The sequence below is a fragment of the Xiphias gladius genome, chromosome 22 (assembly GCF_016859285.1).
Source record: "Xiphias gladius isolate SHS-SW01 ecotype Sanya breed wild chromosome 22, ASM1685928v1, whole genome shotgun sequence".
NCBI lineage: Eukaryota > Metazoa > Chordata > Actinopteri > Istiophoriformes > Xiphiidae > Xiphias > Xiphias gladius.
The window spans coordinates 772,365-829,713 of NC_053421.1; the positions used below are offsets into that span (position 1 = coordinate 772,365).

Here is a 57,349-nt window from a genome sequence, read left to right on the forward strand (position 1 = left end):
CCCCCAAGAAACACTGAGGTTTCATGCACTACAAACCCAAGAACTGAACCCCTGAAAGAGTCCCTTCTGTCAGCTGGTCCCGAGCATTACTGACATGCCGTGGGTAAGCTTATTGTGTCATTCCGGTTGCTGGGAGCAAGTTTTGCTGCTCTGCCTCTACCTAGTTAATTTTATTATTTTCTTCATTACAGTGGCTAATTACCCGTTGTACATGCAAACCTACACTAGTTCTGCTCAGTCACTCTTAGCTCTCCCCTTCTTTTAGCAAATTTTTCGCCACATCACAGTTTTTTACAAGCTATTAAGATCTGCTAGTTACTTGCTTAGCAGTCAGTGATGGCTTCTCTCTCCTTCTCCCTCTCCTGTCTCCTTTGCTCGGTGTGTTTTATATTCAGTTATTCCTCTGCCTCCTTTAGCGATAATAGTACATGTAATAAATGCAGTTTATTTACAGTGGTGATTGCTGGCTGTGGTAGTAAGCCAGGCCCCAGTAGTTGGTGCGAGACAACCCAGTGTTACACCTGCTTTGACCCCGGCATCTCCTTAGCAGCTGGGAAGCCAGGGCGGCGGGCTGGCTGTCCGTAACAATAAGCATAGCCCTAAGCAGAAGCCCATGGTTCACCACTAACCAATTCACGTTTTCAAACAGATACTCCCCACTCAGTGACACACTCGCTGAGAAACCAACTCTGTTTATTGGCAGCTCTATCTTGAGAAACGAGAATTTAGCAGCACCGACAACCATAGTCAAATAGATTACTGGGGCCAGAGTGGGCGAGGTTTAATCCTATTAAAATCTGCTGGCTTAGGATAAATTTAAGTATAGTAAGATTGTTATTCACGTCAACGGTAATGACACACAATTACTCCAACTGGCAGTCACAAAAATTAATGTTGAGTCAGTGCATATATATGCAAAGACAATGTCAGACTCTGTAGTTTTCTCTGGGCCCCTGTCTAATCTTACCAGTGATGACATGTATAGTCGCATGTCATCATTCTAAAGGCCCCTGCCTAATCTGACCAGTGATGACATGTATAGCCACATGCCATCATTCAACTGCTGGTGTCCAGCAAACGGCTTTCTAGATAATTGGGAGACTTTCTGGGGAAGACGTGGTCTCATTAGGAGAAAGGCATAGATCCCACACTGGATGGAACAGCTGTCAAATCTAGAAATCTGACCGAATTTATTAGAAAGCCACAACCATGACAACCCAGAATTGAGACCAGGAGGCAGAGTAGCGGTCTTACACGCCTCTCTGTGCTTCCATTACATCAGTTACCCACCCAAAAACCCATAGAGACTGTGTCTGCCCCCTGACCACCTAAATTAATGAAATCAAAAGGAAATAGAAGAGAATATTATTATTAAAATATTAATATTAAAAACGTAATATAAATTAAGACAACCACCGCAAAAGTAAAAACAAAACAGGAGAATTAAATCTCTTAAACATTAGACCTCTGCCATCTAAGGCTGTATTAGGAAACAATCAAAAATCCGATCACCATATCAGATCATCATATTGATTTAATTTGTCTTCCTGAAACCTGGTTGTGTCATGATGAATATGTTAGCTTAAATGAATCCATCCCCCTGTCATATTAATACTCACATTCCTCAAGGCACTGGCTGAGGAGGTGAAGTTGCAGCTATTTTTAATTCAAGCTTATTAATTTAACCTAAACCTAAACTCAATTTTAACTCATTCCAAAGTTACTGGAAATGGGAAGAATTTTGCTTAGCCTGGCATGATAGTCTAGGCCCTCTGTAATGCAAATAATAGAGGAAAATAAAAACAACCCTAGGTTTCTTTTCAGCACTGTAGCCAGACTGAAAGAGAGTCATAGCTCCATTGATCCATGTATCCTCATAGCTCTCAGTAGTGATGACTTCATGGGCTTCTTTAATGATAAAATTCTAACTATTAGAGACAAAATTCACCAATTCCTGCCCTCAACAGGCACCGATTTATCTCAAAACACAGGAACCTTTGAAAAAAATGTAAAACCTGATATATATTTTCTGTTTTTTTGTTTTTCTCCCATTGAGCATCACTAACTAACAATTTCTTCATCTAAACCATGAACCTGTCTCTTAGACCCCAAACCAAATTTTACCCTTGGTTAGCTTTACTAGATATAATCAATCTGTCTTTATTAACTGGCTATGTACCACAGTCCCTACAGCTACAGTAGCTGTAGCTGCTGGAAACCTCTTCTTAAGAAACCTACTCTTGATCCAGGTGTTTTAACCAACTATAGCACCATATCTAACCCATATCTAACCTTCCCTTTCTCTCTAAGATCCTTGAGAAAGCTTTTGCCAACCAGTTGTGTGACTTTCTACATAACAATAGTTAATTTAAGGATTTTTAGTCAGGAGAGAGACAGCACTGGTGAAAGTTACAAATGATGCTGTAATTGCATTGGATAAAGGACTTGTCTCTGTACTTGTCTTGTTAGATCTTAGTGTTGTATCTGACACTATTGATCATCACATCCTATTACAGAGACTGGAATATTTAATTGGCATAACTGCCCTAAGATGGTTTAAGTCTGATTTATCAGATTGATTTAATTTTATGCTTTTAATGATTAATCCTCCGTATACTCAAAAGTCAGTCACAGAATTCCACAAGGTTATGTGCTTGGACCAGGTCTATTCACCCTATATATGCATCCTTTAGGCGATATTATTAGGAAGCACTCCATAAACTTCCCCTGTTATGTAGATGATACCCAATTGTACCTGTCAATTAAGCCTGGTGAAACCAATCACTAAGCTAAACTTCAAGGACGCTTTAGGGACAAATGACCTGTATGATCAGCAACTTTTGCTGTTAAACTCAGACAAAACTGGAGTTACTGTACTTGGTCCCCAACACCTCAGAAACACATTATCTAATGATATAGTTACTTTAGATGGCACTGCCCCGGCTTCCAGCACCACTGTCAGGAATCTCTGAGTTCTCTTTGATTAGGATATGTCCTTTAACATCCACATAAAACAAACTTCAATGAAGGCCTTTTTTTCACCTACGTAACATTTCAAAAATCAGGTACAACCTGTCTCAGAAAGACGCTGAAAAACTAGTCCATGCTTTTATTACCTCTATGATGGATTATTGTAATTCCTTATAATCAGGCTATCCCAACAAGTCTCTATATACTCTCCAGCTAATCCAGAATTCTGCAGCACGAGTACTGACCGGAACTAGGAAAAGAAATCATATATCTCCCGTGTTAGCATCACTGTATCCCTGTAAAATCCAGAATAGAATTTAAAATCCTCCTCCTCACCTAGAAAGCCCTTAATGGTCAGGCACAATAATATCTTAAAGAGTTCATAGTACCCTATTACCCCACTAGAAAACTGTGCTCCCAGAATACAGGCCTGTTTGTGGTTCCTAGAGTATCCAAAAGTAGAATGGGAGGTAGAGCCTTCAGCAATCAGGCTCCTCTACTGTGGAACCTTCTTCCAGTTTTGGTCAAGGAGGCAGACACACTCTCCAAGTTTAAGAGTAGGCTTAAAACCATCCTTTTTGATAAAGCTTACAGTTGGGGCTGGCTCAGGCTTGTCTTGAACCATCCCTAGTTATGCTGCTAGAGGCCTAGACTGCCAGGGGATTTCTCATGATGCACCAAGCTCCTCTCTCCTCCTCTCCTCCTCCATCCATATATGTTCATATCCCATCAATGCTTATTACTAACTTGGCCTCTTCTCTCTCCCATAGTTTTGAGCTTTCTCGTCTCTTTCCTCTCTATTCCTGTCGCTTTCTGCAGGTATTTCTGCTCCTGGTGCTGCAGAGTCTAGATCTGTGACTGCAAACCACCCGCTGCACTCATGATCCTGCTCAACAAACACAAACCTGCATTGTGCTATGTTCTCTTCCCTCCCTCCTGCTGACACAAGTGATGAGACAAGAAGTCCTGGCTACCAACAGAGTCTGTGGTCACTGCATGACAGGTGAGGTGGAGACAGAATTGCGTTTCCTCTTAAAATGTGAATATTATCAGAGTGGAATACACTGATTTGATTTATTTAATCCCAAACCTCACAGAGCTAGATGTCAGTGAAAGGAACAGACTCTAATAGAAGAGGCACATGCAGCAGACTTAACTGCACACTATGTGATTGCATATCACAAACAAAGGGACACATAATTGAATATTTATATTGACATAGCCTATTATACCTACGGAACACACACACAAAACATGTGTTTACTGGGGGAGGGTTGTTGCCATTTTCTTGTTCTTTTTACCTATTTTTTAATTTTATTTTATTCAATGAATAATATTCTTTTTTTCATCTCATTATTGAATTTTATTATCCTTGACGCTTTGGCAATATCGTTAACCTGACGTTCATGCCAATAAAGCTTACTGAATTGAATCTGAATTGAATTCATCAACTCTGAGAATGTTCAATCTGAGTTGAGCAGGTGCATGATGACTATACAAAGCTATCATCAATGGAGCTCCTATACTAATTCCTAATTCACCCCGCTGTAGTTATAAGCTCTAATAAGTGCTTATGGCAATGAGCACGTTCTCGGAAAAAAAAGTAACAAAGCTGCAGCGGCAAAGGAGAGAATTGTCTCTCCTATGCGTGGCGTCGGAGAGAATTGCTGAATTGCTGTTTGAATGCATTTCATCTATTCATTTAACATTTAGCGACACGTTCTTGTAATATTACAGGTGAAAAAGTGGTGAAATGTTATTGAATAAATTTTATTTTCATTTAGGTGCAATCCCAGGAGCACAAAGCGCACCTGGAAACAGCTGAAAATGAAATATAAAAACATAGTTCAAACTGCTTAGGCATACTTTGCTTAGGCTATATGTTCATATTGTACTGCTTTGGTTTTAATCAGATTTGACATATTAAACAAAGTAAATATAATTCAGTTGTTCACAGTCTCTGCTGTTACAGAGAGGGATTCAGAGTGGCCTACAGAGGTATACATGTCAATATTATGTATGGTAGCTACTGATAGTTCTCTATTGAATTTTTTTGCATTCTTGAGAGGAATTTTGATTTTTAAATGTACACTAAAGAGATTAGAATAAATAATTAATGGAAAAACAACTTTCTTATCCTTCTTAACAGAGGCCGGCTGGGCTTAGCCAGGAGGAGGGTCCGTCAACCTCCACAGCACAGTGACATATTCAGTAAATGCCAGGTTAATTCTGCATGTAAAACTGCAGAATTTAATGTCATCTCTATGTTTTAGCAGTTACCAGTAGAGGAGACGTACAAAATGCTTCTAATCAACAAAATGGAAAAACTGACCAAGAAATGGTGTACTTGGCGTGGCAGATTAGAAAGGCAGATCTTGAAACTGAATTACTGGAATGCCAACTATAGATGGGTGCATGGTGACAGATGAATTATGTTAATTATTGGAACAATATAAAGATATTAATTTTTGTATTTGTAGGAAATAAAGAGGACCAAATGAAATGTGAATGATTTGTCTTTATTTGACTGCTGGGGAAGGTGGTCGCTCAATCTGCGAAGTGATTCAGGCAATTATGTCTTGGACAGCTCTTCCATCCTGGATATCTGTGGGGTGGATGGGATAGTTCTCCTCAGGGTCTTTTCATTTGTACAGCAAGGTGTTGCTCTTTTCTAGGTGTGGCAATATTATGAAGAACAACACATGCAACAATAATGTCACATGTCCTCTCTGGGGTTACCCTGAGTCTACGTGGGCACTGATACCAGGCTTTAAGCATGCCTATTGTCATCTCAACCCGGGCTCTAGTCTGAGAGTGGGCCACGTTGAAACACTGTTGGGGGCCCGGCTCTGGGTCAGGCTAAGGGGTCAACAAAGAAACCTACTATGGGTACCCTCTGTCACCAAGCAGGTGGCCATCAAAATCTCCTGTGATTATACAGTGGATACATTTTGAGTGTGTTAAAAGAAGGAGACAAGGGAATGATAATTGTACAAAGCTTTACTTACCGTTTGCAAATCTGTTGCGCACGGTACACTCATGACACATTTGTGAGTTATGCACAGAGCCATCAATGCTTATTACTAACTCTGCTTTCCTTTCTCTTCCTGTCGCTCTCTGCAGGTATTTCTGCTCCTGGTGCTGCAGAGTCTGGATCTGTGACTTGGCTTCAACATTCCTAATCATGTGTGTTGTGTTTAGGAATTACAGCCATTTTTATACATAGTACCTGATTTTCAGACGCTCAAAAGTAATTGGACAATTGATTGACAATTAGTTTCATGGCCAGGTGTAGCCTATTCCCTCATTATTTCATCACATATTAATCAGATAAAATGTCTGGAGTTGATTCCAAATGTTGTATTTGGTAGCTCTGTATAGGAACTCTGAATATGCAATCCAAAGAGGTGTTGATGCAAATGTAGGAGGCCATCATTAGATTGAAAAAAAAATCAGACAGATGGCAGAAAATATAAGGAGTGGCCAACTCAACAATTTGGTACATTCTTAAAAAGAAGGAATGCACTGGCTCAGCAACACCAAAAGGCCTGGAAGTCCACAGAAGAAATATAAAGTGGATGATTGCAGAATTCTTTCCTTGGTGAAGAAAACCCTTTCACAACATCTAGCCAGGTCAAGAACACTCTTGAGGAGGTAAGTGTATCATTGTCAAAGTTTACAATCAAGAGATACCTTCATGAATGTACATACAGAGGTTTTACCACAAGGTTCAAACCACTGGTAATACTCAAGAACAGAAACGCCAGATTTGACTTTGCCAGGAAATATCTAAAAAAGCCTGCCCAGCCAGAGCAAGATTCTTTGGACAGATGAGACCTTGATTAACTTGTACCAGAATGCTGGGAGGAGAAGAGATGGAGAAGGAAAGTAACGGCTCATGATCCAAAGCATACCAACTGTCAAACATGGTGGAGGCAGTGTTATGGCATGGGCATGTATGGCTGCCAATGGAACTGGATCACTGGTGTTTATTGATCATGTGGCTGCTGATAGAAGTAGCAGGTTGAATTCTGAAGTGTGTAGGGCTGTATTCAGCCCTACACACTCAGATTCAGCCAAATGCTGCAAAACTGATAGGGTGGTGCTTCACAGGATAATGACCCAAAACATACTGTGAAAGCAACCCACAAGCTTCTAAAGCAAAGAAACGGCATATTCTTCAATGGCCAAGTCAGTTACCTGACCTTAACCCAACTGAGCATGCTTTTCACTTACTGAAGACAAAACTGAGGGCATAAGACCCACTAACAAGCAGCAACTGAAGGCAGCCACAGTAAAGGCCTGGCATCTCAAGAGAAGAAGATCAGCATCTGGTGATGTCCATGGGTTCAGGACTTCAGGCACTCATTGACTGCAAATGATTTTCATCCAATTATTAAAAATAATTCTTGTATTTAGACTTTCTTATGCTATGTTTTTGTTAAACCCCTTAATTAAAGCTGAGAGTTTAATCATCTTGAATTCTCAGACTGACCCAGAGTTTGGGTTACCTCTCTTTCTGGAGACTCAGAAGTTTAGTTTTCACTAAACCTGATTTCTGGAGTATGTACAGGGGATGCTCCCAAACACAAAAGTCCACTCTCTGTATATGTCGCTATGAGCTCTTTTATGCATTGTTATGAGGCCCATCTCTAACAAAAGCTTTTTCATCTGCCACTGCATTTAAAAAACGACTTCAAATCTTTTTGACATTAAGCGATTTCTGCAGTTTGAAAACTTACACTTTTTTCAGTATTCGGATACAAAATAAATAGTATCAAATAACTGATATTTAACATATGGCCTAAACATGATGATGATTTGTAATAGGTCATGTAAGGCATATTGCATATATAGTTCTATATCATAAACGTGACGTCTTCAAACACGTTACCTTTTTTTGTAGTTTGCGCTTGTCAACTTCCCTGTAAAATAACAACTTCCTGTACGCCAACTGCCGTAAAACTGCCGTTCGTTCCAGAAACTACATCCGCAACGTCCCTCTATTGTTTCTTATTGGCAGTTTTTTTTATTATGAAAGACTAGGCCAAAAGTCTCACAGTTTTCTGGTGCCGCCATAAACCTGAATTTATAGAAACCAAAGCAGGCTGTTTTCGAAGCTGGGAAGCTGAAGAAAGGAAAGCAAAACACACATCTGTCTACGCTTTGAACGCAGAGTCCACTCCATTGACCGTGAGTAGATTTTCATATTAGACATATTAGACAAAGGCAGCAGGCTTACCTGAGTGTGATTCTCACTCTGTGAAATACACGCGGTTATGTAACGTATAAATCGTTGTGACAACATTATTCCAGTCACATATTTCACAGCGTCAATAGGTGTTTAGTAGCATTGATCATTTACCTCATTTGCCAAGTTCCATTTAAAAATCTGCTTATTTACGATAGTCTTACTAATGGCATCGTTACACACCTTGTAACATTTATTGACTTAATAGTAAAAACCTGCCTTTATTTCGGAATATACAGAGAACAGAGAAAAGCACGCATTTTTGAAAAATTTGTTTAAGAAAAGTGTCCTTGGAAATTTCATTCGGCACAGACTCACTGAATTAACTTTTATCCATTTGAAAAATTAATCACTGAACAAGATATCTCTCCTTTATGCTAATTTTTTAAATCTCAAATAGAATTAATATTAGATCTGTTCCTAAACGACTCCAACAGAGTTTGGTCAGATATGCTAAGGAAACATTTCCAATTTCAGACTGTCAACAATCTTTGTAATCGAAAAGCACTAAAAACTGCCACTGCTATGGAAGGCGTAGTTAAGCACATTTGATGTTTTGTCAATTCTTTGTTATATTTTATTAAAATTCTTTTACACTATTTTGTATGTTGCCTTATAAGTCTATTACTGCTAACATATGTGTGGGTATAAATCATTTTGTAATTACGTACAGCTGATTATGATAACTGACTTCTAGTACAGACAGTGACACTGAAAAAATACTATTGTCAGTACTTTCAGTGGCCGATTAATAGACTTTTTTTCATTTAACAAAATAACCCAACTTGTCAGAAATGTCACCGCCATGTTGGAGAGGAGCTTCCCCAACAGGTTAACACCAGATCCAACCACACTATGCAGGCTCGAAGAACAGCCAGAAGGAGTCACTACTGACAAGGACAAGAAACCTCACCAGCTTCCTGTGTTCTTCTGTGCTACTATATGATTCCTACCTGTGAACACTCAAGCACCTGGCGTTACTGCTCCCCAAACTAAGTTGCACCAGTGCTTCATGCTCTCCTAAAATTAACAAAAATACACTAACTTCGCCTTAATAAAGTACACCTTTCCATACCTAGTGCTTATGACACAATTCTGTTGATACTCTGAGGTGTGACAATAAGCCATTTTGTAGGAAAGTGAAGGTAACTTGTCTGTGTCTGTAGGCTGCAGCCATGCTGACCTGTGAAATCTGTGGAGAGGATATATTGCTGGCAGAGGACATGAAGACGCATCTCCTTCTTAGCCACCTGGAAAATGACATGCACTGCCCGCTCTGTTCCCTGTCTGGAGTGTCCTATGATGAACTCTGTTTTCACATCAGCTCTGCGCATCCAGAGAAGCAGCACACAGTGCGGGGTGTGGCTCAATACACATTCAGTTCAGGCTGCTCTGCTGGAACGAACAAAGGTGTAACTGAGAGCGAGAAGCCCCAAATCTCTCAGTCCTGCTTGGCTGGGGACAGCTGTGATACAGCTGGTGAAGCGACACCCACCAGTGCCTCTGGCATCACCTCATACTCGATGCATCCCAAACAGAATAGTACACCGGAAAGTGGGTGTTCATCACTTGGGGATATTGCACCTATCACTTTGAATTTGACAACACGGAGCCCTGATACCAGACAGGAGTCTGTCAGGCACTATAATGAGGACGAAAATGAATTTGAATCTGAGCACAACAAAGCCAAACAGAAACAGCTATCATTACCAAGAAAAGGTGATTCAACTTTTTCAAACTTTATTTCAAATTTTACAGACAACGTTGAATTGAATTGCCCTGTATTTGTTACAGAGAAGCTGTTCTCCTGCTCCATGTGTGCACTGGTCTGCAGCAGCTATTTCATCCTGCAGGAGCATGTTGAGTTGCATCTGCAAGAACAGCGCTCAGCTGAAGGTAACTGTTCTGCCTCTGAGATTTGCCTCTGAGTTCTACAAATACCAACCCAGTTAGATGGGATCAAAAGAGTTCATTGTTTCTTAAAGTTAAGACACCATGAGCCACATATATGTACTTGATATAATCTCTGTTCATGGCTGCTGTTTGTTTAGTGTCAGCACTGGAGGCATGTTCATCAGTCATTACATTACCATCAGCCAGCAGTCTGTCAGGTGTGTCTCCCTGTCTTGTCTGACAGAGCTTTTTTCATATGTCACCGTGTTTTTGTAATGGCAGCTGGGTAGTTTGTCACAAGAGCAACAAAATCGATCTTTCCATTTGTACAAGAAGTCACAACATGACTGTATAAAGTTGTTACCAGCTCACTGATGATGCAATGGTTTTCTGTACCTCTGACACATCTTAAGCCAATTTATTGGTATGGCTATATAGGAATGGCAATGTCGGTCTGTCTGTCGGTCCACCACTTTGATGCAGACTGAAATATCATTAGAACTATTGTGTGGATTTTCATGGAATTTTTTAAAAACCCTTATAGTTTCCAGATGCTTCGGTGGTCCTCTGATTTCTCCCTTAGTGCCACCCTGAGTTTTATAATTTTTTTTGCTTTTGTCTATTTGTTTTTTGTTTTTTTTGTGTGAAATATCTAAGCAACTGTCGGACAGATTGTCATGAAATGTGATCACATGCATTCATGTTCCCATCAGGGTGAATTGTAATAATTTTGCATGCTAGCATGCTGATTTAGCATGCTAGCATGCTAAATTAAGATGGTGACATAGGTAAACATTATACCTGCTAAACATTAGCATGTTAGCATTGTCATGGAGAACATGTTAGCATGCTGATGTTACCATTTAGCCTCACAGAGCTGTTAGCATGGCTGGGGACCTGTTACAGTCTAGTCTACAGTGTTGGATTTTGCAAACAAAAAAGTCAGATCTCCTAATCACAGAGAACATATTCAGAGTGGTTCTTTCAGTAGACAATGGTCAGTATTTCAGATACTACAAATGTATCTTATTGTACTTATGGTAATGATGGTCCTGACATCACCCTGATCAAGTATCCTTTCAGCTCTGTCTCCTTGTTTCTTGAAATATATAATTTGATAATGATTTATTTCTCAGGTTAAATTATGTATTTTCCTAAATTAAGAATTTTTTTAATGCTCAACAACCACAGAAATGTTTTCAGTGTATTTTATCGAACTTTTATTAAGTTAAAAGGCTTTAAAAACTTATGATTTATGTTCTTTCAAATTGGAGGCATTATGGGTCTCAACAAGTCTTAAGCATTTTTTTTTTCTCTATGACATGGGATTTCAGCATAAATAACCCAAACAGGCCCAAATTGAAATGCAACCACCAACACACAAATGGGGTCTGGATGAAAAACCTGTTTTGAACTTTCTGAATCCCACACAGTGGATCCAAATGGGTTGAGGATGTGGGTCACATACATATTCATACGTAAATATGTATGTGACCCACATGCTCATCTCTATTTGGTCCCAATTATAGTACATTGCTCTTTGTGAGCCTACATACACGGTACCTACTAATCCCAGTTACAATTCATTTGAAGACTTGATGGCTGGGTATTAGAAACACACAGTAAAACAAACAATTAGCAGGCACCACTATCAATGACAGATCTCCATGCTGACAGTGAGTGTTAGTGTGCAGAGGTACAGTGAGTTAAACAACACAGTCTCTGCCTTAATTTCAGTCACATTTCTCTGATGGACTACGCCTCTCAGATTATTATACACATTTTTCACAATTTGTATGCATCTCTGACCAAAAGAAACGTGAATTATATAGAAAAGAAAATTACTTATATGAATAAAACTGATGATAGAGTTAAATAATTCAGGTCAGAAGCAGATTTTATGAATGAGGAAGCAGGTGCCTACTTCAGTGTTAACTGTACAATACACAAGTGTTTCAAGAACTCTTTCATTCAAGCTTCAGTTTGTCTTCACAGTGCCTCACTAACTTTAGCAACAATAGAGTAGAATTACAGGAACATGAATGGCAAATACCATGTCTCTTTGACTCTCGTAACGTATTTTAACGCAGACGTTTCATGAGGGTAATTCAGTGGAATTTTCTGCTTAATGATAAAAGATCATTAGCCTATCTGTCTTAGGTGTCAACCCTCATATAAAATAAATTTGCCATAACTGGACTTATATGGAGTTTCTAATCTGTTTTGTAGGAGAGAAGAGACTTGAGTGCCCCATGTGCTCTTTTGTCTCCAGTGACGGCTTCTCTCTGCAGGAACATGTGGAAATGCATTTAGATCATGGAGCAGCAGTGAACTGTGCAGGTGGGCATATATTCATTCCCCCCTGCTACATCATTTACTCAATTCCCTCTACTGTATTTTAAAATCTTCTATACAGTCTTAAAGTTAGGCCCTTAATGACTGACTTGCCCTTTGAAGAATATTCCATTTCTTTGCCTCGAAAAGCTCTTGGGTTGATTTAGTAGTATGTTCATTAGGTCATTATCCATCTGTACTGTGAAGCACCACGCTATTAGTTTTGCAACATTTGGCTGAATCTGAAGGAGCAGGAGGAAAGAGAACATGGCACAACGAAGGTTCGACATAAAAATGTATAATAAGAATAATAAGAAGAAGAAGAAGAAGAAGTAAGACTGCATATTGAGAGTTCACATGAGCAGCTACTTAATGCAGATTCAAAATTACAAATTTCAATTGTGTCATTGTCTGAGTCTTTGATTTACCTGTCTTGCTGCAGGGAGTCCTGGCTCAGACCTGAAGCTGGCCAGACAGCTGCAGCATGAGGAGGAGCAGAGGATGAAACAGGAGGAGGCCCAGCAGGAGAGAGAGAAGTTCAAGAAACTGCAGGTCTCGATTATACACTGCAGAACACCTACTGTTCACAAAATAAGTGTTTAGACAGTAATACAATTTTGTTGGATGTCAAATTAATTAGTGACCATAGGGGTAAAGTTTACATTCATGCTGGGTGAACAGTGTGAAACTGTAGCGCTGTCATTGTCCTGCTGTCCTCCTCAAACATTTGAGGTACTATGTCTATGAGGATTGCAGTTCCTTCTTTTATTGTTTACCCAATATGCGTGTGAACACCGTTAAAGCTAAAAAGCAGCGCTTTTTCCACTTAGTCATTGTTTTATTTTAGTGTGCTGGACTAAACTGCCAAAACAATATAAACTATTGAAATTAAAGGACCCCTCCAATGAATATCAGCGCAGAGCTGACTTGTCAGTGCAGCGAGCGAAAGTTTGCATTAGTGCAACCACTCAAACTGTCAGCCACTACCAGTTACAAGCTAACAAATAACATAAACTACTACACTTACCATTGTGATACGTCTGTTGGTCGCCAGTTTTGCTGCACAATGGACTCCTCATAGTTCTAGAGACTAGAAATAGTAAGTGACCACAGGTCTTATGTAAGTGTTGGGAAAAAAACTAAATTATACAATACAAAATTGAAAACATTCAAGCAAAAACCCAAGTCCCTTAAAACATAGATGTTTTTTATTTTTTTTAATTTCATTTATTTATTTTATTTTAATAATCAAATATGGCATCTCAAACCATTTCCTGTCATACCACACACCAAACTAACTTTATGAAACATGGTTAAATTAGGCCATATACACCACAGGATGTCATATATTGCAGTCTACCAACCTGACCTGTGTGGTATGTTGACTGTGCAGAGGCAGTTTGGTCTGGACGGCAGAGGGGGTTACCGCAGACAGATGGAGACGACCATGGAGAGAGCTGTGACAAGGGGCCTAATGGCCCCTGCAGAGTTTCACCGTAAGAGGGCTGAGATGATGGAGTCCCTGGCCTCAGGGGTTGATGATGGCAGAACCAGAACTCAGGGTATGTTTGTGCATGTTCTGCAACCATAATTCTGCAAAACAACACAGACAGACTGCTGGTTTAAAGGAATACAACAAAGTTTCTGTAGGTTTAGTCAGCTCAGTAGTTTAACACAGCCATGCCTGTTTCCCTAACAGTGACATTCCATGGTAATACTTACACTGTGTTGAGTGAAAAAAGGAGACTACGATTTATTCATAACCAAACGCTTTAGTAATAACATAGGTGATATTATTACAAAGCCTGCAATAAATGAAATGCAATTTACTTAATATTTTATATGTAGCTGATACAGCCACTTTTATTACAGAAAGTATGAATATGTAAATCTGCTGTTATATTTTTTTTTTTCAATTTCTCATTGATTTACAATGGAACTAAGAAAAATAGTCCCTGCTAATTCAAAATAATATGCATTAAGGTAAAACTCGCTAGTACGCCCCCCAATGTACAGTATAATTTATTTATATGGATCGGTCGCCAACAAAATACTGACCAGTTCTTGGTGGTATTTGTATGTAGGTACAGTGGAAGAAAACAAGACTGCAGAGGAAAAGGGAGTAGCAATTGTACATTGTAGAGGAAATGAGAAATAAATTAAACTGTAAGTATTTTTGTAAATAATGGGTACCTAAATGGTACAGTACTGTGAAACAAAATTGAAGTTTGGGGAAATTGTGTTAGTAACCTTGTTCTTATTGTGTAAGGGAGATGTAAATAATAACACACAAATGTAGGTTAATCAAACATGGCTAATCTTTATATTTAATGAGGAACCTAGTAATTATTATTTAAATTATTTTAAAACAGTAAGAATAAGGTCTATGGGCTGTATTATATAATGTGACTGTTCTCTCCTTTTTACCCTTTAATTACACGATAAGAAAAAACTACTAAGTCCCTAACTACAAAAATTTGTGGTGTATTATTATTATTATTATTATTATTATTATTATTATTATTATTATCATTATTACTGTTATTATACAACTCTATGTGGAACTTTCCTTGTGCTATGTTCTCTTACCTCCTGCTCTGTCTCTCTCTTGCCCGTCCTCTCTCTTTGTCTCTCAACCCAATTGCACGAGGCAGATGGCCGCCAATCATGAGCCGGGTTCTGTTCAAGGTTTCTACCTGTTAAAGGGGAGTTTTTCCTTGCCAGTGTCCCCAAGTACTTGCTCATGGGGAATGTGGGGTTTCTGTAAATAATATTTTACTAGTACTAGGAGTACTGTCTAGACCTACTCTATATGAAAAGTGCCCTGAGATAACATCTGTTATGATTAGGTACTATATAAATAAAACTGATTTGACTTGACTATTTCTCATTCTTCTAAATTACTCCCTTGTTCCACAAAGTCTTGTTTCCTTCCAATGTACCTACATTTAAGCACCACCAGAAACCAGTAAGTATTTTGTTAGTACCTAAATCATATCGCAAAGTTATACTGTATTTCACAGGCTACAGTGCTGCGGGCTTTAATATTTTGTGTAATTTCACACATTGCCTATACCAAATTAATAGACACAGTCACATGAAATTGCTAATGTCAAGTGAGTTTTGAAAAGTTATCAAAGGATTGGTGGGCCACTTTTCAAATCATTCCTGTTCATTGATTTGCAACGTGGGCCACAATGGACTATTACAACTAAAGAAATCAAAGGGATAGCTATCTCAGCAGAAATGATACGTTAGAATCTCTGACGGATAATAAATCTCTGTTGTCTCAAAGTAAATATTACCATATCGCCCAGCCCTTAGTTTTCTTTTAATCATTAGTAGTCAAGTCAACGTGGTTTGACAATACATATTTTATAATACAGCAATGCTCCTCCAAAGTGCTTCAGAGAAAAATTAAATACACGAAGATACAACAAAAATGTACTGACCCAGTACACCCCCACAGTTATGATCCAAGAGAATGTCTATTTTTAAAACAATTGACACACACAGTTTCATCATAAGACTTTTAGTTTGATTGAAGGGAAGCCAAAAGGGAAGCCAAAGGCAGGTCTCTGACCTCAAGTTTCCAGCTGAGTGGGATGAAATGTTCAGAAGTGTTTGCAGCAGTGAGTCTTTGTAAACAATTAATAAGACTGTACATGTGATTCTGAAAGTATGAGGGAGCCAATAAAGGGAGGTAATAATCTGGAGGTAATAAGGTCTGTCTTGTTTTTCATCTGCTCAAAAAGGGTTGTCAACTGTAATCACTTATTTACCAAACTAAATAAGTGAATACTTATTTACTTTTTTATTTATTTTTATTTTTTATTTATTTATGTTGCTTATTACTTTGCATAATGGGGTAATGTTCTCAGGTTTTGAATGATGAGGTGTGAATTGTAGAATTATGAGGCCTAGTGAGAGCACATAATAGTACATTTTCACCGCAACTCAGGGACTTTACCTGAGTTTTGATCAGAACAACCAGGAACTAAATTTAGTTCCATTTGGATAGTTTTTGGTGTTAAAAAAGTCCCTACAGTGGGGGTAGTGCATTCTGATGGTTCACAAACTTTTTTGCTAGTATCAGTGTTATGACTATTGTTTTTTTTTGTTATTAACGTTAAAAACAAAGTTAGATTTTATTGTTTGCTTCCTGACAACTAACAGCTAAGCTGAGAGTAGGAGGGGACAGCAAGTGAGTGAACGAGAGAGGGGGGAGCAGAGATTAGAGAACTAAGCAAGTGATCGAGAAGAATAAAACCTTTTTTTTTTTTTTTATATGTTGGTTATGTTGTAAAACAGAAATTGCAGATTGTCTGCTATAGAGAGTGGTGCTCTGCATGTCTTCTTTTTATTTCATTGTTACATCCATTCAGATATCAGAGTCTGTCCACAGTAAATACAAAGAACAATAGAATCACTCTTTGTACTTTCCCACGTGAAATTTTTGTTTCTAACGCTGCCGTCATTAATGGATAACTGATAACGGATTAAAAATCCAATATCAGTTTAATTTGACTTCTGTTTAGGGTTTCTTACATGTGTTGGAATGGCAAACAGGAATGCACAATAGAAACTAATTCCTACTGTAGGTCCTGAGTATACAGATGTGGCCAAAACTATTGGTACCCTTCCAATTAAAAAAGAAAACCACAAATATTTCTGAAATTAGTTGAAACTGACAAAACAAATTGGCATCCACTATTATCTATTCCATTTTAAGAGATGTAGCTTTTGATTTTCAATATAACATATTATTTTAAATAATACAACAAATGACAATGGCATGGACAAAAATATTTAGACCCTTAACCTAATATTCTGTTGCACACTCTTTTGCGACAGTTCCTGCAAACAAGCAGTTTTTGTAGCTCTTAATGAGACTATTACACTTCTCAGCTGGTAGTTTGGCAAATTCTTCCTGAGCAAACTCCTCCAATTCTCAGGTTTGATGGGTGCTTTTTCCCAGTTGTGAGTTTCAGCTCTTTGCATAGACTAGTGCAGTGCCCATTCAAAATGTGCTTGTTATCTCATTAATAGTTCAAAATTTTATTTAATCATCTAATCATCAGCATCTAATTTCCACCTCATTGCTGTGTTATGATATTAATAATAATAATAGACCCTAGTCAGATACGTCAGATAATCAGATACGTGATCAGAAAATACTGGACCACAAATTCTTACACTTGCCAATTTATTAGGTACACCTAAATAAAACTAATGCAGTATAATACGACAGGCCTGCATAAATCATCCCCTAATGAGGATTATAATGTCCAGTGTTTATTGAATCTGCTTGAAAGAAGTGTTGATTTATTTTAATGGTCATTTTGGAGGCTGTAAGTTGTGGTGCTGTTGAACTGTAGTGGGAATGATGTGGATTTATTTAGTCACTGGAGTAATATGCAGTTAGGTGAATTACTGGCAAATGTATTGTTAGCCTTAGCAGGGAACATATTTGAAATGTTTGTAACAATATTTTAAGCCATTTTCTCACTCAAACATGGACATTAAGGTAAATAAAAAATATACAACAGCCAAATAACGTTAAATGATGCATAGTGTAACGTTTTGTTACCATAACAGCAGTGGTGCATAAATTAGTGATTCTTCCAGTTCATAATCCTAATATATCATGCTTGGGTGGAGATAAAAAAAGTAAACAAAACGGTGTTGTCTTGCTGCTGCTGCATCTTAAACAAAGTGCTCTGGGGTGCTTTCACTTCAAGTGACTGTGCATTACAGTTGTACTGCTGTGTTAAGCCTATTCCGATTTGCAGAGCTACGGTCTCTGTCTAAAATACTCCAGATACTTTAGATGATCCTTTGCAAGGTTTTATTGGTGCAGCTTGTTTCCCAGGGAATCCATGCTTTGAACAGGTGACGCCATCTTTGCGACGCGCCGTTGTTCCTGTCGATGAAGACAGATATGTGGATGAGTTGCCCCAGCCCAAACTGACTGTTGTTTAATGTTTCTCTCTTTATGTTTCTCGAGAACCGCTAATCCAAAAACCTTCACAGTCAACAATGCACTTCCTGAAGTCCTCAACAATACACCTAGAAGTTTGAAGTCGAACAGATAAGGGGCTGTCAAGAAAATCAAAGGACAGACAAAGATAGACACAGACATAGATTTCTCCATTTATAGTTAGATGTTCAGTTGGATTAAGATCAGGACTCATAGCAGGCCACTTCAGAATGGTGCTGTTTTTTCCTCTATTCCATCCTTGGCTGTTATGCCTCTGAAACTAATTGAAGACTGCATCAAAGTCTGCTTGAAATGTCCCCACAATCCACTTATTAATCATCACTTCTAATGCGTATCAATCATTCTGTCCAGGCCATTTAGAAGATCTTTATAGAATAAGCAAGAATTCAGCCATTTGCAAAGCTTCTTTGTTTTATTCTGTGGCAAAACAAAGTCATGTGTAAGGTGTAAGGGTACCAATAATTTTGCCCACATCTACAATTCCTCTGATTACATTGGCCCTGTTCATACATGGCATTAACCTGCATCTTGGATGATCTGATCGCAAGTGGAGATTTCTAAGTACAGGTGTTAATGCACCCAAGACGCAGTAAGGACACATTGAGATCTGATAGCTCAGACCACATTCGGAGGTGGTGTGGGCCACATATGGCCAGATTCTTTTAGCAGTGTATACGCTAATGTGTCCTGGGCCATATTGATGGACTGCCTACTCAACTGATTTCCTCTGTGTAATTGGAATACAAGTTGTACAAATCGCATGAGCTGGCTTTGTCCACAATGTCTCAGCACTTCAGAAAGCCCATAGAGATACAGTTAGGTTCATAAGTATTTGGACAGGGACACAATTTTCATAATTTTGCCTGTGTACACCACCGCTGCGGATTTGAAACAAAGCCATCAAGTTGTGATTTAAGTGTAGGCTTTCAGCTTTAATTCAAGGGGTATAACAAAAATATTGCATTACCCGTTTAGGAAATACATCAATTTTTATACGTAGTCTCTCCATTTTTAGAGGCTCAAAAGTAATTGGACAAACCAACACAATTATAAATATAAGGCTTATTTTTAATACTTGGATTAAATCCTTTACAGTCAATCACTACCTGAAATCTGGAACCCGTTGGACATCCCCAATTGTTGAGTTTCCTTCCTAGAGATGCTTACCTGTGCCTTTTACTGCAGCGGAATTCCGTTGTTGCATGTTTGTGGGTCTTTCTGCCTTCAATTTTGTCTTCAATAAGTGAAAAGCATGCTCAATTGGGTTGAGGTCAGGTGACTGACTTGGCCATTGAAGAAAATTCCATTTCTTTGCCTTGGGAAGCTTTTTTTAGCATCTGGCTAAATCTGAGCAGATAGTATAACTCTATACACTTGAGAATTCATCCTTCTACTTCGATCCACAGTCACATAATCAATAAACACCAGTGATCCAGCAGCCATACATGCCCATGCCATAACACTGCCTTCACCATGTTTGACAGATGATGTGGTATGCTTTGGATCACAAGCCGTTCCTTTCCTTCTCTAGTGTCGTTCCATTATTCTGGTACAGGTTTATCTTGGTTTCATCTGTCCAAAGAATCTCGTTCCAAAACTGGGCAGGCTTTTTTAGATATTTTCTGGCAAAGTTTAATCTAGCCTTTCTGTTCTTGAGTGTTACCAGTAGTTTGCACCTGGTACATTCATGAAGGCATCTCTTGATTGTAGACTTGGACAATGATTCGCTTACCTTCTCGAGAAATGTTGTGAAGGGGTTTTTCTTCACCAAGGAAAGAGGTCTACTATCATCCACATTAGTTGTCTTCCATGGTCTTCCGGGCCTTTTGGCATTGATGAATTCACCAGTGCATCCGTTCTTTTTGGCTGGACCGCAACAGCAGGGCCAGCCCTATAAACGAGAATGTCCGTGACTGACTGACTGAGTGCGTGATAAAGTTACACCATTAGTCAGCTGCATGCCACATGACTGAATGCTGACATTACACCATTTGTCGGCCGCTCTTTCAAAATAATTTGGCGCAAACAGCTTCTGTTGTTACATCAGGGGATTATTTACAGGCAGTATTGCCAACCTAGTACGTTTGTCACTAGATTTACTGATGTTTCACAGTCCTTAGCGACTTTTCTTCACAAAGCACGTAGTAACAAATCTAGCGACTTTTTGGACAAACCTTTGCTAGTTTCCATAGAACAGTCGCCAGCATTGCCCTAACAAGCGCCTCTCTATGTGTCTGAATTGACTGCATGGCAGCTGCATAGACATGAATGAACTTCTGACTTTCTCTCTGAGTCATCATTTTTCAAATAAATATAGCCGAAATCACAGCACAGCCATTGTCTTTAACTTATGTGTATGGCGATTTTGTCAGATGTCGTCGTTAAAAAATGGTTAAAACATCAGGATTTTAGCAGTGCGAAGCAGCAGCTTGGAAATGGCTTGGAAGTGACTGCTGGTTAACATGTAGCCTTAACGGGCCGCGTTACAGTCACTATTTCACATTTGTTCCATTGTCTGACAACAATAACAGAAAAACATGTAAATGAGAACAGCTTTATGGGGAATTCGGCTATATTAAAATACTGTATATGTGAGCACAGACAGTAGGAGAGAAGCAAACAGATAAAGGGCGGTCCAGCCATATACTAGGATTTGACCTAGAAATGTACCAAATTGTTGATTTGGCGACTCCTAAAGTTTCTGCCATCTGTCTGATAGGCTTGTTTTGTTTTATCAGCTTGATGATGGCCTTCTTCTTTCAGATTGACCCCTCTTTGGACCGCATGTTGAGTTCCCATGAACAGCTACCAAATGCAAATTCAGAATTTGGAATCAACTCCAGACATCATTCTGCAAGTAAATATAGCCGATCTGCTTAATATCTGCTTAATTTGTCATGAAATGACAATTAAAGCTAAAAGTTTATACTTCAATCACATCTTGATGGCTTCGTTTCAAATCCATTTTGGCGGTGTACAGAGGAAAAATTAGAAAAATTGTCACTGTCCAAATACTAATATACCTAACTATATTACGAGTGCGTCAAACATCTTGTGCGATTTGGTTTGCCTGGAACACGCCAAGGAACAGACACAGTCTGTATTATTTTGATTTCTTATTCTTTTCATTTCTGGCAGACTAGGCACGATAAATGTATTGCTGGCAATGCATTTGGACTTTGCAAAAAGAAATGATGTATGTGTTCATTTGCATATAGAATGGAGAGGTGAGATCCGATCACAAGTGGTCACTCGAGATGCATGATGAGATGCATTCTAATAGTCCATTGTTCCTAGAACTTTTGGTTGAATGGGTCTATAGATGGAGAAGAGAATAGGACCTAAAATTGAACCTTTGGGGACTCTACATTGGAGCTGAGGATAACTATGAATATCCAATGCAGATTGTGTATGGGTACAGGCCCAGTGTTTGAGCCTTTGTGTGTGACAGGTGTGGGCTACTGTATCAAGGGCTATTCAATTCAATCCAGTTTTATTTATATAGCGCCAAATCATAACAAGGGTTATCTCAGGGCAGTTCTAGGAGGGAGGAAAGATAACATTGCACAGTACACATACTACATAAAGATGTAATTATAATAATAATGAGTCTAATAATAAAACTAATAATTATAATAATAGGGTGAATAATAATACTAATAAAACTAAATATAATCATCATAATGATAATCATAATAATTGAAGCAGTGGGTGTTCAGTTGGCTACACTTGCATCAAAAAGTAGGAGGACAGTTTGCCGCATTAACTAAATAAACATGGCTTTCTTCATAACTTTAGAAGATAGAATGACATGGCGATTTCTGAGGGAACTGTTAATGTTCAAGAGATGCATGGGATACTTTCTCTCAAGATACCTTTAAAGAGTTTGGAATGATGACGAGAGTAGAGGGACATTTTTAGGGACACAAGTTTTCACTGAGTCCTGTTTTTGAGTGAACAGTAAATCACTTTAGCACTGTAGTGTTTGCAGGGGAAATGCAAACTCCTTGAGAAATTAAAGTTCTTAAAAATGTTACATATCTTCGGACCTATACAGTGGCATGAAAAAGTTTGGTAACCCCTGGTCAAAATTTCTGTTACTCTCAATAGCTAAGTGAGAAGAAGCTGAACTGATCTCAGTGGCACAGGGAACATTTCAGTGGTAGAGGGAAAAATGGACTAAATTACATACCAGCAAATTCTGGAGGGAAATCATCCCACCTCACTCCTGAAAAAAAGCTGAAGATGAAAAGAGGGTTGCTTCTACACCAGGATAATGATCCTAAACACACATCAAAACCCACATTGGACTACCTGAAGAGGCGCAAGATGAAGGTTTTGCCATGGCCCTCAAAGTCCCCCGACCAAAATAACATCAAAAATCTGTGGATAGACATCAGAAGAGCAGTGCATGCAAGATGACCCAAGAATCTTACAGAACAATAAGCCCTTTGCAATGAAGAATGGATGAATTTCCTCAAACAAGAACTGAAAGACTGGCTACAAAAGGCATTCACAAGCTGTAATACTCTCCAAAGGGGGTGTTACTATGTACTGACCATGCAGGATACCCAAACTTTAGTTTCAGGGCCTTTTACATTTTTTGTTATTTTGAAAAAGATGGCAATAAAAAAATAATCTCGCTTAAAATATTAAAAAAATGTGTCATCTTAATTGAAATTTTGCACTGGAGTCCTAGGTACTGTCCTTTATATATTTTAGATGAAAATATTACCAGTTCCAATCTATAAATTATATATATGAAGCAGAATTCAACTTCGTATAATTAAATGAAGAGAATGAGAACTCTCAGGAATATATACAGTAATAAATATACACTATATCAATGTTCAGTTACTAAGATAGTTACTAAGCGCTTTCCAAAACTAAAAAAAAAAAAAGTTAGATATTTGTTAGTAAAAAAAAAGTTTTAAATAGTAGAGTGAATAAACCAAAAGAGGCCAGTTAGAAGCATTTAAATCAAGCATTGCACTCAAAATTAGTTTTTCTGCCATTCTTCTCTGCAGATCCTCTCTAGCTCTGTCAGGCTTGATGGGGAACGTCAGTGGACAGCAATTTTCAGGTCTCTCCAGAGATGTTCAATTGTGTTCAAGTCAGGGCCCTGGTGGGGCCACTCAAGGACATTCACGAAGTTATCCCTAAGCCACTCCTGCATTGTCTTGGTGGTGTGCTTAAGGTTATTGTCTTGTTGGAAGATGAACCAAGCCGGTGGAGGTAGATGGTCTATTCAAGGTTTCTACCTGTTAAAAGGGTGTTTGTACTTGCCACTGTCGCCAAGTGCTTGCTCATGGGATAATGTTGGGTCTATTTAAATATAACTATAAAGAGTATTGTCTAGACGTGCTCTATATGAAAAGTGCCCTGAGAGAACCTCTGTAATGAAAAAATGAATTTACGATTGTAGCACAAGGCTGCTACATAATAAAATGTAAAAAGTGAAGGGGTCTGAATACTTTCTGAATGCACTGTAGATTTCCAGGCATCAGACTGCCAGTTAATACCCTGAAATATTACTGGGCACTGGTCATGCCTCAATAAAACTATATATCAGGACTGTTGATTTTATGTTCCTGCCCATCTTTCAGATGCCCAGCATTTGTCAACTCCCTGTTTCAGTCCACATCTTTATCCTTAAATAGTTCTTCAGCATTCCTTCACCTTTCACAAAATGTTCTTTTAGTTAATCTCTTTCATTGTGTAGTTGTCGGGACAGGGTCCTGAAATACATGCTGTGTGTGCATGTGTATTTATTCACCTAATCACACGTACTATATTCAGCTGCTTATACAAAGTACTGTCAGCTCTCCAAATCAAATGATGTAACAACTCAATGAGAGATGAATGCAGAGGGAGAAATTTACTCCAGGTCAGTGTGTGCACAGTGTTAATCTCTTGTATTGTTGTGGTAAAAGTCATGTTAAAGGCATGATAGCTTACTAAGTGAGTATGAAACTTGAAAAGAAGATTGCTTACCAGCCCAGTTTTTGGCCTCAGCACATTATTTTGTTACTTACTCACATAGTGTTCCTTTTTTTAGACAGCTCCAGTAGAGATGCAACAAAGGTCCCCAACTGGACTCAAACAGGAGACATTACAGTTCATGGTTGGTACCTTAACCCGTAAGTGTCCTCTCCTGTGGAGGAATGTTAAAAAACATTATCTTTAACCCCTTACCGAACAGCAGGTTGTACCTTCGAAGGTGTTTTTGTGATGTTAAAGATGTTTACTGTCAACCTGGAATGATCAAATGTTTTCCTGGGGCAAAAACCAATGTTTAAATCCAACATTTCTCCAGTGTTGAGATCGCAAGTGGGACTAGCTATTTACTGTACATGTCAGGCATTTTGCTTCTTGATAAGTTCTCCTTTCTTGCATTATTCTTCAGGGTTCAGCGGTCAAGTTTCAACTTTTTTTATCAATGACTGTGCCATTGGCTTTGCGGTAAAAATTAAAAACCTGACAGGTATAAGACTTATGTATTCAGACAAAATCAGCACTGTGTGAAAAACTCCTCTTTGTTATTTCAGTTAGATCACTGTGTTGGCACAGCAGGTGCCCTGATACTATGACAAAAGCATGTATGCGTGGCAAAAGGTTCAGCCATTTTGTTGCCGAACACTATTTGGTAGTGCACCATATTGACCAATCAAATGCAGGAAGGTTCACATTCCTGTTAGATGACATTGTGATATGAACAAGGTTTTTCTTCTGTTTACCTGGTGATTGTCCAAAAGGAGGATATTGTATTTGTCACTGTTATACCTTTACACAGTTTTAGAATCCTGTCTCTTAATATTATAAACCATTGTGCAGTGTTTTTGTGTCTGCTAAACCTTCAAACTCCTAGATCTGTTACTCAAACTGACGTCCATCAACTTCTTGCTGCTACCTGAAGCAGCATTGCCCCACTATGGTGCTTCTTTTAGTCTGGATCCCCACTCAGAGGCACAGCCAACAGCAGCCAGTTTCATAGCAGACACATTTTCAGCCTTCTGTCTTTAACACTGATACAGAGGTTGTTGGTGGTCAAAAAACCTGCCAGTTATCCTAATTTCCGTCATCTTCATATATCCACACTGCAAATATCATCTTAGCAGTTCATTTAGTTTAGTCTTTAGTTGTAAAACCTAGTTTGTTAAAACAAGCAAAAACATTTGCCAGTCGAGGGAGAATATTTCACCTGTTTCCAGTCCAGTGGTTATACTGAAATGTAAGAAACACCATACCCCATAATGCTGATGCAGTCATTTTTATTTTAAGTTGTACAGATTAAAGTTTCAGCACCTTGGCACTTCTTGAAAATCATAGACTCAAATGATAATCACAACACTACTAAATTCATTTGTGGAAGTCAGCTCCTGGTTGAGAAGTTGTCTGTGATGATCCAAGCTTTGGGAGTGCTGTCACGTGCTGTCGTATGGAAAAATGATTTATAGCCCAGTTATTTAATATCCATATTCATATTCCCTTTTCTCAACATCCATGTGTCCATCATGTCATCACAGAGCTCAGCAATGCAGTGCTGTTGAGTGCTCAGTTCTTTGTTTTCAAGATTTTTCATTGCTGCAAAACTTTCATTCAGTGGAATCATATTGAGTTTGTAGTGTTCCAATTTACAGTCTTGAGTCTGTATGTCTTCTCTGTGTACACAATACACCCGATTTTTCTGTCCACTGGGTTGTAAGTGCATGTTCTCTACTGAGCACATTGCATTACTGGCTAATTATGACCTCTTTATCTTGTAATTGTGGATTAATATATCCTAATTATGACATCTATCATAAGGATCTCATAAGATAAAATAATTAAAATGAAATGAAAGAAGTAAATTGAGACACAGTGGTTTAGGACAGTATAGAGAATAGTTTTTGTTGACTTTTGAAAAACAATTCCCTGTGTTATTGTTAATTCCACAAAGATTTACTGATGTTTAAACCTTTGATTTATATTGGTAGGAGTCCGATCTGATGGCTTCTGGTTGAGCTGTGTGTCAGTAATACTACTGAACGCCTGTTGGAATGTACTTAGCTGAAATTGTTTAACATGCACTCTCTTCACCTCTCCCTAGGTGTGATCAGAGCATTAGGAAGTTACTACCAGACTGAATGCAGAGACTTTGTTCATGTGTGGCTGAGTGCTGACACTGACCACTACTCCTCCTCAGTGGGGGATAAAGGATGGGGCTGTGGATACAGAAACTTCCAGATGCTCATCTCCTCTCTACACAGAATAGACACATATTCTCTCTTCCCACAAGGTGCACAACCACACTAAATAATATCTGACCTGAAAACAGGTCTGTTCTTTCTTGCCAACATACAAGTCTGAAGTTATTCCCTGTGGAAACTGAAAGATAAATTGATGTGTTAGTAGTTGTAATAGTTGTATTTCAATATCCATGACTATATTATTATTTATATCATAATTATGGAAAGCACTGACTAATCAGTTTGCAGATGTTTGTTAAAATGACATGATGGGACACCTCAACATGCCTTTTAATTCTTCAAATAAAACACAGCAATTAAATACTAGTCTAGCACAAACAAACAGGGGCTAGTTACTGATGAGGAAGAATCCACTTGAAATAATTAGGCAATGGGAACTGTATTTGTGTTAAACAGAGAGAATGTATTCTCAACAAAGTGGTGAGTATGACATGACTCTGTTGTTGTACTGATGGGGTCATTCCTGGGGAAATGTGCATTATACTGAATTTTTTAAGACAGCAGGTAAACGTGGAGGATATTGTGAGTTTGTATTAACTGCAAATTAAAACAGGAGCAGATCAGAAAACAGGGAGGACTCTTGCTAAAATATGCTGAAACATACTAGAGACTAGTCTGTTTCTAATAAGTTTGTATCAAATAAATGCCTTGTTTTCTGTGCAGCTGAGGGAAATTTATGGCAGTTTTGCTAGAATATTTGATTAGTTAAACTAGCATTGTAGATGGTTCTGCAAAGAGCGTTAAGTGTGTAGAGTTGCGAAGTGGGAGGAGATTTTTACTTCAGTTTTTACATCCACATTGGAGCAGTATCAATGTCCTGTCGTACTGTATGTGATTCACTGTTGAATTATTTTTATTTTAAAAAAATTGTGTTTAAATGATAATATAAACATGGGTATTTAGATAACTGTCTTGTAGCCCATGAAACTCAGGGTGAGTCTCTGATGACAACCATGCTCTTTACTCAAAGCACATCATGTCCTGTCCTTGTTCTGTGTTCTGGTCTGGTGACAATATTGTTGTAGAGATTATGATCTCTCCCTGGTCTTCAGTTGTGCTCTGTAGCTGTACTGGAACTATTTCTTACAGACATCACCCATATTGGCCAGTTGGAAAGAGAATAGAAATTCACCACCAAAAAGCATGGTACAGCAATATCCAATATATGTCAAAATATTTTAGGATGGATTTCTCCCTTAAAAATGAAGGATCACATAATACACTGAGAAGAAGGTGAGCTAAGATTGCAGATAACTAACTTTAAAAGATTGAGAATGAGTAAAACAGTAACAATTTTCCTAGGTCTATTGTACTTTGTTGCCTCCATATACATTTCAGTTCTTTCCATTTACTTGATGCTCTCTGCCTCCTCCAGAGAAGGCCATGCCTAATGTCCCTCGAGTGCAGAGTATGATTGAGGAGGCTTGGGAAGGAGGACTAGATCCACAAGGTGCATCCCAGTTCAACCACCGGCTGCAGGGAACACGAGCCTGGATTGGAGCCACAGAGATCTACATCCTCCTGACCTCTCTGGGAATCAGGTGAGCAGCATTGGACTGTCTAATAAATGTGCTAGAGGACACAACCTCAGGCTGCATCATGTGACATGAAGAGGCACTGACATGAGTAACATATGAAGGGTTAGATCATTTTCAGAAGGTTTATTTATATTTTTCATATTTATTTATTTGTGAGTGCAAAACACCACATACCATTTCTTTATAATTATTGATTCATATATTAAAGCTAAATGAATTGTGTGTGTACCCTTGTGGTCAAACAAACATGCTAAATGCATTTTCCTTCCTCAGAAAGCAATTTTTTTAATAGTTTGAAACCTACATTGTTTACATCCATGTCTGATAGCACTCTGCTTCCTTGCCTTCTGCTCTCACATTGCTACACTTCTTGCTGCCTTACCTCCACCAATTATGGATCTGTGGAATTGTGTGAGACCTTCTGCGGAAATGTGCGTCGCATCACCTCCATGCTTGGGGGCATCGTGTGCATGTGCGTTGCGTAAACAAAAAAAATGGGGTTCTTTTAATTTTAGTGGTCAAAAATCCAAAAGAGTATCTTTAAACTTTTTTTTTTAATTAGTCAGTTAGTCATGTCAAAAAACGGTGACAAATGTCTATCATGTTTCCAGAGTCAGAGTGATGTCTTACAACTGCTTACTTACTCTGACCAGCCAAAAAACCTAAAGTATTCAATTTACAATATGAAACTGGGAAAAGCAGCAAAAGTCCAATTTGAGAAGCTGGAACAAGCAGACACAGAAACAATGGCAATGAAGTGGAAAAGAGATGAAGACACCTCTCCAGAGGGCCACACAACCAGAAGCAATACTTCAGATTAGAGCTGAAACACTTTGATTGATTAATTAGTCCATCAAAAGTAAATGTATCTGCAATTATCTTTAATAATTGATATATTATAGCAGGCGTTTTTTCAATCAGAAATGCTACATATTTTTTAGTTACCGCTTCTCACATGTGAGTATTTGCTGCGTTGCTCTGTTTTCTATCATTGTAACCTGAATATCTTTGAGTTTTGTACTGTATTTAATCAAGAAAAGAATCAGCAGAATAATCACTAATGAAAAAAATTGTTAGTTGCAGCCTTACTTTGGACCATAGAGGTGGCTGATGTTTCAGTGGGCCTCCTCAGTTTGGAGTTTGAAACCAGTGAACTATTTTGTTTTCTCTGCTAATTGGTCATTGTGTTCACACTGTACAGAACAAAACACACTTACCTTAGGCACTTGGGAAAAAACAAATTTGTAGCACTTTAGACTAACAGATACAGTATGCAGCACAGATTTTATTTCCATAAGCAGATGCTTCTACAACAACTTGTCTTCTCTAGAGCCTAAAAGAGAAGCAGATAATATTTTATATATTGCTTCTGGGGGCAATCTGATGTACATAATAATGCATATAGAATAAGTATGTTGGATAAAACAATTCATATACTTGTACCACATATTTGGTCATTGGACCCCACCGATAAAAGTAGCAAGGACATAAAGAGACCCACAGGATCAAATGGAAAAAGTGCAGGATATTGTGGGATAAATTTCAACTTCAATATGAAGAGCTAAATATTCGCAAGGTTTACCCAAGAAATGAAAAAGCACAAGTAGAAAGAATTACTGCAATCTATTATAGGGTTAAATACCTCTACATCCTTCCTCTGTAAAATAATGAATAAAGTGCCAACCTAGCTGATAGCTTGCATGTGTAATCTACACAATGGGCTTTGCTGTGGCTGTTTTAAAATATAGTTCAATTTCTATAACACAGGGGTTGCATTTATAGTTTTGGTCATAATTCCAACATTTATTTCCAACTTGAGTACTGATCTCTGGGAAGACATCAAATGACTCAACAGCTTTACAGTGTGGACTAAGAGTGCATGTAGCATGATTTCAGCATCAAGTGATAAGACGTCATGATCAAACAGGTTGTGAACAGATTGTCTACCCTAAACTATTCTTAAGAAAAAACATGAATGAACACACCTATTATAATCCAGTGCATTTCACTGTATGTGCATATAAGTCAGAGTCCAAAATAATTTGCATGAATACTATGCTTTAAGTACAGGTTTGCCAACAAGTCGTCTGACGAGTCGTCCTTCTGACATCTGAACTGAGGTTACCAGATTTGCTGCATCATTTGCATATCTCAGTAATAAAGGTGTTGAGTGAAATGCTATCACAAGTGAGAGGAATATTGTTCAGAATTAGACACAAAAAACCCTGGAATTAGTCTTTACAGACATTCTGTTACAGCTACTGTGAACCTCAAACTGTCTTCAGAATCTCATTCTGGTCACATTTTACTTTTGACTTTAAATCTTCATCAAACTGGACTTACTAATGAATAGGTTAAATGTAATACTAAGTAGGGCTTGTACTGTATGTTTTTCAGTGCCCGCATCATTGACTTCCACCAGCCAACAGGCCCAGGTGACACCCACCCCCGGCTGTTTGACTGGGTGAAGCAGTACTTTTGTCAGTCCACAAGGAGCAGCAGATTGTCCCCCAGACTCATTCAGACCTCCCTGCCCCCACTTTACCTGCAGCACCAAGGTATACAGCAACAAAAGTATTTTTGGAAGTCTAAACTGAGGAAAAATATTAAAATGTATTACCCAATTAATCAATTACAATTGTCAGTTGTATTGCAGAGCTGCTTTATGGGTTCAAAATGAAACAAGGTGCAGTATGCACTATTGTTTTTTTAGCCACACTAGCGGCATTGCTCTAGAGAAGGCAGTGTATAATAACTTAATAACTAGTTAATGGCTAGGACAGTTTGTAGGTGTAGCTAGAACTATATTTTTACTTCACTCCATGTTCCACCTTTGAGGAGATCTGGGTTTTTCCTCCATTTAATTGCTTGTCCTGGACCTTTTCGATCATATCACACTGTCTTCAGCAGATGTAGCTTGGTCAGTTCTCATGGAACTGTAGATGTCCAAACTGTCCATGATGTTGAGCATCTCTCTGACTACCAATCAGTGTTGACTTAAACACAGACCTAGGAGACAGCAGTTGTCAAAAAAAATCTCAACTCACTTACTTACACAAGTGCTGCTGTGCCAAAAGCTCCAGAAGGAGTGACTAAGTGGACCTTGAGTTGAGATGTTTTGTAAGATGTCAGTGTTTACATTTTTCAAACTGTAAACACCGACAGTTTGAAAGATGTCAGTGTTTACTGTGATGGGAGGGTCTAAAGAAAAGATCGCAGAGTTACATTTTGGGAAATGTAGGATCAAGTGTTTTTGAAGCATGACCCACTCTAAGGAGTAAAAGACAGATATTTTGGCCTTTGCTGCTTCACTTTGGACTATACTTTTTTTTAACTCTGTCTCTCATCGGCCCTCCAACTAAATGAGTGTCTTTTTTCTCCTTTAATATAGCATATTTTGAAAGTGAGACTGAATAATTATCGGCATTGTTATTCAGGCCTACCAGTAAGCTAGTGATATTTTCCTTTTCCAAAGATGTGTAGATCCTTTACAAAGTTTTCACAAACCTGGAGAAGCATTTTAATGGTCAGGTCACGTCTCCCCTCTTCATGACAGCCGACTTTTCACCTTACCTTCCCTCCAATGTTGCTATTTGGAACAGCTTTAAACATTTCTGTCTTGCAATGAGGTCGCAAAACACATACGAAGTAGTTGTCCCCCTCTCCTCACCTTGTGTCCTCCTACAGGTCACAGTCGCTCTATAGTGGGCTTGGAGCAGAAGAAGAATGGGAGCCTTTGCCTCCTGGTTCTGGATCCTGGTTCCTCGGTGTCAGAAACCAGGAAGCTGCTGAGCAGGGACACCATCTCCACAGCTGTCCGCCACATCAGGAAGTTCCCTGGCAGCCTGAAGCACAAACAGTACCAGGTGGTGGCAGTACAAGGCGTGTTGTCTGTTGAAGAGAAACAGGTGAGCCATATTAAACAGAGAATTGCGTGTGCGTGTGTGTCTTTAACTGCTGACAGTTGACTGCCCTGCTGAGGTTTAGAATGAAAGTGATTTACTTTTGTTGTTTGAACTCCGGCCTTAAAATAGTTAGTTAAATACTAAGTTAAATACTTAGTTCATTCTTATTCTTAGTCATGCAGTGTCGTTCCTTCGCTGTGACGTCGTCACGAGTTACTAATCAAACAAGGGCCTTGTTTGAAGGTCTTTATACTGCTTGAATTAGAGGTTTGCAGAATATGATTAAGTGTTAAATAAAATACTCTTTATCTGTATATCAGCGAACTTTGTTGTTTGTTTTTTACAGAGTAGCATCTTGAACTCCAGGACATTATGTGCTGAAAGGATCCCATGAAAAGAATGCCCTTCTTTATCTCTTCTATGTCTGTTTTTAATGTGAACATACATTTTATTTCTCACTTAAGGAGTTTTTTTAATGTCATTTGCTACTGAATTTTATAATTTGCACTTTAAAATGTATTAAAAAAATATTTTCTCTCAATGCTGTCCAGTCATTTGCAGTTAGCAGTTACTGGTAATGGAGCAGAATGAGCCTGGCAGTCCTTAAAGAACCCTGTCCAACAAGAAGCATGCAGAGTCCTAATAAACAAAAACAGGATTTCAACAACCGAGTATCTACAGTTTGAGCTAAAATAAGTACAATTTGAAAAAATCAAATATTTGATTGCGTAACTGATTGACCCATGTTCCTGTGGCACACCTAAATCATTTCTCACCAGTTTAAGAAGTGACATGAGAAGTTGAATAGAGGTCATTTATGTGTAAGCAATGTGTGATATGTAAATTTTTCTCTAAAATAAAACTTTAACCTTCAGGGAAAAGGAGCAGAGGAGCTCTTTCACACGGCAAACATCACGTTTAATGAGTGTGTCTGTTATTCAGGGTGTTATCTATTAACTAAATTGAGCATGTGGTGAGATCTTTCAGACTCTAAGTGGCTTACCACCTCAGATAAACAATTTGCTGTAGGAGACCTTGCCGGTTGGTCAATTTCCTGGCAAAATCTACATCAATCAGGGCTGCATTTAATGATTATTTTAATCACTTATTAAATGTGGTTTATTCATTATCGTTATCAATTGCTGATGAAAATTGTAAGTGGCTGTTAAAAGATGCAGAAAACGCCCATCACAACACCAAGGTGTCTTGTTCAAATGTGTTGTTTTGTCCAACAGTCCAAAACCAAGGGAAACAGCTTATTGTCACAGTGCAGAAACTGAAACCACAGCATGTTTGGTGTTTTTGCTTGATAAATGACTTAAACAATTAATTCATGATTATTTTTATGTCAATTTTATTATTGATTAATCAAGTAGTTCCAACACTAAAGACAAAGGACATTCCAATCAATTCTGTGACAAGTTTACCGAAAACTACCAATCAAGGAGCGATACGAGAAAACTTCCAAGAAACTGATTATCCATCAGTGTAAGGCCAGTACTAAAATGGCGAACAGGCCACGGCTGTAAATCTGAATAGAACAAGTGGTACCCAAACAATGGCTGTCCCAATGAGCTGACAGTAGTGTAGGAGGTTTGTGGATATGCAGTCCAGTCCAGAATCTGTAGTAGGATTTCACATAAATTGTTGCTCCCACAGTCCATGTACAGTTGAAGAGCGATTGACCAGTTTTGTAAAGAAGAATGTGGGAAAAATGTCAGTGTCCAGATGTGCAAAGCTGACACTGCTTCCCGATGAGCCTCTACTGACTTAAAGGGGTTGAATATTTATGCTTTTTTTTTTATGATTGTATTGAATTTAGTTCTGTTTGTAGAGATTATTTTAAAAAAGTGTTAAAACTCCTAATTACATCCACTGCAATTTAAGGGAAACTCCAATTTTCACTTCAATTTTCACACATGAAAATCAGATAACTAGTCACGAGTCACCACTCAGCCTTTGAAAAGAGGTGTATGATGTCTTTTGTGGCTCTAGAGGAGCTTTGTCAAGTCTGAGAAATAACCCTGATGATGTCATAGTGATGTCATCAGGATTAATTCAACTTTGACAGGAGACTAAAATTTATAACTGGAAAGCTGACTTACTGGGTTTGTGGAGTTTGACGGATGTATCATGCATTAATGGTCTAATGAACAAGGCTATCAACTTGCATTATGGGAAATATAGGATTCAAGGTTATATGAGCTTGAACAATTCCAGAGACTAAAAGTCAGGATATCTTGGCCTCTATGACATCAGTTTTCACCACTCGTTTTTTTCATCTGTCATGTTATGACAGTGTGACACTAAATCACTGAAGTGGTCTTTTAAATGTTTCAAAAAATGAGATGACAGGAAAGAGTCTAAGTGTTGGTTGAATCCTTTTCTTGACTAAAATGGAGTCAGAAGAGTTTGAGAAACTCGGGTTCATGTAAGGTGAAACACTATCTATCCTTCAAATTTTGTAGTCAGGGGTTCAGCCTCTATACCGTTTATTCTGTTGAATGTGTGTATTTTCTGCAAAATTTTGAAAATGTGCAGTTTCTCCTATGCTTATGCAACATCAAAACCTAATTTTGGTTTTGATGTTGCATAAGCAGTTTAATATTTTTCCTCTATCAGTTTCCAGTGGCTGTTTCAGCTGGTTTAGCTGTGCATTAACTTCATTTCACCGCGCTTATCACATGACACACTGCACGGCTGACTGATTGACCTCCTGGAAATCCCTTTCTTCCTTTCTTTCTTCCTTCCTTCCTTCCTTTCCTCCCTCCTCTCCTCTGTCATGTATTTTGCTAAGGTGAGCTGAGGTGCGGTGAGAACTGGAAGCTCGGTTTGTACTCTTGAGTTTCTTTTTCTCTTAGTGCGTAAAAACGCGCGTTATTCAGGGTGTTATCTATTAACTAAATTGAGCATGTGGTGAGATCTTTCAGACTCTAAGTGGCTTACCACCTCAGATAAACAATTTGCTGTAGGAGACCTTGCCGGTTGGTCAATTTCCTGGCAAAATCTACATCAATCAGGGCTGCATTTAATGATTATTTTAATCACTTATTAAATGTGGTTTATTCATTATCGTTATCAATTGCTGATGAAAATTGTAAGTGGCTGTTAAAAGATGCAGAAAACGCCCATCACAACACCAAGGTGTCTTGTTCAAATGTGTTGTTTTGTCCAACAGTCCAAAACCAAGGGAAACAGCTTATTGTCACAGTGCAGAAACTGAAACCACAGCATGTTTGGTGTTTTTGCTTGATAAATGACTTAAACAATTAATTCATGATTATTTTTATGTCAATTTTATTATTGATTAATCAAGTAGTTCCAACACTAAAGACAAAGGACATTCCAATCAATTCTGTGACAAGTTTACCGAAAACTACCAATCAAGGGAGCGATACGAGAAAACTTCCAAGAAACTGATTATCCATCAGTGTAAGGCCAGTACTAAAAATGGCGAACAGGCCACGGCTGTAAATCTGAATAGAACAAGTGGTACCCAAACAATGGCTGTCCCAATGAGCTGACAGTAGTGTAGGAGGTTTGTGGATATGCAGTCCAGTCCAGAATCTGTAGTAGGATTTCACATAAATTGTTGCTCCCACAGTCCATGTACAGTTGAAGAGCGATTGACCAGTTTTGTAAAGAAGAATGTGGGAAAAATGTCAGTGTCCAGATGTGCAAAGCTGACACTGCTTCCCGATGAGCCTCTACTGACTTAAAGGGGTTGAATATTTATGCTTTTTTTTTTATGATTGTATTGAATTTAGTTCTGTTTGTAGAGATTATTTTAAAAAAGTGTTAAAACTCCTAATTACATCCACTGCAATTTAAGGGAAACTCCAATTTTCACTTCAATTTTCACACATGAAAATCAGATAACTAGTCACGAGTCACCACTCAGCCTTTGAAAAGAGGTGTATGATGTCTTTTGTGGCTCTAGAGGAGCTTTGTCAAGTCTGAGAAATAACCCTGATGATGTCATAGTGATGTCATCAGGATTAATTCAACTTTGACAGGGAGACTAAAAATTTATAACTGGAAAGCTGACTTACTGGGTTTGTGGAGTTTGACGGATGTATCATGCATTAATGGTCTAATGAACAAGGCTATCAACTTGCATTATGGGAAATATAGGATTCAAGGTTATATGAGCTTGAACAATTCCAGAGACTAAAAGTCAGGATATCTTGGCCTCTATGACATCAGTTTTCACCACTCGTTTTTTTTCATCTGTCATGTTATGACAGTGTGACACTAAATCACTGAAGTGGTCTTTTAAATGTTTCAAAAAATGAGATGACAGGAAAGAGTCTAAGTGTTGGTTGAATCCTTTTCTTGACTAAAATGGAGTCAGAAGAGTTTGAGAAACTCGGGTTCATGTAAGGTGAAACACTATCTATCCTTCAAATTTTGTAGTCAGGGGTTCAGCCTCTATACCGTTTATTCTGTTGAATGTGTGTATTTTCTGCATAATTTTGAAAATGTGCAGTTTCTCCTATGCTTATGCAACATCAAAACCTAATTTTGGTTTTGATGTTGCATAAGCAGTTTAATATTTTTCCTCTATCAGTTTCCAGTGGCTGTTTCAGCTGGTTTAGCTGTGCATTAACTTCATTTCACCGCGCTTATCACATGACACACTGCACGGCTGACTGATTAACCTCCTGGAAATCCCTTTCTTCCTTTCTTTCTTCCTTCCTTCCTTCCTTCCTTCCTTCCTTCCTTTCCTCCCTCCTCTCCTCTGTCATGTATTTTGCTAAGGTGAGCTGAGGTGCGGTGAGAACTGGAAGCTCGGTTTGTACTCTTGAGTTTCTTTTTCTCTTAGTGCGTAAAAACGCGCGCTCGACGCGCATCTCCAGTTTGCAGCAAACGAAAAGAGGTGGGACCTCCGCCCTCCGCATTTATAGCAATAATCTGGGTTCATATGAGGTATTTCTGGCGGTAGGAGCAAGGGAAGTATTAAACAGACTGTGGACGTCGTGTCTTTAGCGTCGGACAGAAAAGGGAACAGAGTAGGTATGCAACATGTTGATAAAAGGACGGATAGATTATCACATTACTTTATGTGTGTATTTTCTAATGTGAATTGCTTTTTGTCCTTTAAATTGATTTAACTTGGCCAGAATATTAAGAGAGTATTAGCCCTCAGTCATTTTCCACTTTTCCACAGTTGTGGAATTTCTGCTGGTAAATGATGGTAGATGGGCGGAAACTGATATAAATATTGGAATCTAAGTACAATTTTTAAAATATATATCGATCGAGGTTTAAATGAAAGCCAATTTCTGCATTTATTTAATTGCTGTAACAGAGCACATGAATAAGAAGTAAGTAAAGCACAGAGTAGGTTAAGTAAACACACCTGTCCTTTTATTTTGCTTTAGCTATCATGGATTTAAATGATGCCAAGACTCATAACTATGAACTGGTGCCACACAAAGGCTTCACGTTGATCAACGGGATTCATGATCCAGATGATGTAGACCAGATTTACAACCTGGAGATCAGAGACTCTGATGTGTTTGTCGTCACATACCCAAAATCAGGTGAGAGGAAAATAAACACGGAAGACTCCTGTTATACACACCAGAGGCACCAGAGGCCGGTGCTACGAAGTAAGTTCAACATACCCAGGATATCTTTTCATTTTCTGGCTTCATTGAGCCCAATAACTGCAATCACGCTAAGCAGTCACAGGACACTGCTTGTAAACTTGGTAAGTCAACTCAGGTTTTCCCGAGCAGGTTCACGTAAGGGGCGGTGTTTGAAGCATATGACCAATCGCAAACATGGACAAGTCTACTGGCAGTAGAGCGGCATATTATACAAATGAAGAGCAACTATAATATTAGATAAATACTAAGAAGTTAAACACATAATCCAGGCTAAAAGCAACAGTTGCAGCTGCTGGCTTTCGGTGAATTCATGTGTAATTTCAAAGTAGGAAAGATGTTTTTTTTTTCTAAATAGACAAAATAGCTCGTAGCCCCTCGATTAGAACACATTGATGTGTCAACTATAGACACTACAGTAGCCTTTAAATGTAAATATATGGTTTAAATAAGCTACTGTTAGATGGTGGACTTGTTCTGCTTGGAAAACAGCTCATGCTATACAAATTTGTGACGATTTTGAGTCTTCTACGCATGGTAATGCCATTTTACAAGAGAATTGATTGGTCAGTAGGCAGTGCTTTTATACGTGTTGATCAGTTATCTCTATCATAACCTGCTCCGGACCAGGTTAGGTGTGAAGCGCAAGTTACCATGGCGATGTAAGTTAACCACCATCATTACCCTAAAAATTTAGGGTTAAACCTAAAGTTACTTCACTAACCACACATCATGCTTCGTAGTACAGGCCTCTGGCTTCGGTGCAGGCTCCTTCATCAGATACACGTTTGTGTCCAGTGTCCTGCAGCGGGAGTGCACTTAGGGTCAGTGTGATTTTTGGAGCTCTCGGCATAGAGGAAGGAACAAGGCTGTTTAGTATGTAGAGCATTTCCAGATGAATGTCCCGCTCTTTGTGTGTTGCAAATTGATTTCAACAGAGAACAGGGTATCAAAGGATCAGCTAGCGAAGTTTTTAACCACGAAGAGAAATCAAGACAAATTCCAGAGAGATGAGAGGAGAGGTGTACTTACACAAGGTTGACCTAATTGGTGCCATTGTACACAGAGTCTGGGAGATGAAAATGAGGCCTGTCTGCTCTGTTTGACAGGAACCATCTGGATGCAGCAGATTATGCTGCTCCTTGAGGCAAAGGGAGATATGACAGCCATCAGCAGTATCAACAACTGCTGCAATGATGAACTCATCCCCTGGATTGAGCTGAAGGGCAAGAGACAAGCGTTCATTACGGCCCCATCACCCAGACTGAGGGTCACCCATCTGCAGTACCACTTTATGCCTCCTGCTCTGAGCCAGAAGAAGGGCAAGGTCAGCACTTTAACCGTGTATTTCAAGTACACTTAAAAAAAAATCAAAAACACTTTACTTTTAGGTCCCCCTATTTAACATTCATAAGCAGTATATAAACATGTAATAATATAATTGTAAGCAGGATATTATAAATGTTTATTAGTGTACAGTATTTATCAGCAATTCTAACTTCACCTGTGAAGACATATTTTATATTATTACAGCCGTGTTTACTATCTTGTAATTCATTATCTGTTACCCACTTATGGGTATCCACAGGAGGAGTTATAGTTTCTGAAAAATATAATAATGATCACTTAGAGCTGATTACAGCTACATTATCTTCTGATATTAACCAGTTTTTACATGTTTATATACTGATTATAAGTACTAAATAGGAGGAGTTAAAGTAAAGTGTTGCCAAAAAAATAAGATTTAGTTGCATCACTAATGTCATTCATGCTTTTTTCTTTAAGGCAGTGTATTGTTAGTCCCAACCTCCCCTCCACCAGTTGGTCTACTTCCTGTCTTGACAATATTAGTGACATATTAAAGGATAGATTCATATTTTTTCAAGTCTGCCTTTAAACAACACTCATATGCACATTGAAAGCATTATTGGTCATTATATTTGTTCCTCCTCTCCATAGTGGCCACAAAGATCCCTTTCTAAAGCTTTTCTATTGAAAGTGAACTCAACAAACAGAAGTTTGGTACTAAAAAGATTCACTTTGGAAGATATCTAAAGCCTTAAATGAGGTTCAGCTGAACTTTGGAATTCTTTTTAGCACAGAATGATGATTGTGAAATTTGTCCCCCATCATTTACTTTGAAAATGGCTCGGAATGCCTTTATAGCAAGTATGGATAGGATGAAAGAATAATGCAACCAACAGTGCTTTCAATGTAAATACACTCAGTTAGGTCTGACTAACTAAAACTATTGCAGCATAATAAAACAGCTGTACAATAAACCCTCCTTCATGAAGGCTATTATGTTCAGTTTGTGTTGAAACTGTTTCAGAGAGGCACTGATTCAATTTTATGATCACGTTGGAGGATGTAGTTTGTGATGCTGTTGAAATGTATTGTGTTATATTGACAGATATTGCTATTATTTCGTCCACTCCATTTATATCAAAGAGGGTAGACTAAATAACAGAAACACTTCTTTGTATAACGCAATACAGTTCAACAGCACCACAAACTACATCCTCCAAAGTGGTAATACAGTTGAATCGGCACCTCTCTGAAACTGTTTCTTTCTCAAGATAAAGCACTGGGGAAAAATGTTATGTCTTCGTGCCAAAACATACAAAATTTATTGAATCAGCCTTGAGAAATTTCAGACGATACCCAACCCCATGCAAAAGTCGAAATTTGCCCAATGGTGGTGCTGATTCATCCTCTGGGGTCCGTTAATATCCACAGCAGAATTCATGGAAACCTCCCCAGTAGTTATTGCTTGTTCTGGATCATAGTGTTCGGATGTCACAGCCATTCTTAGGCCTTGCTGTTACACTGACAACAAAAAAACCCTTATGTTCACTGAGTTCAGTTACTTTTGTTGTTCTCTCTTTATCCTGTATTCCTCTGTTGTTTGTTGTAGATGGTCATGTGACTTCCTGCCTTGTAGCTGTAGGAAATGGTACACGCCCAAATCATCTCATTAACACTTAGAGGCCATTTTCAGACCCCAGAAGGGTTTTGGCACGAACATACAGATAGATAATAATACACTGATTATGTGGAATTTATCCTATGTATTTTGTAATGTTCATGTTACAGCTTTAAAATCCAACAAAGCAATTAAAAATCAGTCAGGATAGAGGATAGAGAATAAACAGGATAGAGTCGTTTGTTGTTGATACCCAGACTTTACCTCCTTTAGGTGATCTACGTGGCAAGAAATCCCAAAGATGTCCTTGTATCTTACTTCTACTTCCATAAGTTTGCAAACATATTAGAAACTCCAAAGGATTTCAATGACTTCTTTGAGAAATTCCTGAGAGGAGATGGTAAGAGCAGTTCTCTTCTGTCATTCACAAAATAATGTTTGCACAGAGAATATTTCTTGTGATGTTTTCTTGGCAGTGCAGCTCACATTGAATGTCTAAATTGTGGTGGTGACATTGTGCATTATTCATGCAGTGTTTGGATGCAGCTGGTTTGATCACGTTAAGACTTGGTACTCACACAAGGATGATATGAACATGCTGTTCATCACTTATGAAGAAATGATTCAAGTAGGAGCTCAAATCATATCAATCTATGCATGTCCTTTAGCTATCATATCGCTTGTTGTAGTATCAGTCTGTAAAAATGGTTTTAAAAAAAAGATCTTTAGTGCATTTATGCTACTGGGTTTTTGTTCAGGATCTGCCGTCTGCAGTGGAGAGGATCTCCTTGTTCCTGGGTAAAGAGCTGACTGATGAGCAGCTGGCTAATGTGGTTAAACACAGCACCTTCAACAACATGCAGAAGATCCCTCAAGCCAACTACGAGCAGATACCAGATAGCATGCTCAACCACCACCAGGGAAGATTCATGAGGAAAGGTAAGAGTGTTTACTGCTTCAGGTGCATACAGGAGCTCAACCTCTCCCTGAGAATAATTATACCCAAGAGTTATTCAACTGTCAACCCAAAGAATTATGGAGCTATATTAAATAAGTATATACTAGCAGAGACAAGTATAATAACTACAGTATATACACTAACTATGCTACTATTAAATTCTAACACAGTAAAAACAATAAACTAAAAACAGCTTTGGAAACATTTGAACTGAAAATAGACAGGCACAGACCCTCTTTATATAGCAATAACCGATGACTCTGAAATTAAGGATCCAAGGGTTTTAGGGCAGACTAGACAGTTAGGGTAAGACACAAGCCAAAGATTTTGGGAGCTTTAGATGATTAGATAGATAGATTTAATGAGGTTATGTTCAGGATAAGCCCTTACGTGTAGAATTTTAAAGTAATTTTTCTAATGGTTTTTAATTTTAAAACAAGAATAGGTCCAAACCTAGTATATGGGTGGTCAGTGTGCAAAATTGAGGACATAGTTGAAAAGTGTTGTGGAAACTAAAGCCTGCTTGAAAGATGCTAAATGTCCCTCAATGACGTAATACATTAATTAGCATATTCATGATGTCATTATCTCATATTTGCCCTCTGCCTAGTGTCAGCTGGTTTCAGCCCTTTATCTATTTGCTTCTCTCCTACTGTTTGTGCTTACATATGCAGTAATTTAATATAGCTGACGAATGTTGTAACTTCATCACTCAGTCAATTAGTGAGTCAGTCACTCAGTCAGTCAGAAATTTGCTGTTGCGGTCCAGCCAAAAATGGGACTACCTGATACTGAGCCTACATTTTAATACCACCACTGGGAGTTACCAGAGTCTTAAATTTTCAAATCCTACACATAGGGGTTTTAAATCTGCAATAACTTGAGTGCAGCAGAAAAAAACTGTAAATACAACACTGACATACAGTATTATCACCTTTTCAGTTAAGACATGGCAAACTTTTCAGCGAACAGTTGCCCATTCACTATGAGCATTACCTTTCACATACAAGTAGTAGTGCAATCTATTGTTGATATGAAAATACTGATCTGCTTCAAGGCTAGAGAGGGTTAGGGTACACGTGGAAACCCAAACCAACCAGGGGAATACATAAGAACTCTGGGTGTCTACAGACATTTCACGATCCATTTTTATTTTACTAATTTCTATGGATGTCCTTCCCTCCAGTTTTGGAATGCAAAATTCTACCCTACACATGCAGACACACATGTGCCACCTCTGTGGTAAACAGTGTTGCCAGCCTACCAGTGATGAGCTTCACTGGGAAAGCATAATGTTTGGGAGGTTAGAGCTATCCTACCAAGTTCCACCCTCCAGGGACCTTGACCAACCACTAGGAATCACTAGTATCACAACTGAGAGCACAATTGAACAATATATACAGTGAGACGGCTGTGTTTGCTTGAACATATAAGTGAGCTGGATGTACTTCTCCTGTGAATCAAACTCCAGGTCTCTGGTGTTGAGTTAGAACAATAACATTTTTGAGTAATCATTGGCTTGGTCCCCTTGTTGTGTGAGGGGAACTTTGGTTAGAAAACAGGTACTGTCTTCCACGCAGCAAATGTTTTCCACATGAAAGGTACTATTACAGGCCAATAGATTCCCTTTTTATGCCTCTGTAACTTTTGCTCAGTATCTCTACTCATTCAGATTTTTTGGTTGTTAAATTTTAATGAATTTTCTGTAGAAGAAGTTCAGGGTTCAGACCTAATCAAAAGGGTTGAAGTACTGTAACCTTTTATTTTGGGGACATTATTTTCAGGTTAATGAGTATTTGAACAGTGACACGGGTTGTGTTAGCTCTATCATAAATTGCTTGTACTCTTACTGCATACAAGCAATTAATTACTTACTTGCTGCACTGTCAAAATTACTAAGCAGTGAATACAGTATAGTATTCACATATACAGTATGTAACTGTATTGAATGTATCTTTAAGAGTTCTGGGACTAACTCAAACTAGAGGGTACCACACAAATATAAGGGACTGAATTCCTAAAGACCTGCTGGAATGCACTGAATATCCAGACTAATGATACATGGCAGAGTGAGGATGGATCACTACAACCTTTTCCTTCTCTTTCAATGTATTGTTAATATCAGGCACCATCGGTGACTGGAAGAATCACTTCACTGTGGCCCAGAAGGAGAAGTTTGATGAGGTCCTTTACAAAGAGATGAAGGACTTTCCTCTGTCTTTTATCTGGGACTTCAGGGACATTGAATGATCAGTTGTTGGTCTTATGACTACGCAAAGAAGAAGATAGTCAGAGTAGCAGCTTCTGTGCTATACAGAAAAAACATCCGCTTCTCTTTCCTTCTGCCAAACTAGTGTCTTTGTATATTTTAGCCTGTGAGGCTACATTTCACTTTATTGCTGTTTCCCAAAGCAGCAGTAAAGTGTAATGAAAAAAAAGTTACCTTCCCTCCAGGCAACCATCAATTTCCATTCATTTTAGTGTATTTTAAAAACGTATGCAATTCTGTACTAGGGTCAGAATATGTGGACTCTGGCAACTCTGTTGACGTAGTAGAATTAATTTTCTTATGGTCATTCAATAGATATGCTGTGATCTCAATGTAGTAAGCCTTGTTTTGTGGTCATGCAAAAACAGAACTCCAACCATGGCCCCACTGTTAAAATCGATCTGGAGACAATCTACAGCTTGTTAAGTCAGGTAATTCTTCACAGGGATCATGTCTGCTTTACTGTTGTCTAAGTTGCATTATTATTCCTCGAATGCGGTGCAGACTCTTCAAATCAATCTTCACTTACAACTGTATTACCATGGAACAATTACTTTGACAATATTAAAATCTTTAAAGCTTTATGTTCACTGTAGTGAATTACATCAAGTAGTTTTAAAGTCTATGCATGTTAAGTTTCATACTATAGTGAAAAGAAAGGCCTGATATACCTTATCTCATTTGCAGTAAATGAGTTAAAGCATGGTATGTTCTATGGAATGACATCTATGGCTGCTAAATATATAGTATGAGTCTATATTCATTGTCACATAAATCAGAGTTAAAACATGAAAATGATGGTGAAAACATTTCTCAGTCTCTACAAGCCTTCATAGAAATGTAAGGTAAACTGCAGAGGAGTGGACTTGAGTCAAATGACTTGGATTCTGAGTCCAGCTCGTCAGGAATCTGATGACTTCAGACTTGACAAAATCAAAACGACCAGCAACTACACTTTAACATTACACCAATGACTCATGGCTTCATTTGACTTCAGCCTTTTGACTTGGAATGAAATGATATCCTCCTTTCACCCAAAGATTCAAAATGATGTTCTGACAACTCTTTGTTTTCCTGACAGCAGATATAGTTTGAGTTAGCTTAGTTTTAGTTCATTATGTTGCAGAGTGGGAGGTAAAGGAGTGTTTGTCAGTGCAAGTCTGTCAGAGCTGCAGATGCAGATGAGACCTCAAACTATCACATTCAAATATAAAGAATCTGAGTGAACTAAAACAGATTGACACTTGAAAAACATTCAGCTCAGATATGACAAATGATTGTAACTGTGTCATAGGAGTAACACACATACCCGATCAGGTGGATTTTAAATGTTATAAATTTTACAAAAAAAATACTGTCAATACAGACAGCAAAACACATTCATTATTTTTGTAAATGTACTGTGCTGTTACCCTTTTAAAAAATTTTAGTCACTTGTGACTTGCAAAATAATGCCTTTGTCCCACCTCTCTACGCTGTCGGGAGCAGTAAATTGCAGTTTCAGACACATCATTTTTGCTGACTGTTGTAGTTATATATAAGTATCGTTTTTACATTTTTATCATAGATGAAACATTGCGTGATTCTTAGCAAAACATAGTTTACATGTTATGAACACCAAATTCTAAGGGTACTATGAGGTGCGTACATTTTAAAATAAGAATTCTGACAGTCAAAACGGTGTAAATAAGGTTACCTGGGGAACAGACAGGGAGTGATTTGGACACAGAGCTTGGGCTGGAACAGGAACTGCTGCTGTGGGCCTGTAAAGTCTGTTGACATGTATGTTATGTTGTTAATTTGTAGGCTATAGAAATGAATTAAATCAAATAATAGCATTGATATTTGTAGCCACACAAGTATTTATCAGGTAATTATATGTCAGCTTGTGCCCTACGTTTGCATGAGTATTTGCGTGTTTTACTACTTCTGCTACCTAATACTTAGCTATAATTACTAGCTACTTTGCAAATGACAAGTTTACATACAAATCACATGGTCAATCTATAAAATGTGATGTGGATGATTATCAAATATAATTGATTAATGTAGATGTACTTTTCAAAAGCCTAACAGTATATAAAGTTGTTCAAACAACCTCCACCAGAAAGATGCTAGAACTACAATAAAAAACTCTTTAACAAGCCAGTCTTCATAATGAGTGCTTTTAATCATGAACGTTGATAGTGAATTTTGCTGGCAATAGTTCTTTACTTTTATCTAAATAAAAGTTTCAATGTTGTAATGTTACTTGTAATGGTAACTGAGTATATTTATATATTGGGGGATATTAGTTAACTTCAGCAAAGCATCTGAACACTACTTTCACTCCCTGGCCATACTTGATACTTTACTACCCTCTTCTGGCCAACTTAGGTGCCTGTCGCTGGGATGTCCTGCAAGCGAAACAGCACCAGAGCCATATTTAATTGTTCAGGCATAGAAATGGAAACCTGAGGGTGTATATGTTGTATTATTAAAATTTCCTATCCAACTTCTCTAATAGTCCTTAAAAAATAAATGCAGCAAATAAACGCAGCTGTTGGATCTTTTTAATGTGTCTGGCCAGATGATCAGAATCCAGAAAGGAGTAGTAAGGTCCTGTCAGTCCTCAGCAGTCCTCTGTCCTACTCCTGCTTTAGTCCTCATCACTGCCCATCTCTAAAGGGTCAAAGTCTGGGTCGTCCTCATCCAAGTCCAAGTCCTCTATGTCCTGGAACAGTGATTCGTCCACTTCAACGTTGTTTCCAGCTGCAGAAGAGGAAAGCAGCTGTGTGTTAGAACAGGACTAGTACTAAAAGCAAATCATTCTCCAATAGATCAACTCTGAGCTAAAGATTTTAGGTTTTCTGTTCTGGCCACAAAACAATCCTTTATTCGTGATATTCTTACAATGTTCAAATGCTCCTCAAATCTCCCAATTTCCTCCCAGTTCACTGTAGTGTCAAATATGTTTGTATCAAAGAAGATAAAACGTGATTCATTTTAAAAACTGATATTTGGACATTTCTACAATTTCTACAAAAACAGTGCCTTATGACAACAGACATCATCTGGGATGCTTTGATCAGAAAGATTTTTCAGATCTGTACTCACACCAAATGGACCACAGAACTGCTTATATTTAAGTTATGACATTTAAGATGTTCATGTTTTTATCCATTCAAATTTAAAAAGGTTTTTGGATGAATTAAACAGATGTAATTTTTTCATTTCCACAAAAATGATTTTTTAATGTTTTCATTCTTTGTACCAAAAAGAAGGCTTAACAGCAACACTAAAAGGATCAGTTTCAAAATGTCACACTGAAAAACATTCATTACCGTCTTCAAGGAACTGAATGTCCGATGTATCCAGGTTGTGGTCTCTCTCAAACAGCTGTTTACCTGGTGAGGAAAAGATTACATTAGTTCACATATTTTTGTAATCGACTTTCCAAGTTTCGAGCCGCACAAAAAGTGCTTATGTAAGGGCATCAGGTTTACCGGTGAGTTTGGGTTTTCCTGCCTGCTCCTCCTCCTTCTGTTTTTTTCTTCTCAGCTCGGCCATCTCCAGCTCAAACTTGGCTTTCCATGCCAAGAAGTTTTCAATGGTTACCACTGTGCCCTGGAATGCCACCTGTTAAACACATACACAACATTACATTACTATACTGTACTGATGAGAGAATGATGAAAATTCAATTGAGGGCTAAAAGGAAAGCCATGATTTCAGAAACCTGGTTTAGTAAATTTCTGCCGTTAAACCATGGCCACTGGAAATTCTGGATTCTGATTGGTTGGAAGGTGGATTAACTTTTAGTAACCAGACAGTTTAACCAGGCACCTATAACGTAGGTGTTTGTTTGAGGAAAGAGAGAGAGGAAATTGGACTTAAATAAAAGACCTAAATAGTGTTAGCTAAGGTGAAGCTGGTAGCCTGAGTCCGAGGGACAGCTGCAGGGGAAAACTGTGAAGACCTGAGAGAAAATGCAACCAAAACTGCACAGAAAATAAAGACGTGGGGAAGAAATGGTAAGAGTGAGGGAGAGAGAGGTAGCCAGTGCATGTGAGAGAGAGAGACCACGTTATGAACAAAAATGTGCAAAGAGCTAGTGCATCTCTGTCGCTCCTTAGCTCTATATATGCTTAATGGCAGGATGAAAGGGGACTCCATGGGGAGGTTCAGATATTATTCAGCTCTTGGGACCTCGTGTGGTCGACTATGCCATCACTGACATGGACCCATGCCTCATTAGTGCATTCACTGTCAGACCACAGACCCCACTTTTAGATCACTGTCAGATAAATGTACTCTGTGTGTGTGTGTTTATATATATATATATAAAACCAACTTTACTAAGACAATAAGAGAATATTTCACCTAACAGTCTCAATCATGAACAGAAACAAATTCAAGAAAAATTGACCATTCTTGAATCAACAATAAACAATAATCAGAACCCCCCTGATTATCTAATTTCAATGAAAGAATAACAAAACAGCATTAAAAAAATTAAATCTGGCAAAGCATGTGTGCCTGACAGCATCAGGACAGAGGTGCTGAAACACAGCAGCCCTGAGCTGAGACAGGCCCTGCTTCAGATGTTCCGTCTCGTTCTTCAGTGACATTGCTTTCCTGAGATCTTGAGCTGTAAAGCAATCCCTGCATTATGATTTCGAAGGGCTCAAAATCAGGGCCCCAGGTAATTTTGGTCTGGCCGTGAATGCACTGAAACAAAAAGCATTTAGAGAATTTTATGTATTTAGATGAAAATTTTGCAAAATAAACAGACCAATTAAAATGTGGACAAAAATATTTGACAGTGTAATCCAACCAATTGCTGGCTATTGTAGTGGAGTTTTGGAGTTTTTGGGAATTCTGTAGGTCCATATAAAAATCAAAAGAAAACACCAACAGATGCATGCAGAGCAGAATAGCACGTTACCTGTTGATAATTAACATTACACAAATAACACTTAAATTTTGTTTACATCTCAAATTGATCCCCCAAGAAACACTCAGATTTCAAGCACCACAAACCCAAGAACTGAACCCCTGAAAGAGTCCCTCTCTGTAAGCTGGTCCTGAGACTTAGTAATCAAATAACACCCAATACTGTTCAACCTCAGAACAGCACTTCTTTCCAACCACTAATCAGAGTAAACCAAATAATTAAATTAACAAATGATGGCTATCTGGAACACTGGACGAATCAAACTAATACCTAAAATAAACTTAATTGCTATCAGGCCCTAAACCGTAAACAGAAATTAGCAGAGTATCTTTTTTTTTACTGTTAGAGCTCGAAGCAGAGACAGATCCTGACCAAATACAGATTCAGTGACCACAGTCTAACCATAGAGAAAGGACGACACAAGAAGTCCTGGCTACCAACAGACGAAAGATTAAATAATTAAATAAAATATAATATTCAAATATAATATTATAGGAGTGGAATACTTTGATTTGATTTGTTAATCCCAAGAACTACATGCCAAGGAAAAAGAAACAGATTATATTAGAAGAGGGACATGCGGCAGACTTAACTGCACAATATGTGACTGCATTTCAGAAACTGATCACTGATGTGACAAATAATTATATTTACCTAGCCTATTATACATATGGAATATATATATACCCACACGCACACGCAGACACACATACTTGTACTTCTATCTCTGGGAGGACACTCATTGACATTATGCATTCCCTAGCCCCTTACCCTAACCTTAACCTAAATATAAATCTAACCTTAACCTTAAAATCAAGTCTTAACCCCCAAACTGCCCTTTGAAGTTGTAAGGACTGTCCAAAATGTCCTCACAATGAAGGTTTCAAACCAAAATTTGTCCACACAACCTTAGAAAGACATGTATACACACGCAAAACAGGTGTTTATCGTTTTTGACATTTTATTGTTCATTTTATCTATTTATTTATTTCATTTTACTTGATCATAATTTTTTTTCTCATCTCATTATTGAATTGTATTATCATTGACACTTCGGCAATATTATTCATCTGACATTCATGCCAATAAAGCATACAAATTGAAATATAAAGTTCAGAGAGAGAGACAGAGACAGCCTGTTTATGTATGTATACTGATTTATCAATATGGAAATAAGGTAAAAAAAAAAAAAATGCATATTTTTACTGTTCCTACCTTCTCTGCTTCCTCTGCCTCTCTCTCTTTCTGCCGCTTCTCCTCTTCGCGTCTGTGTTTCATCACATCCACAATTTCGTTGAGTTTCTCCTGAACAGCTGTCACCAGGGTGAAAATCATCACCATGCCCAGGTTTTCTTCTGCCTGCAGAGTGACCACATATACACATTAGCCCCCTTTATACAGCCAGTTCAAGGCAGGAATGTTGCAGCTGGCATGGTGGGACAGATGCCAATGCTGCTGTGTTACACATCGCACCTCTGATTCCGGAACGCCGGCATGCTATCTAAAAATCACAAATCGGGGTGGCATTATACCAGTTCTTTTCAGTTCAGTGTCAACAAGCAAAGCTGCAATAAGGAGGTATCTTCTTAATGGCAGCATTTAAAAGAGGCGACTGTTTACACTGATTACATTGGTACATGGTCTCAGATCAGGAGATAATGTATACTGATGTATGGATCCGTTATTAACCTTATGAATATTATCAGATAAAAGCTAGTTTGTGTTGTCACCCTCTGATATACCTGCCCTAAAAGTTTATTTATTCTAGATCCCTACTTCACTGGTTGTCTTTGGAAATCATCACAACTCTGTTAGTTCTAGAGAGATATTTGTTTTTCAGTGTATTGTTAATAGTTTTGTATTATTAAAAGGAGAAATAAAGGGTCTTTGGAGAAATATCTTTCCCATCTCAGCAGCTGGAGGGGCATTTCTGTGTTCGACTGACAGCAACTGGCAGGCTGAGCTTCAACAGGGGAACAAGACACAAAGTAAAGTAACTTACAAGCCACGGGCAAGCAGTGTGTTGTTAGCAGTGGTGCTGAGGACGACCAGCATTAAAACAGACCAAAGTCACATATACTGTTTAATGCGCTTCAGCTGAGCAGCTAATTAACTATCTAGCCACTTTTCTCCAGTGAGTGTTTGTTTGGTCGGTGGCTCAACAAGCTAGGCTGCAGGACAAGACGTGTGTTCATGTTTGTATGTTAAATAAGAAGGGGACATTAGTAGGAAAGCTAATGTGGGTTGTTGCTCAGAGTCTGTGGCTCTTGTGAGGGGCTAACCGCTGTCTGGCTCAGTGTGACCATCTGCTCTGCCTGTGATACAATGCTGACCTTACTGCTTTATGCGAATATGGATTAAAATAACTTGATTTGATTGGCTGTATGGAAACAAGTTCTCCATCTATGTTGATGGAGAACTAATAGTATTCCACCAAATTAATGTAAAGATAGGGGGCACCATCATGAAGCAAAAAATATAAAATGTACTGTAAATTTCTCCTTTTTATTTCTGATGTTTTTTTTCAGAAAATGAGAACACAGGATAAGTAATTTACATAGCTGACATTTGTGTTGTAGCAAAAAAGAAACATGACATTTAAAAGTTTGCAATTAACATATGCTGTTTTGGTTGTTAAAATATAAAAACATCTGCAAAAAACATAAAAAAACTCACACTGAACATATCCTAGGGAGATCACAGGTTCACATACAGGTAATGGATAAAGGATATGGACCAGGGACCAATATAGATGAGGAGATCAAAATCAGTTCAGATGGACAGACCTGTTGCTGCAGTAAGGTGAGGATGTCCACCGAGTCACTGTCCGCCAGGTTCTCCTGGGAGTGGATCTCCCACAGCGGAGGCTCATCTGGGTATTTCTCTACATATGTGAACTTCAGTGTTGCTTCCACAGCTTCAAGAAGAAAATGTACATTTCATGTTATCACAGCCTGCTATATTTCAACTTTATCATCATGGCCAAATATCACTGACAAATTTCATTATGAACAGAGTGACATTTCATAACAATTTGTTTAACTTCCATGTGTGCAGTGGATGACATTTTGCATCAGTATACTCACTTTCACCATTTTCCTCTGCATCTGATGTTACAGTGATGGTGAAGCTGGTTGGGTCATCTGAAAGCACTGCAAAAAAAACGTGAATTAGTAACATCATTCTACAATTTGTTATTTGATCAACGGGTTTGCTTTAATCCGCCATATGCCAATTGGAAAAGATTGTCATTGGGGACAGTGCGTTACTTTGAGGGCAGTAACACTTTTTATGCCTCATTATGTGTAGTAAATCAACGCTACATGTCACTCAATGATCTGTGCAACTAAAGTATAATGACGTCTAAAGTTAATCCTCCTTGTAACTTAATATATGCCGAATATAAGAGACACCTAAAAAATGTATTACGTTTAACTGACATTATGAACCTATCCATTTTATATTGTGTTCTTCAATATGGGAAGAATTATACTTAATCTGAATGGAGTTTGGAGTACTTCTCTGCCCATATAAAATACGATAAAAGGCCCACTGTAGCAGCCTGTTAATCACTGCTGTATTTCTGACATTTACGTTACGACGACAACGTTACAGCTACATTAAATCTGTACCAGGGGGTGCCAAGGGTAATACTTTTTATCCTTTAAACACCAGTCAGCTAACTAACGTTTACTTGCTAGCCTGTGAGCTAACTGTCTTTCAGTTTACTGTCTACACTGATTAAACTCAAACCTGTGAAAGAGTCTGGGTAGATGGACTCTATAGCTTCAAGTTCATTCCTTTGTTCTTCAGCGTAGTCTGTCATTTTCGTGTGGCGGCCGTTTATCTGGAAGTTAGAAAAATCATCCCGCTACGCTCCAGCTAACACACACACGGTTTGTGCTGAGTGTTGCACTTGGCCAGTAGTGATCGATGATATCGTGATTCTGACTTTTTGGAGTAACATCGCTGTAGTTATCTGTGTACATTTTGATTTGTTGGAGCTACTGCTGTTTGAACAACTAGGCGCTAAAACTTTAAGTATTACTCTTTTATTTAGTACTTTTTCACCAGCTTCAGCCTGGCAGTGTTCTGATATCCATTTTTTGGGTCTGCAAGCGCACAGAGCGAAACCGTTGATTTTTTTTCACGCCAACTTTATTGAAAATTCAAGAACATTTTATTTGCTTTTTGTTATTATGTTTTTCTGTCATTCTCTGATGTAGATATTACCTTATTTAGTTTTGTTAAATAAACTTTTATGACCGATTGTTTGTATTATTCTCATAACTAAATATAGAAAGAGCAATTCACAAGCAAGGCAACAGTGCCACCAAGTGACAACTGAAAGAAAACATCACACCAATATCGTTATTGATATCCTAAAGCAAACAATTGAACGGAATAAAAGTAATGAAACCCATTTAAAAGAAATGTATGTTGAAAAAAAACCCTGTGCTGTAGATATCACACTTCAATTTATATCTTCCATAAATATTCCAGCATGATATTGCACAAGTGACAGAAACAGTGTTGTTTTGGGACAAAGTTTTTATTCTATAGTTATTCCTCTTAGTGCCAGGAAACAATCTTGCCTACCAGTGATCAGTAGCATCAAAAAATGATGTACTAACTCAGCTTCAAAATAACGTACACATTCGAGATGGGGATGCATCAAATATATAGAAGTTCTCATAACCATCACTGTTAATTAATTGAGAAAAACAGGGAAATATCAGATCCATAAATACAACCTGACAATCTACAATCTAACAATTTCTATAGCACAGAAAACTGACACTCTTCTAAATGACACTGTGAAGCACATTTGATGTTTTGTTCAGTAGAAACAAGGAGTCCTAACTGACTTTAGGGATTCTAGTTTAGTAACATAATCTCCAGCAATAGACTTGATATTTTCACAAATGTCACTTTTAATGTTGTTATTTACCTAATGGCATGCATGGATCAGCATGCATACTTTTTGTGATTTTCTTCTGAATTTGACAAATGTAAAAAAATAAACAAATTAATGGTTTCACAATGCCTGCTTTGTCCTCTTAATTTACAAAATAGGTATTACACAGTTTTGATGTCTTTGAACATGATTAACAAACTCAAGATAATATTGACAGAATTATTTGAGATTCACTGAAATTTTGTATTGCATGAAGTACACCTTTGATAAGTGTGTTTACTCGATTTAATAAACAAGCCAGTATTGCTTTGTTAAAAGGAAGGCTCATAAAATATACACGGTTTTGTGTTTCAAATGAAAGATTTCCTAGTTGTGGCAATACAAGGGGGTCATCCATGGGAAAATACTGGGGTAGTTCTGGCAGAATATTGGGCCAGTCACTACTTTTTTTACAGGCTGTCAACTGTCTTACATATGGACTAGTGATGACAATACCAGAATGGGGAGTTGGGTCATGTTGTAGGACTATATGACTTATTACATGAATGTGAAAGTTAGTAGTAGATCCTGTGACAGGACAGGATGTCTCTCAAAACTAAAATTCAATTCATTTCAATTCAGTTCAATTCAATTCAGTTCAGTTCAGTTAAATTCAATTCAATTCAGTTTATTTCAATTCAATCCAATTCAATTCAATTCAATTCAATTTAATTCAATTATTACAGCAAAGTCTAGGCATTTTGATGGCTATAAACACTTTCTTTTTTCTTAGTGTTACAAACACACTGTCTGCGTTTGACTATATGTCTGTAATCTTAAAATGCTGACTGTTGAGCTGCCTAACCATTTGTAACACCATTTGTCGGTTGGCCGAGTGTTGGAGTTTCCTCAGTGGTCATTGCTCTGTCAAAATGAATTGGTTGATGAGTTTCTATTACACCATTAAGGGGATGTTTACATGCAGTGCTGCCAACTTAGTGCCTTTGTCGCTAGATTTACCGATTTTTCTTAACCCTTTAGCAACTAAAAAAAAAACACTTAGCGACAAATCCAGCGACCTTTTGGACCAACCTTAGCTACTTTCCATATAAGAGAGTAGCCAGTATTGCCCCATGAGCACAAGGTCGGGCTTTCCCTCTATGCGTATCATTCAAGTGACCACACAGCAGCTGATACAGGCGTGAATGACCTACTAATGTTCTATCTGAGTGATCATTTTACAAGTAAATATGGCCAAAGTCACAGCACAGTCGCTGTCTTTAACTAATATGTATGGTAATTTTTTCGGGTTGATGTTGTGGTTGTAAAATCAGGATTTTAGCAGTGCAGAGCAGCAGCTTGGAAATGGCTGCTCATTAACATGTAGTCTTAATGGGCCATGTTTCAGTCACTATTTCATACCTGTTGCATTGTCGGAAAACAGAAACATTAAATGAGAACAGCTTTATTGGGAATTTGGCTGTATTAAAATACCATATCTGTGAGCACAGAAAGTAGGAAAGGGGCAAACAGATAAAAGGCGGTCCAACCATATGCCAGGTTTTGACCTAGTCTTGTTTTTGTAAGAAAGAATTGGTGCTTAAATTTACCTGACTTTAAATTCTGTCTTTCGGCTCAAGGCAATGTTACAAAAGTGGATATTCACTCTCTTTTCAAAATTTCTTTCTAAGCACTTGAGAGAGAGAGAGAGACTGAAACCGCAGTTGCCACCTGCACCTCGGTAGCGGGACAGTGCTGTAGGGCACTGGGGTAGGGCACCACGAAAGACGTGATAACGATGGGAGGGGTAAAGTAGTCTATAATGTAAAACGGGTGAAGTAGTCCATACCTCATGCCCCCCATCCACCCCACACATTTACAGCACCCCAGTACAGCTATTTAATCATTAGATTATCATCACTGATGCATTAATTTGTCAAAAGAATTATATTGTTGTAGTTGTTTGAGGTAGAGCAAATTTTTAAGTATTTTATATAGGCCAGCAATTAATGATTATCTTCATTATGGATCAATCTGCTTATTATATTGTCAATTAATTCAATGACTGAATGGTTTGTAGAAATTCTGAAAATTGTGAGAAATGCCCATCATCACAATTACCGAGGGCCCAGAGTGACACTTTCATAAAGTTTGCTTTCTCCAATCAACATTTCATATCTCAAAATGTATGGAAGCCTATAGGGCACTATATTAAAATGATTATGTAAACTTGAAAATGAAAATGTAGTTCCACAAGAGCATTATAATTCCCCACATATGTATGTGTTATTTGAGTAAAAATTAAAATAGAATCCCCTTCCCCTTCCACCTAGAAGCAGGACAACCCCCAGACCCTCTCCTAAGGTGTCTGTCGGAACAGTGAAGGGCTGGTTGAAGTCTGGGCCCTGCAATACTATGTAATTACAGAGTGCCTATTTCAAGTCCATAAAAGCCTTTCCATGCCTCTCCTCCAAGGGAGAGAAAGAAGAAATGCTATTATCAAAAGACAAAAGACAAAGGCTACAAGGCAATTGCCAAAGATCTTGAAATCCCTGTTTCAACAGTTTGTAATGTTATCAAGGAGTTTCAAGTTCATAAAACCGTTAAGATGCTTCCAGGATGTGGAGCTAAGAAGAAACTTAATGAGACGAGTCTACGAAGATTGATGTGGATTGTTGAAAAACACCATGCAAGACATCAAAAGTGCTTCAGGCTAACCTGGAGCAATCTGGAGTGGTGGTTTTAGCCTGAAACATACGCTACACACTTAACCCAGTAAGGCTCCATGGGTGAAGGCCATGGAGGACACAACTATTTAAAGAATAGCACAAAAAGGCAGGACTAATATTTGCAAAAACTTCACAGATAAGCAATAATCTTTCTGGTATACTGTTCTATGGACAGATGAAACCAAATTAGAGCTGTTTGGGAATGCAGTGTATCAGTTTTTTTATAGGCGACGAAATGAAACCCATAAGTAAAAGAACACCCTACCTACAGTAAGACCTGGTGGAGGTTCTATAATGCTGTGGGGCTGCTTTGCTGCCTCTGGTACTGGAGGCATTGAATGTATCAAAGGAATGATGAAGTCAGAAGATTACCAAGGTATTTTAGAGCAAAATGTGTTACCCAGTGTCAGAAAACAGGGCTTGAGGCGAAGGTTTTGGGTCTTTCAACAGCAAGACGACCCAAAGCACACATCAGCAGCACAAAAGAATGGTTGAAAAGGAAAAGATGGACTGTTTTAAACTGCCCAGCAATGAGTGCTGACCTAAATCTAATTGAAAACCTTTGGAGAGAGCTAAAATCTGCCATTGCAAAAAGGACTCCTGCAAACTTCATGGGGGCAAAAGAATGCAAAAGAGCTTCAGTGCGTAGCAATGGAAGAGTGGCAGAAACTACCAGCAGACAGGTGTAAGATGCTTCTACATGCCTACAAAAAACATTTAGAGTATGTCATTGTTGCCAAAGTTTCTGCAACCAAATATCAGTGATTGGTGCTAATAAATGTGTGTGGGGTACACTTTGTGTTTGTATTATTACACTGTTATGCAAGTTTGTTTTTTTAATTTTCTTTTGTTCAGTAACCTTGGACATATTATGCAATATT

The 57,349-nt window shown here is 38.2% G+C and overlaps 3 protein-coding genes and 1 pseudogene across 12 annotated transcripts; 3 read left to right on the forward strand and 1 right to left on the reverse strand.

Annotated features, from left to right (window-relative positions):
* The first annotated feature begins 336 nt into the window (after positions 1-336).
* LOC120784386 lies at positions 337-1,213 on the forward strand (annotated as a pseudogene).
* A 6,673-nt stretch (positions 1,214-7,886) lies between these two features.
* LOC120784521 (zinc finger containing ubiquitin peptidase 1) lies at positions 7,887-33,013 on the forward strand. Of its 7 annotated transcripts, none has more exons than XM_040118390.1 (12): positions 7,887-8,163; positions 9,388-9,940; positions 10,016-10,117; positions 12,344-12,454; positions 12,891-13,000; positions 13,842-14,010; positions 24,508-24,573; positions 26,539-26,727; positions 28,074-28,239; positions 30,634-30,794; positions 31,924-32,144; positions 32,693-33,013. In XM_040118390.1, the coding sequence occupies exons 2-12, from the start codon at positions 9,397-9,399 to the stop codon at positions 32,717-32,719; spliced, it is 1,866 nt and encodes a 621-aa protein (XP_039974324.1). In that variant the 5' UTR covers positions 7,887-8,163; positions 9,388-9,396; the 3' UTR covers positions 32,720-33,013. The 7 variants fall into 7 exon arrangements, with proteins under 7 accessions (XP_039974324.1, XP_039974323.1, XP_039974329.1 ...); XM_040118389.1 differs by lacking the exon at positions 32,693-33,013 and adding an exon at positions 32,488-32,656; XM_040118395.1 differs by lacking the exon at positions 30,634-30,794.
* A 3,883-nt stretch (positions 33,014-36,896) lies between these two features.
* Positions 36,897-44,523, forward strand: LOC120784317 (amine sulfotransferase-like). Of its 4 annotated transcripts, none has more exons than XM_040118026.1 (7): positions 36,897-37,020; positions 37,526-37,687; positions 38,863-39,080; positions 40,953-41,079; positions 41,213-41,307; positions 41,438-41,618; positions 43,763-44,523. In XM_040118026.1, exons 2-7 carry the CDS (start codon positions 37,531-37,533, stop codon positions 43,885-43,887), a joined length of 903 nt encoding a protein of 300 aa, XP_039973960.1. In that variant the 5' UTR covers positions 36,897-37,020; positions 37,526-37,530; the 3' UTR covers positions 43,888-44,523. The 4 variants fall into 4 exon arrangements, with proteins under 4 accessions (XP_039973960.1, XP_039973959.1, XP_039973958.1 ...); XM_040118025.1 differs by having other exon boundaries at positions 36,897-37,157; positions 43,763-44,493; XM_040118024.1 differs by having other exon boundaries at positions 36,897-37,153; positions 43,763-44,493.
* rwdd1 (RWD domain containing 1) lies at positions 44,471-52,882 on the reverse strand. Its single transcript, XM_040118028.1, has 7 exons — positions 52,596-52,882; positions 51,929-51,994; positions 51,629-51,759; positions 50,058-50,201; positions 47,392-47,524; positions 47,230-47,292; positions 44,471-46,657 (listed from the first exon to the last, which is right to left on the reverse strand). The coding sequence occupies exons 1-7, from the start codon at positions 52,666-52,668 to the stop codon at positions 46,545-46,547; spliced, it is 723 nt and encodes a 240-aa protein (XP_039973962.1). The 5' UTR covers positions 52,669-52,882; the 3' UTR covers positions 44,471-46,544.
* Positions 52,883-57,349: the final 4,467 nt, after the last annotated feature.

Coding starts and splice junctions, on each gene's coding strand:
- LOC120784521 (XM_040118388.1), top strand. CDS start 9,397: ATGCTGACCTGTGAAATCTGTGGAGAGGATATATTGCTGGCAGAGGAC. Junction 9,941..10,015: donor GCTATCATTACCAAGAAAAG/GTGATTCAACTT, acceptor TATTTGTTACAG/AGAAGCTGTTCTCCTGCTCC. Junction 26,728..28,073: donor ATATTCTCTCTTCCCACAAG/GTGCACAACCAC, acceptor TGCCTCCTCCAG/AGAAGGCCATGCCTAATGTC.
- LOC120784317 (XM_040118026.1), top strand. CDS start 37,531: ATGGATTTAAATGATGCCAAGACTCATAACTATGAACTGGTGCCACAC. Junction 41,080..41,212: donor GAAATTCCTGAGAGGAGATG/GTAAGAGCAGTT, acceptor TTATTCATGCAG/TGTTTGGATGCAGCTGGTTT. Junction 41,619..43,762: donor GGGAAGATTCATGAGGAAAG/GTAAGAGTGTTT, acceptor TGTTAATATCAG/GCACCATCGGTGACTGGAAG.
- rwdd1 (XM_040118028.1), bottom strand. CDS start 52,668: ATGACAGACTACGCTGAAGAACAAAGGAATGAACTTGAAGCTATAGAG. Junction 47,293..47,391: donor AGGAAAACCCAAACTCACCG/GTAAACCTGATG, acceptor TTTCCTCACCAG/GTAAACAGCTGTTTGAGAGA. Junction 46,658..47,229: donor CATTCAGTTCCTTGAAGACG/GTAATGAATGTT, acceptor CCTCTTCTGCAG/CTGGAAACAACGTTGAAGTG.